Source organism: Gasterosteus aculeatus, chromosome 14 (assembly GCF_964276395.1).
Source record: "Gasterosteus aculeatus chromosome 14, fGasAcu3.hap1.1, whole genome shotgun sequence".
NCBI lineage: Eukaryota > Metazoa > Chordata > Actinopteri > Perciformes > Gasterosteidae > Gasterosteus > Gasterosteus aculeatus.
Genome location: NC_135702.1, coordinates 7,134,634 through 7,206,284, shown reverse-complemented (window position 1 = coordinate 7,206,284; position 71,651 = coordinate 7,134,634). Strand labels below are relative to the sequence as shown.

Here is a 71,651-nt window from a genome sequence, read left to right as displayed (position 1 = left end):
AATCCACTCAACTCTGAAATATAAATACTTTTAACTTGAATGAGACGAGGCGGTATCTCAATCCTCCATGCAAATCCTCATTTTATACACTGCAGCCTAGATATCAATACGTAACATGTCATTCCTCATGTTTCCACCAGGAGGTGTTCTCTGTAGTAGTAGGAGCTGGAAAAATGAGAAACCTGCAGGAACACGGCGACGAACACACTAACAAGAGAAGCAGACAGTCGGGGAAGGATCAGGATTATTACATCCCCTACAGACCCAAAGATTTCGACTCTGAGAGAGGGTGAGATCTTAAACACCACTCATAAGTCATTTCCTTTTAAGGATTTTTGGAATGTCAGCGATCGATAACCTGTGACACGTGTGGCTTCAGGTTAAGTCTGGGCGGAGAGGGCACCCCCTTCGAGAAGCAGGCCTCCACTGCTGTCCTGGACCTGATGGGCGACGAGGGAAACAAGTTAAACCAGCACAAGCGGATAATGAAATGGTGAAAATGGAATCTCTATCCACCTCTTTACCTCCCTCTCTTAATACCCTCATGCTCCTGGCTCCTAATTCAGTGTCTGTTGTTTGTAGGGATCGTAAAAGGAAGCGCTTTGTGTGCGACGCGGGAAGGGACGACCAGAAGAAGAAGCTGCGACTAGATAGCGGACAGGTCATCGGTAACAAGAAGAACAAGAAGAACTTGTATCCTCTTTGTGGACTTTTTCTCTCCCCTCAATATTTAGCGGTGTCGTTGAGATGTTGTATCACTTGACCACGCGTCAGTTACGAGGAGTGGAAGAAAAAATACAAGGTCAATGATGGAGGAGACGACTCAGATGGAGATGGAGAAGGAGGAGGAAGAGGAAGAGGAGGCGTACGAGGCGGGCGGCGACCAGGAGGAGGTAGGAGAGCAACTGGAGTCTTAACTTCTAAGCCATATAATGACATTTTCATATTGAATCTTAATTACCAACCTGCGGAGTTTATCTGCTTTATTTACCAGCATGAAAGATGGATCTCTTAAATTAAGTCCTAGTTCTATAAAACAATTTAAGTACAATCTGTCTTTTCTTTTTTTGTTTAAATCCTTGTTTCTGTATTTCCCGTCTTCCAGGTCGTGGTCGGGGCGGCGGCGGCCGTGGTCGTAGACGGAACCCCAACTTCCAGAGTCCCGTGGGGCAGCAGCAGACGCCCGGCGGTCACCGGGTTCGCTCGGAGCTGAAGTCAAAGGAGCAAATCCTCAAGCAGCGCAAGACGGACAAGAAGCAGCAGTTCCTGCAGAGCGGAGGCCTGAAGAACCGCCGCAGCAAGAACAAAAAGTGGGTTGGCGAAGTTAAGAAGTCCGGTTTCGGACGTGGTGATCAGAAGAAGGGCAAGATGAGGAAGAGACTCTGAGGTGGATGTGACGGAGGACGGCTCCCCGAGGGATCCGAGGAACACCACCGGTATCATCCCACACCGCATTGGTTGGTTATTGATCGTGGATTAAAGGAGGAGACGAGTGGAGGAATTTTTTACACGATAGAGATGAACTGCTGAGCGCTAAATTCGACCCAGTATGTACAAGAATGATCCCGTAAACTGGAGTTTTCTCTTTTATGCGTGTGGGCAGATTGTTTTTGAGTACTGATATATTTCTACAAGCGTAATTAACTGACTGTGAAATACAGATGTGACTAAGATGGTATTCCGTGTCTTCAGTCTCTCTTGGTTACATGTTGGTACAACAAACTAAAGTGTTAATCATGTGACTTTCCAAAATATACATTTTATCCTTAACGGTGAGGTACTGTGTCCCATGTGTACATATCTGGATAATAGTGCTCCATGGCTTTTATGGTTAGAAATCTTAAGAAGTGACACTAATATGGTGCGACAATATCGCTGGTTGTATTTTCCACGTTTAGTGAAGCGTTCTTTAAAATGGCACATCTTCATAAGAGCCAATGCTGCCATCCTATGGTGGAAAACTGACTCTGCAACTGTATCGAAGTGTCCCAGAAGACCGTTGTGATCCACTGTTGATTCATCTCCACTCGTGGATCTACAACAAGGAAGGAAGAGCGTTACAATGTCACTAAGAGGATCCAGCCTCAAAAGAGATTTAGTTTTGATGCCTAATACAAGTCTGAGTAGTTTATTAACTGAGTGTTACAATTGTAATCGTTTCTAGTATTTCTTATAATTGTGAGAAATATACCCATGTTAATCGTATAGAATTTAATAGATTGTTGGACATTTGTTAAAATGTTTTATTTCCTTCAAATTAAACAAGCTCTCAAATTCAATTTGCATGTAGACGTAAGTCATAGTTTTAACTTTATTTAAAACGAATAGGTCTTGCAGTATAGTGTGTGTGTATATATATATATTTTTTTTTTTGCCTGTGTTCCACAATGGCTAAGTAGCTTAACATCTGACAAGGAAAACCTTTTTTTTAAATGATTGTGTAATTTATTTCCTGCAGAAGATATACATCAGTCGATTGGGTCGTTCCTTCAGCTTCTGCGAAGGTGCACAAAAAACACATGACCACATGCACAGCAGCATCCGAGGAAAGAGCAGCACCGCATCAACCATGGAGGTGGAGACGAGTGGCTCCCTGCATCTGGATGTGGTTACTGTGTCTTTGGAGGACATGCGTACGTGTCCATCAGAGCTTATTCATTGTTGCACTGAATCAAGGGACTGCGATTTGTGTTTTGCAGTCATCTTTTTGACTGCTGCGTACAGCAGTGTGTCATTTGTAAGAGCAACTGCTGTATACCATGTTGGTAAAGAGGAAAAAGGTAGCGGAGAACATCACAACCAAGCTTGAGTCCAGAGCAGGAAGCCTGCAGGAAGAGCGCCACACTGCAAATCAAATGATGTAACGTTTGTGCCTTAGAGGCTTATGACCCGGCCCAATAACTGCAAAGCCGGCCTGTCGTCGTGTCCTCCGAATTCAGTTTATAGCTATTCATAGTAAAACTAGGAATACTGGCGGCATGCAATGAAATATATATATATATCTCAAGGTGGAGACTTGAATTTATAATCTGCAACATTCTTCGGTCAGGTTATTCATCCTTTGCTTTGAAGTATACGAGCAGTGTACAATTCATTTGACTGCTTAAGTACTTAAGAGGCTTCTTTCAAGTTATTTCACTAGTGTTTCTGAGTAGCAGTGATTATATCAGGACAGGTGTATCGCTGAGGACCCCAAAAGGCGCAGCGTCGACTGCTGAAGTTGTGTTTGTATGAGCGGTTCTCGAGCGAGTGTCAAGCTGCAGCTCCACGGGCCCAAATCTTTGGCCCGTTCTCAACGGGCACGTTTTGCACCGTCCTCCGTGAAAACCGCCCCTCGTCCCCTCCGCGTGTGCCTGAAGGCCCCCTCCCCCCCCCTCCCAGCGCTCCACGGGGCTACAGCTGCCCTCCAGTCGTCAGGAACGGCAGCTTTATCTTTGTTTAGGGTTCCCACGGCTGACACAGCATCCACTCGAGATATGCCGAAGAGGCCGAGCCAGAGCACAACATCGGGGTATAAATGCAAGGCAATGGTTACAGCTGCAGAGGATGTCGTCTGATCCTTGTCCACGTTTCAACCGTTTCGTTGGAAATGACGTGTTTGATCAAGCTTTTTTCAGGAATCTTTAGTTGCATATCTTTGTAAACTTTGCACAACTGCTGGTCACCGTTTGTCAGTCAACTCTCAGTATTCTGACAATGAGAAACGGTCTCTGCTTTCAACTGCATCAATACGACTCACATCATAACTCTCTACTCTGTATTGAAGTTAATGGTTGATTTTAAATGAGGAAAGGCTTTGGAATAAAAATAAATAAATCCTTTCTCATTCATTTTTTGTTAGATACACGAACAAAGTGGTGAGATTTTTGTCCCACGATTATCCGAGTCGTCTGAATCCACAATCAAAGCAATCGTCTGTTTGCAGATAAGCGAGTGGGTTGTGTCCCGTTTCCTTCTGTCCCCTGCAGCCGTCCCTGCAGACGATAAGATGGCTGCCCTGCAGGCCATCGCTTACGAGGCCACTTGAGGGCCGACGTGACTGACATTAGCCGCTAGCGCCTGGAATTCATTTTCTTTCCTGTATAGAAAACTGCTGACGACTGATTAACGGGTGTCTTCTCTTCAGCGAGAAGAGAAGGTTCCCCTCAGACTGGGCGGAGCTCACGTGCTGTTAAGTCTTTGCTTCGGTTTGTTGTGATATTATAATTACAGTGCTTGTGGCTTTGTTTTGGACAACAGGCAGCTCGTGAAGATGTTTGGAACAACCCAACATGCAGACGCTTAAAGGGTAACTTTAAATTAGTTTGATCGTAAGGGGGCGGAAAACTGTTTTTTTCCCTCTCGGGGCCAGAAACTTCCTAATTAGAGATAGAAACGTCTGTTGGGGCTGCGTTGGCTGGAGGCCATTTACAGTAAGCTGAATAGGAACCACATTGGGAAAATGATCACACAGATCTCAGTCTCTTTGAAAACCCTAAAAAAAAAAAAATCCCTGATGAAGTGTGACAAGCTGGAGTCCCGCAAAGGCAGCTAACGCAGGGAATGAAAATACACCTTTTTTTTTTAAAGACGCGCTCATGATCGTTAACTATTTCTAATACTTAGTGCACCAAACTCCGTAGCCTATTTACCAAACCTCCTTTAACGAGGTTCCTGGTATTTTTCAATGATTCCTGGTAACTGGGAACCTCTTGACCTGCAGCGTTCCCTCAACCTGGCCTAAAAACGAGGCCCATGTGCTTGACTTTTAGTGACCTCTCCATTTGTAATCATTATTTGGGGCTGTAACAATAATTTTAATAAGTTGGCGACTTCCTGTGGGTTTGAACGCGTCAGGGACAATTTATTATTGCTCGTGATTTATCGACGTACCACATCAATATTCAGCTGTCTCATTATAATTCACCCTCCCTGAACCTTTCCGAGTATCCAAGCTTTCTGATGAAGTCAACAAAAAAAACAATTTCAAATGCAAAGAACGTCTTTCTGTGCCAGAGAGCCGTGTCTCCGTTATGATCTGTTGCTGCTGTCAAGCCGTAAATCTGGATGCACCCTGCGAGAAAGGAAAGGCATTTCAACAGGGACTATTACGTCTGCAGCGAGCAGCGAGACAACGTTTCCGCTGCTCGCCTTTTTGCCATCAGAATGAAATCGAGTCAGCACGCAAAGGCCTCTTTTTTTTTCCTGTTACGCACCTCCTTTTATTTCTTTATTGCCCTCTGCATCTTCCCACATTTTCCATATTTTTATGTCATTGGGACCGCAAACCCTAAAAATAGCGGTTGCCGGGCTTGTTGTGTGTATTATAAAGTGGAAAAATGGCACGCGATTGTGAATGTGGGGAAGTTGGTTAGATGTACGACCAAAGGGCAGAGTTGAACTAAGTCATCATCGATTTTAACATTTGAATTTGACCAAAAATAGTTAATCGAGAATAACACAGTTCAGCGTATTTCTCCGTATGAATGACATTACAAGAGAGGAAACTGTGTTGTTCGGGGGGACAACATGTTGGCATCAGGCCTCAGAGAGGGTTATTTTTGGGGGGATGCTCAGGTGCCTGGGCCCCCGTCAGAAAGCCCATATAAAGAGGTCCTCTCTCCGGCTCGGGTGGAAAGTGGCTTATCAGCCGCAGTGTCGCTCCTCGATGGGGCCGACTCGTTTGCATCTCGTCAACACCTTCCGTCCCTCTCTGGCTCCGATCCCAAAGCCCCCCCCCGGTGAGCACTTTGAGTACATCTCCTCCCTCCGCATTTCCTCTTACACTCTGAACCAATCAGTTCAGCAAATGCATTCATTTATCCCCCCCCTCCCCTGTTGTACATTATTGATGAACGGGAAGAGCAGAGGTGTGTTTTGCTGTGACCGTGTCATGATAGTACCTTGAGGTTAATGGGATTTCAGTGTAAAGCTGAGCTCAAAATCACTGTACTTATAAAGATAGGCCCATTCGGCGCAAGTGTGATTATGTAGGCTGTCAAACCTGTGATGAAACACAGCGGCGATCAGCGTTAGTTCCTGCACAGCAAAGACACCAAATAAGTCCTCTGCGCATGTATCCTTCTTTATAGGTTCATTTAAGCAGCGCATCGTTATCTCGGTTGTACAATCTTGATATTGTACAAGAGCATATTGGAAAAACGTTATTACCACATTTTTCCGTTCTCCCTTCTTTTCGCCGTCTCTCCTTTCCTGGTCTGAGGAATGTTTTCCCAGACTCTCTTCTCGCCCTCTGTGGGCACTCTGTCTCTCTGTGGTTACGCACTTCATTTGTCTTCCCCGGGATCAGAGAAACACAAAAAAATCGAAACAATCACTGGGCGGTGAAGTAGCAGAACGCTTAAGACAAACCCTGGATAACAAGATGACAGAAGTTGTTAAGACGCAGCTCTTGAGAAGCTGGCCTCTCCAACGAATTATTTCTAATCATCATTATTCAAATATATAACCAGTATTACAGGATGCTTTTAAAAGCTAGAGCACATTTTATTTTGTCTATAATGTAAATAATGTTTTATTATTTAACCATGTTCTTGATATTATAAAGGGTTGAAATGTTTGCATTTTACTTTTCTTGGCAAAAAATGTATGTGGTCATTTTTATCTTATAGACAACGACGAACAAATTTAGTAAAATGCACTAATGAACATTTCCATCGCTTTGATATTTTATATCACAATCAACTGATCAATGGTATCAAAAAGGAAAGAGGAACGAGTTTCTATATTCTCGTGTTACCACAGCTCATTAAAGCTTTTCATGCACAACTCACATAATCCAATATTATCTTTCAAATATTAGATGAAGCTAATTCTCCGCTTTACTTTCATGAAGGTGTTACCTATGTTCTTTTTACATGCTTGTATTACTTCTCTTTAAATGTACTTTTCTTGAAAAACTTATTATGTGAGCTCAGAGAGAAGCAATTTAACCCTGCACTTAACTTACCTACCAAAAGATGGAGCTGCAGCCAAAGATGGAGCTGCAGTCCAGGTCTGCGTTCTGGACGTCTGCGAGTGGGCTTCAAGTCACCAAAGTTTCACCGTCGTCAAACTGGACGGCGTGGAAACCTTTTTGTTGGGAGCCATTCGTCAGTGGTCACTCAAAGTTATCGCTAGGCGGCATTATTGCCGTACTATTGTAGAGTTGCATGGAGCGTGTATAAATGTATACAATACGAGAGGTACATGGACTTGGGAAGAGGAGAGGGAGTGCCGTAACCTTTTCCATAAGGAGAACTGAGGGTTTGTGATTGGTTGACGACTGTTTTCATGCTTCCTCCCCAACCCCCTCCAACCCGACCCTGGATGGCACGCAAGGCCCTGACCACCGCCGCAGCGTGGCGCCGAGGTGGTACAGAGTTTGTGTGTGTGTGTGTGTGTGTGTTTGTGTACGCCTGTATGTTGTGTGCGTCAGCCCCTTTTGGAGGGCCGAGACCCCGGATATGTTGTGGAAGTGTGCAGTGGACAGGGGCCAGACAGGATGTGACCTCCTGGAGGAAGCTCAGCCGGCCCTATAGGCCAAGTGTCTATCAATCAAACACCCTTTGTCCCGCCCCCCAACTGACCACTTCAAACACACAGGAGGATTAGACCCTCTTATTATTGATCTTTTATATAAATTAGCAAATTATAATTGCTTAACGCGTAACTTATGGTCAAGGAGTCTCTGCTTGGACGTGAGTGGACGAAGACAAAGCATTGGACCAATCAACGACAAGCTATTTTCATTTTGCTCTCACTTTATGGAAAACCGCGATAGTTAGTATTTCACGTTGAATAAAAGGAGTTTGATTCGCTGCCCGGCTGCTGTAATTGGCTGCTGTAATGAATCAAGTTTTATCTATCGACCCACCGGCTGTCTCCTTTGTTGTTTGATTACGGAATGTGACCTAGATCAGTACCAGTCGACTGAGGCGGCCGGACATTGGTCATTCATTAGTCTTTTGGACCCCACTGTAATTTAACATGGCCACTTTCATTACTCCCAATACATGGCAACAGCAGATCAAAGCTCCACCGTGATTCTCCTCCCTTGCAGGCTGTCCGGGGTCGAACCTCCGCTCTGGACAAATAACCCACAGGTCAGGAACTGAGTTCCGCCGAGGGTAGAGGCCAAGGGCCCGGCACTGACCCTCCACCGGTGCCACTGTGAACTGTGTCGTATGGCTCGCGGTTTCGGACAGAGTAGATCTTTTGTTCTGTGGCTGCGTGGAGATGGATGCCTTGGGGATGATAACGAGAACTTGTAATGACTCACGTTTTTTGTTGTCTGCATTGTCATTAACCGACGCTGTGATAATCATCCACTTGTCACCGTTGACAAAGTCAATGGGGTCAAAAGACTCTGCGGCAAAGATGTTGCCATGGGTGGGTCAGCTTTTCCTCTATTGTGGCGATAACAACAAACATCTGGAGGTAATGGAAAGTTCATTCCAACTTTGCTACAACACTAATTTGCACGTGTTGCTGCGGAAGAAAAAGTAAATTACCAGCTCTCTTTTCGTAATGACACTATTGTTGCGCATAAGAATTTATTTATATCCTGACCCCTTACAAATATCAGCCCATTTTGCTCTTTCTTTAAACAGAGAAATGGTTCGTTATGTATGCAGGCAAAGCGCTCTTCATCTCAACTCATTCAGTATTTCTGCACAAGAGGATATCGGCGAAAAGCTCACTAGGCCAACAGGCTAAATATGCGGTAAAGGACAGGACTTAATAGACATATGAATGTCTCGGTGTTGTCCGTGTCTGGGGGGGGAAAAAAGTGCCAAAGGTGCTAATTAACAGAGCTGTCAATGGTTCCTTGAAGTGAAGTGAACTTGCCGATAAGCCGAGTGGCTGGTGGAGGGAAACTGATGAGGCCCCCAAGCCATCTGGACCTTGTTCTCCCAGAGAGAAGCCCCGAAAAGCCTATCAACAGTAAAGAATGCAGAATATATTCAGAAAATATCACCCAGGAAAACAAGTGCCAGGTTGTAGTGTTGACAGGCCTTATGGGTAAACAGATAGCAACATTTGGTAAAGCATTAGATTCCAGTGGCATTAAGGGTTTCGTGCACGTTGATGTGTGCATTCATGAAAAAACCACCAGTTTGCTCGCTAAAAGAAATATCTGTTTCTGATCGTTGCCGTCTTTTCGAAACCAGCTTGTTGCAAAACATGTTTGGCCCCACATCTGTTGTCTTGTAACATTTCGTTTTGAGAAATTGCTTCTAAATACAAACACATGTGGACTCAAAGGTGCACAGATAAAAAAAAAGGGAAACTTCGGATCGCTTTGCTTTTCAATGGTTTAATGTGTGAGGTCTTATTTTATGGACACCTCTCAACCTACAACGTGCACCTCTCTCTCTCTCTCTTTCAGTCTATCTTCAGCCGCGGAGCGTTGCAGCGCCTGAAGTGCTGCCCTGTGACTGCGGAAGGCCTGCGTCGCCCATCTCCTGCAGGTAATCAACCATCATTCTTTCATGAGGCTCAGAGTGTGCAGGAGAGACTCTGGATCTCCCCTGCTGCTTCTGCCAGCAATACATCCTGCTACACGTTAGGGAACATGACAACTGCACTCCCTCCCAGCTCATTGCACCTGAACACACCCCGCTATCTCATGACACGATGGGTCAAATCAGATCTCTCACGGCTATACGGTTTAGTTAGTCAGCCTGCGGCAAGGGGGCCGCGCTGTATAGATTGTTTTATCAAATGACACCGTGTACATATAATTGTGTTTTTGTAGTTTTGCACATAAATGTGAGTGTAAGTGTTAATAAAAGCAAACTGAATTGTTTTAGCAGCCCTGCTTTGTGTATCGTTTTTTTAATATTGCTGTGAAGTTTTAGAATGCTGCAAAACTTACATTTTTATTTGAAAAACGCAATGCATGAAATTTGGCTTTGGGGTTCCGTTAAATGAAAAGAGTGCCTGTATCAAGTACCAAGTGCATTGACTTCTGTAATTCCTCATCGCATCCATGACTACTTATGACCGAAGCTCTGAAGAAGCTACGATTTCTCAAACCACCGTAGCAGGATGATATCGGAGGTGCTCAAAACAATTTCATTTGTTGGCAAATAATGCTGTTTTGAAAAAAGTGAATTCAACATGTTTTTTAATAATTGTTTAAAATATTTTATAGTAGATTTCACATCCTATAAAATGTTGAAGAATCCTGATCAAACCTGATCAAATGTGACCTAAACAATTCTGTGTACTGTATTATGTTGCTGCAAAAGAGCATCATTCCACAGCAAAGCTAATATGGATCAAGCTTTAAGAAGTGCAGGTCTAAGCTAATATGAATGAATCCAATCCAAAAATGCAGTTTGATTCAGGTTGGCATAAATACTTTGCTTAATCCATTTAAACTTAAACGAAATGGTGTTCATGTGTAATTTACATTTACAACAAAACTATTGTAATGAATGGTAAAACACATATTGTATGTTCTCAGGCTCAACGCCTATGAAGACTGACGTCACTATACCTTATCCCTTGTGTCAGTATCTTTTTTTAATACTAAGCGTATATAGTATATTGTTCCTGTCTGTATGTGCGTGTGTGTGTGTGTGTGTGTGTGTGTGTGTGTGTGTGTGTGTGTGTGCGTGCGTGCGCGCGCACCTGATTTGCACGCCTGTGTTCGTGCGACATGGTACTATCAGTGTGGTTCACTGGTTCAACAAAAAGGGGTTGAAATGATATCCAGAGCTCAGACATCAAACACGGGAGGCCAGTTGAGTTATGTTGCATCGATCGACTGCGAGAACAAAGGGAGCGATGTTTAAGGGGATGGAAATCGTGGAAGAAAGAGATAGATGAAGCAGACAGCCGACCAGCAGCCCGGGGATCTGCGGCGAATTCTGTTTTGGGGTCTGAGGCTGTGGGGTTTATGTCAGTCAGGGTCTGGAGGAAAAGTTGCTCCCTTGAGAAAAAGAGAGAAACAGCGAGAGAGCGAGAGAGAGAGAGAGAGATGCAAGGGGATGTGTGGGGCACTGAGGGTCTGCATGATAGGTGACATTAACCAGGTTCCCTTTCGGCCCAGCTGTCAATCCGTCGCTTTTCTCTCGGCTTCTCCACATTATTACTTTGACTTTTTGATTTTTTCTTTTTCAAACAGGGCCTCAGTCAGGTGCTGTTTTGCAGTCTGCATGGCTGCCTAGTTTCCATCCGTCCGTGCCTGTTCTTTCTAAGCCGTTACAGTTGTGTTCGGGGCGCATGTCTGGATGGTGATGAATAACCAGACCCTCCTTGGTTATCTCGACTTCCTTTAGAATTTCAAGTGAGAGCCAGATGTAGCTATATATCTTAATCTTTCCTCTCATTTAGTCTAGATGGAGTTGGAGGCCATTCATCTTTTCATTTAGTTATCTAATACTATAATATTTAAGGAATAATAATCCTTAAGTCCATAAGTGTTGACTAATATTGTCACCACCGCATATAAAATAACAAAGAAAATGGAACATGTACACATAAAGATTTCATTTCCTTTTGACGTATTAATGCTAATGCATTCGAGATGTACCGGAATTAAAAGCTTTCGAGAAAGTCTCCCCGAGTGTTGAGTCAGAGGAGATGGGACTTCTCACACTGGTGTAAATGTCATGCTGTTTTTTTTTAAGTTACTCTACATTACACACTAAAATATTTAACGCAGTCCACGTTTGACTGATTTTCCTCCTTAAATTGATCTCAAATCTGAACATTTTGCTTCATCTGCCAAACCTCATCAAAGATGTATGTGTTTCTGTTAAGAGAAAAAAACGTACAGTATTTTCACAGAGCGTCTAAAAGATCAGAAGAAGAGGCCTTTTGGGCCACTGATTGACACCGCGCGCCCACTTCTGTGTTTACAATTAAAAGGTTTTAACGACGTCAACCTCAGTGATGAGACCACATGCTGTGAAACGTCTTTGTGTGGGAAGGATCACGTCTGATCTAAACCGCGCATTGATTCTAGGGCGGTGAAGGAGTATCCTGTGTAACCAGTTTCATCTCCATGTGCTCTCCTCTCTTCATTCCAGCTGTTTGGTGGGAGAAAATACTAATGAAACTAACATGAAACAGTCTTCTTTGAGGCCAGTCAACTAACTAGTTCACTAATGCAGTCGCTTTATTTAGGTCGCTACAGTATTTACTACACACCGGTTTGTTATAGGACATGCATGTGCAATCAGAACCAAATCAGAGTCTGAATATTGACAAAAGGTAATTTTCAGACAAACACCATCACTTAATAATTAGTAATTACAACACATTTAAAAACACCTGAATCCATTTGAGGCTTTTTCCCAAACTCGTAAATTAAAAAAAAGCAAAGAACCAGGTGGGTGAAGAAGAGCGGCATTTGTGTGCACCAGGCATGTGCGCATGGCATGCGATCCTCGCAGGAAGGCACATGGCTGCAGCACATACATGTATGTTCACAGTGGGGCCGCATTGAGCTGCAGTAATTAATAGTAAACAGGTCTCATTGCTGGGATTTTATAGCTTTTCCAGTCTTGTTAATTCAGAAAAGAAATGCATTGGTTCTTTCCTTCCTTTTTTTTTTTTGCCTGGTTCCATGAACATACCTTTGTTATGGGCACTGGCGGCCAGGCAGCTTTAAACGGCTGTGTCAATACCAGAGACGGAAATCAGGTGGCGGCCATGCCGAGCGCAACAGTGGACAGAGTGTTCGATAGGGATGGTTGTGTGCCTGGTCACAGACCCGTGTAGTAGTTTCCTTTCTCAGACCGGTTTTGCTTCAGTGAGGCCATAAGAAGTCCGCTGGCTTTTAGATAATTAATATTTCACTCTGGCATTATAGTAAGAATGTTCCCTATTTGAGACAATGTGAAAGAAAATATATACGTCTAGCTCAAGGTTTTTGTGAGCTTCCCTTTTTAATACAAATGGACAATACAGCGTTTTGTATCCTTTCAATTAAGCATGTGGCGCGCATTATTATATACTTTGCAGCTTGAATGATTTTAGTTGCATGCATGAATACATTTAAACAATTCGGTGCAATCACACACATTTTCACACGCAGATTTTTGAGCCCAGTATGACTCACCGGGCTGGAGGGGATTTAGAAACATACTACTTAGGAATTTATGAAACATATACAGTCATATCTTACCAGCAGGGGGCATTTCTTCTTTGCAGAAGCCAACTATTTTAATGCGAAATCAAGCATCCAGATTACAGCCTAACCGGGGCCCTTTGTGTGGGGGATGGAGGTTGAGCGCTGGTGAGTGGGGCAGCCGGAGGAGGGAGGGCTGGGAGCGGATTCTTCTCCAAACATTCTGCACGCAGATTTGTATTCATTGCACCCCTGCTGCTATTGATATCATTACGCGGGGTGCACATGCTGCGAGGCGGGGGCTGGGACTGGCAACGGGGAGGTCACGGAGCCGCAGGCCCTAACGAGAAGTGACACTGGCTCCAGGTCGGCCAAGCATCCACCGGATTTCAATGGGAGCCGCACTTTCCCAGTCAGCGCATTAGATCAAAGATCATTACCTGCTAATCAAAACACATGAACGTAAGGGGGCTTCCCTTCTCCCAGTCTCTCTGCCGCTACCCTTTTCTGAGCCGGGTCTTTGGAGGACAACGAAGGGCGAAGACAAAGGAGGAGACGGCACCAGCTACCGGGCTGGATGGACCTCGGTGGCCCCCGTGAGAATAGGAGACCCCCACCCTATCTGCTGCTGGACCCATTCTGGCGCCTTCATGCAGCCGTCAGCAGACACAAACTAACGGGATAAAACACTGCTGGAAGTTAATGTTCAAGCAACAGCTTTCACCGCATTAGCAATACTCTCCAGTTTTGTGTAAAAACCTCTATCGTTTCCCAGGCTCTGTTGTGGGGTTGCTAGTTCACCACCTTCTCTTCACCGGAAGATGTGATCGCAGGACTCTTGTCTGGTCAGATAGTGGCAGAACTTGCTGCTTGAAACAGCCTTGAATCCAGGCTCAGATAAGTCGGATAATTCATAACACAGGTGTTACAAAACCCTCAAAAATCATCTTGTGTCAAGTTTATAATGTATAAATCGACCAATGCGTAAACGTCTGTCTGCTCCCGCTACTGGATCACCACGGCACGAGGGTTCTCCCTGGAAGTTGACACTGTCGATGCTGTGTTTGATTCATTTCAGGTCTCTTGGTGGAATTGGGCCGATGGGGTTTCAGAGCAGAGGCCTAAGCCTTGAAATGTCGAACCCTCGGCGGCCAACGCGGGACAGGACGGGAGCGGGGGAGTGCATAGAGGGGGGAGCGGCGGTGGGTATTTAGCTGCTGTACCAAAGGCTCCATGGCCCATTAATCGTTTGTTTGAGTTTCCGCCCCAGCGAGCATGTCATGTCTCCATTAGAGAGGGTTTGTTTCTTCTTCCTGTCGGCCTCTTGGCAGCAGGGGGCTCTCACACATCTCATTTGGCCGTGCACTGCTGTCTGGTGCCAGGCAGACTGTCCTGCACTTGTGTGTGTGTGTGTGTGTGTGTGTGTGCAAATGCTCATGGTGAATCTCATGTTTTCCGGCTACTCATTTCCTAGAGGTGAACGTTAATGCTAATCGAGTTAGGAGGGTGCTGATTCCAATGTGATCTGTTGTACAAACCAAATCCCTCCTAAAGACTGTTGTCAGTTACTTAAGCCCTCTGACTACTGCAACTCATGGATTACTCATAATTGGATTACTTGGGTTATTTTTGTCTTACCTTTCCCCCATAATGTTTAAAATGAGTAAACCCAACTTGGTGTTTTGACTCTAACGACCCCGAAGTCTCACTATTTCTTTATATCAATCAAAATGCATTTCGGGCCAGAGAAGAAGATATTTTTGATATTTGATTAATTGGATTGGATGAGTACACAGTTTGTTTGTTCTAATGATAAGTATTGGGCAAGGATACATTTTTGCTCATCTGCAGATTAATTAGAAAACTGAAGAGGACTAGTTTGTTTTTTGTATTATATTTTTAAGAACCTCAGAAGTTCCTATTTTACGGCTAGATTGAATTACAGGGTGATAGTCAATAAATCAATTAAGTGCATTAATTCAATAGTTTAATATATACTCAAAACTATTGAAGTGGAAGATGTTTTTTTTTCTGGCCGTCGCTCCATCTCTGAAACTGGCCTCAACCGCTCCAAAAATCCAGTGCTTTAGAAAAAAAAGAATGCATTAGATGAAATTAATCATCTCATTGTCTTTGCAAAGATATTCTTGCTAAGATGCAACATTCCAGTCAGTCTGCCGACTTACTTATTGGGCTCTCCGGTGTAGGAGCTGACCCACACTGCCACGGCCTATCTTGATGTTAGTTTGACCTTTGACCCAAGACTATGCTGTAGACATCAGCCTGCTGACCTGTCAAATGGGCCCCTTTATTCCCGTGACCCATGGAGCCTTCCCCTTTAAACTGAAATATGGCCACCAAGCTTACAGAAGCCAGCCAATTAGGAAGTAGACAGAAATCAGAGTGGCACAATGAGCCAAGACTAATAGAGACCTCTTTATCTGCCGCCCGCCCGTCTGCCTGCCTGCAGCCTTAATGCCTTCACCGCCGCTACCAATCTGCTGCTGGTATCTATGCGGCACTGAAAACACGATGATCAGATCCGTTACGTGTGATTTATTAGGTCTTCTTCACAAACAAGTTATTCTTGATAACTCAACCCGTGGAATAAACACCTCCGGGGGACAATTTATTAAGCTCTGGAGGAACTAAATCCCAGTTAGAGGCTATTGATAGAGAACGGAATTGAATTTTAATTTGGCGGCTTACAATTTTAAAGGGATTGGTCTTTAAAATGATGATGTAAAATGCAAAATGAAGACAAACCCGATTCGAGAACAGTGGTCATAAATTGAAACAGATTTTCATTTGACAAATATTAAATATGATCTTAAAATCTCAAAATTTTGGTCAAAGAGGTTGCACAGGTGAAAACAGCACATTTTCATTTACTTTATTCCATGGTTGCTGACAAATATTGATCTACTGCTGAATATCTATTTTTAATGTTACTGAAACATTCAAATATTCTAGAAACTTTGTGCTTTGACATTCGGGCAGTTGAAGTGCCTGGCTGTGTGTGTGTGTGTGTGTGTGTGTGTGTGTGTGTGTTGTGACATGTTGGTCACTTAGATATTTGTCCTCTGTGCTCCGCTTACCGCTCTCTACGTGCCACTGACACGCTCCTCCTGATGTGTTTGTGTGGATATACACGGTGCACTTATTGCATTTTTAATCCTCCCCCATCCCCGTCCTATTTGTTTTCTGCTTCTCGTCTCTTCCTCTTTGCACTCCAACGACTCAGAGCGCGCGTTTGCATCCCTGAACAGCTCAGGGACGCGGCGGCAAACAAAGAGGACTGTTGTCTCAGTTTAAAAAAAGGACACGGGTCTCTGGAGGTGTTTCCCTGAATGATTCGCAACACATTTGAGTTACTTGTTCAGTGGCGGAATCCTCTCATCCCACATCCCAGAGGAGAATGATTGAGTGCCACCGAAGGCTTCTGAGTGTCCAGAGCCAGAGACGGACTGGGGACAAATCAATAGCTCACTAGAGTGGAACTATTGTGGACAGTGAACTGCAAATTCTCACCTTGTCGTTCTGAAACACGGCTAATGTTTTCCCCCCTGCCTCCTCCCAGTCCTGGATTGATATCTGTTGCTTCAAAGTTGGAGATGGTTTTCCCCTTAAAACCCTTTATCTCCCTGTCACGAAAAGACATTAGAAGTATCGTATGGACCATAGTTCTTATTTTAAATGCTACATTTTTTATTATGGGTTTTCCTCCTTAATGCATAACATAAATATATTGCGTAAACTTCAGAAGGATGTGGAAAGCATTTGGGGAAATCAATTGAGTTGTTTATTGCCAAAGATTTCCTTTTTAGATGTTGTATTTTCTTTTTATGTAATTTCTGCCACAGAGGTTGTAGTGGTATATTTCTTTGTAAAACTGATATTGTCAAATCGTATTAATTCATAAGCCAACTTTAATGAATTGCAAGCTGAAGATCCGTACAAGCAAAGCACAGCTTTTTGGCCAAATATCTCTCTCGTGTTTGTTGTACCCGTGAATCGTGCGCCTTACAGGAAGCTCCAGCGCTACATAGTGATTCATTCATGTCTTAATTGGAAAAGTAAAACCACAAATATATTCACATGCTGAGGAAAGAACTGCCGTGGCTCCCGTGCGTCGTCCACTCACTCATCCTGCTGAATGTATTTCAAATGTCAGATAACAGCATCACCTTGATGAGAAGCAGGCGTGGGTATTTTTACCTCAGGATCCACTTCTGTCCATTGACCAAGATAATAAAGATGGACTCAAGCACAGATTACCAGCAATTCCTGCCGGCCCCTCTCCTTTTCACAGCACTCTCACTGAGCAGAAGGGTACTTTGTTAAGTACTTGTTAAGTGTGTTATTCTCTGTACACAAACATCACCCTGGTAATAATGCACCTACACAGCACTCGAGTGACTCATTTTCTGAATATGCTCCCAGGACGTTTGTACTCAGTCATTGGACTCAATTTCATCGTGCTTCGTTATTTCAGAGGAAAGCTGCGGGGAAGACGCATTGCTTTGGGTTCATTTCATATGTTTTACTAAATCCGTTGTGGCGTTCGTGCGGGATAATGATTCCATAACACTAACATCCTTTCTGGGAATTTGTCCACTATTTTAGATGTACCTGAATGTCAGTTGTTGGGCCTAAAATGAACACAGTAGGAGTACAAGATGGATTAGTGGTGCAGTCGACCATCATACATGCATTCAATTTATGACTGAATATTGTTGCTCACTTTTTCATTTGATCACACATGGGAGGAAGGGGAAGAGATAACGGCTGTTACGCATATCGCAGTGTCATTTGTTTGTTTTTGCCGTGTGCTTTTGAAAATGTTTGCCCGTAATCTGTGGTAATTTATTTGAACCCGATTTGTTTATTTTCTTCTGTTCCCAGGAACTACTCTCCTCAATCCTTGAGTGCAGAGACAGACAAATGTTTGGCTAGATATTTTTACGCGAGGCTTTGAAGAATGATTATGTGCATAACTTGGACATTGTACTATACAATCTGTCGCTGATTCATTTGTTCATCTTAATATTAGCAATCTTAAAAATGACTTAACGTAATGCAAAAGGCCCGGAAACCCAAACAAGCACCAGCAGCACCACCAACGTAGCGCCGGTCCGTGGAAACGGCCCGTGTTTCAGCACCCAAACTCTAGAGAGTCGATCCAACGGCAGAAAAAGACGGAGGGTCAAGAGGGAAAGTGAGCCTTGAAAGAGCGCACCGCTTAACCTTGACCTTGGGATTGCATTTCTCTAAATGTGTGTGTGTGCGCAACTACAGCTGCCCCGCTCGCCACTTCAGAGAGTGTTTACATTTTAGGAGAGGTCTTTATCTCCCACAAGCCTGTGGTCCCTCTGGGTGAGTTTATACTAGCCAGTACACACGCACACACACACAGACACACAGTGCGTGGCTCGGAGCCTCCCATAGAAAGAGCAAAGGGAGAAAGCTGTCATACACTCATCCATCTTTGAGCTACATTCTGGACCAAAGCCGGGCGAAGCGTCTCTCTCTCTCCCTGAGACTCGGCAGAAGTAGGTTACCTCCCGTCTGCATCTTCAGAACAGAGAAAAAAGAGGTCGGAAAAGGTACACAGAGACGTAGCAGTGACTACGATGGGAATTCATGTAACTTCATACCTTTTCTTCGGACTTCAATGGCAGTAACTGACTTCATAAATAAGCAGATTCTTTCTATCCAGCATCTAGTTGTTAAAATGACTCCACAAAAAACGTTGCGTGCTGGATTTAAATACTTAGCTATCATGACTGGTGGTTGTCTGTTGTCCTATCAGTCAGTTTAGCCATTTAATGCCCTTGCAGACCCATCCACCCTGATAGGGCGCTCCGTTAAGATACGGGACCGCGGGGTGTCTTCCATACTGTTACTGTCAGCTGTCAAGCGCCGGCCTCACGTGCCGCTCTCATTGTTTTTAAGGCACTTTGCGAGAAACATTACGTCCTCTTACAGAAGAAAATAGGTGATAGAATCTGCTCATTAGGAATATACATCTTGTAGAAATAAGTATTCCACAGATAAATGATTTATCTCGCCAAATGGCCAGTTTGTTTTTCAAGTGTGAGAAAGAAAAAGACCACCGGCATGATATCACAGACTCTCCCAGACTCTCTCATACCACACACACACACACACACACACACACACACACACACACACACACACACACACACACACACACACACACACACACACACACACACACACACACACACACACACACACACACACACACACACACACACACACACACACACACACATTTACAAAAGTGTGACCTTTTTCACATGTGGAGATAATAAGCTGTTACAAAAACCAAACAACCTGTCAGGGATAAGATAAAACCAGAACAGCTGATTCACAGGCACAAAACTTGGTCGTCCCCAGTCCTCGGTTATCCGGCCGTATTATTATACCCAACCCGACCCGCAGCTTTACAACAACCGTCTTTGAAACTCATTAACACGCTAAATGAAAAGCCTTCATCAGCTGATTGAGCCTGCAAATACCTGCATTACAGCTGCTCCTATGGCTTCTTCTCCTAATTCAGAGACTTATTATAACTTATCCGCCCTCTCTGCTCGACTTTGTTCATACACTGCACACGACTTAATACTCCTCAAATCCGCTGTGTGTCTTGATCTGTGGAGCACTGCTGCTGACTGAGAGCACGTGTCCAAAATACAACAACAAAAAAGCAGAAACATGAACCGGTATGGATTTGAGAAAACCTACTGGTGAGATATTGAGTGTTTGTCTCCTGTAGGGGGGGGAGCCGCCTCTATCAAGGTGATTCGTCACGGTGGGCTCAACTGGCTGTGCGGGGCGCGATGGACGTCCGTCTCGGATGAGGCTTTTATCGACTCCATCAAGTCACACGTCGGCCCTCTGCGGAGGTGCTACACTGGGCTCCTTCGCTCGGATGGTGGGAGAGAGAAAGAGAGAGAGAGAGAGATGGGGAGGGGATGCAAAGGGTAAAGGGGTTGGGGGAGGGTGGGGGGGGGGGGGTAAACTGGCACACAGAGAGGCCACAGTGTCTCTGCAAGAGCAACATGCAGACACCTGCATTTAGGGGGATCAATACCGTGCCGCAAACAACTCAAGAGGGCCCCCGGAGGAAAGCATCCATCGATCTGGAACTGGTGTTAATAGAAGGAGCCGACGTCTCTGCTGTGCTCGGCTCAAGGCTGCTCCTTTTTGTTTCCCAAGCAAAATTGTGGCAATCCCATAAGGGGCTCATCCGTTCCCGTCGGCTTGTAAATGTAATAGTTACACTGGTAACGGTATGAAAGACACTCGCCTTGATGCATTCAGATCTCTATTTAGAAACATTTTAGTAAACGTGGTTAGAAAAATAGATTGCGTGTAATAAAAAACACGCACCTTTTTTAACAGATTCAACCTCATTTGAATGAGTGACACGCTCGATGAGTCAACTTGCTGTCCCAAACAGGCGCTGGCCCCATACTGTTGCTTCTAGACGTATTGACCCGCTGCGTTGGCACACGGCCTCTGAAGGCTCGGAGGGGTCGGGCTCGGTTGTTGCCTCGCTTCTCCCGGGCTTCAGTTACTCTGTGGGCACGGTATCGATCCCCCAGCAGTTACAGAGCCCCCCGCTGAGTGTTCCCATACAGAACCACGGTCACAGCCGGCGCATCCCACGGCCGGCCCGTCGTGCGTGCGGCAGGTTTTTTTTTTTTTATCCACGAGGGCGTGATGCGCTCTTGTCACAATGCTGCTAAATCAACAGCTTTGCTTGAGCACATTATTTACGCCCTCCGCGTCACGCTGGTATTGGATTAGTTGTGAGCAGTGCTCACGCAACCTTGTTTAACCACGATCTCCAATGACTTTAAACATTTGCAATGTGACCATTTCCAACTTTCATTTCCAAAGCAAAGCAACAAATTAATAAAAAGTTTTAGCTAACCTTTTTTTTTTTACTTGTTTGATAAAAAAAGCTGCTACTCTTATAGAAACAACACCAGTGTATTAAACACGTATCAACAAACAAAACACAAGTTAGTACAGATTCGGACAATTCGGTTTTATTAAACCGTTCGATCTTTTAGTTTTGATTATCAAAACATTTTTTCTCACCAAGGTAAATGCTGACATCTGGGAACAAAGCTAAATTGCACTAAAACGTCTGATGTATCAAGGAACACAAACAATCAGACTGGTTGTAGAGAAAGTAAGGGTTTATTTTGATTATCGGAACTACTTTATTCCAAGTTAAAACTGAAAAGGAAAACGTGTAAAAAAGGACAATACAATAGGTTGAACCAACATGGTTCTACTAGTGATGGACGTGTGCAATGGGGAGTTTTGTCAATCATTTTAACGATTTTAGCGAGTGAAATCACCTGACTTCCATAGAGTTGTTATAACGAGTAGAAAATGATGGCGGAACCAACAAGAAAATGCTCTCGGTTGTAAAAACACAAATGTTCCTTCACAACATTATAATTCTCATAAGAATTTAGCAAAATAACCGCTCTCAGAAGGTTCTTCCCCTTACTGTCCCGTGTTTGTGTATTGCATGTGCAAACACAAACAACCCATTGAGATCTTCACAGAACAAAGCTGATGGAGCCGCTTGGTTTGAAACTTAACAAGCACGCCGAAGATCTCAAAGGATTCAGACAGCTCGCCCTTATGGGGAAACTATACGAGAGAGAGGCTTGTTTTCTACCCACCGGTACCTGTAATCCGTGCAGCCGCAGCGAGGAATGGAGAGGAATGGAAAAGAATGGAAAAGAATGGAGAGGAAAGGAGAGGAATGGAGAGGAATGGAAAAGAATGGAGAGGAATGGAAAAGAATGGAGAGGAATGGAGAAGAATGGAAAGGAATGGAGAGGAATGGAGAAGAATGGAGAGGAATGGAAAAGAATGGAGAGGAATGGAAAGGAATGGAGAGGAATGGATAGGAATGGAGAGGAATGGAGAGGAATGGAGAGGCCGGCCACGGCGCCTTATCAGCTCTGATGATGAGACAGCTGGGGGCCATTTTTCAGTCGGGCCCGAGTTATGACATTGAAACACTTACGGTCCACCCTGCCCGGTCTCCCTGTGGCAGGGATGGATGGGACTTCTGCCATGTTAACCAATCGTTTAAATCTGGTGTGATGGCTGTACAAAGTCTATCATTCGACTCTCTCTTGGTTATCTTCCACGGAGAGCTGAAGTTGAGAGCAGCCTCGCGTTACAAATGGTCTGTCAATGCTGGACAGTGAACCCTGCGGGTTTGATGACAACAGTGTTAAATCCTGATTAATGCGGCCTGTGATTAAAAAGCGTCTCCACCCAGATGTCATTGTGTTATTGATGAGTAGATGTGTGTGTTATTTTTGCATTGAGCTGGATAGCCTGGTTGGTAAAGTAAATTTTTCACCCAAATGAACTGGCTTTTGGGATAAGAAATGTTGCGCAGTCATAACTTACCTGTCATAGAAAACCCCCTCATGCGTAACTACGAATTGGCGGTTTCTCATTATTCTCCAACGGGATGAAAAAAAAAACCTCACCAGTTCCATAATCTGTTCCTTGTCAGATAAAAGCGCACTGAGATTTTTGCCATTTTCTTCCTTTCTGTCTTAGCCTCAAAACGCCATCATCAATTTTGTTATTATCCACTATATATTTCTTCAGGGCACTTGATGATTCGGATCAAGATCACTTATTAAAAGAATGCAGAATGGCAAGAAGCCAAGAGACTGTACCTCAGAACACAGAGACTCCCGGGTTTGGAGTCTGTGTGGGGAACCTTGAATGGCAGCCTTTGCTGTGGTCCGGAGTCACGGTTGTTTTTGTGATTTAATTGTAATTTATCGAGGCGATGGAAGCACAGGAATGCTGATGCCTCGGTGCTGACCATCCAACCTTTTCAGATAACTCGCGGTGAGTTATTGAGTATTTAGCACTGGAACCATACATTGTCAGCATAAAAATGCTATTGTTGTGTTCGGTGTTATTAAGATCTTTGAAAAATATATATATATAAAAGATATTTTTACGCAGATATCAGATTTGAGGAGACGGCTGTTTCAGTTATAAATGCACTTATATAGAATTGCAGAGGCAGAAGTTCAGGTTTCTGAAGTGGCCATTGCTAACCAGCTTTCACACTGCTTTCCAGCTCTGAAATACTCTCTGGTTGTCCCCCTATCAACGCTACACCATCCCTGTCCTCTGCCTTTCTCTGAGGACGCTCCCTGCTCTCCCCCGTCTCCTCCCACTCTCGCCCCAGGACTCTGGCCAGGAGTGGTGCTGAAAGACTGAACGGTGGGAGATGTAAGGCTCCGTGCTCTCGTTTTCAGCGCGCCGCCCCCCGCCGCCCCCCCCCCCCCCCCCCCCCCTCCTTGCGGCGGCGGCAAAAGAAGAAAAAAAAAAAAAAATTGTCCGTCCGGCGTGCACAGATGCTGATTTCACATCACGGTGATGCATGTCTCTGTTGATATGCTGGACGTCTTTACATGAACCAGAAAACGTGTTATCTGATGGAGGGCTCTCCCAATTCCATACTGACCCCAACTGCCATCTCGCCCCGAAACCCCACAGGGCCGGGCATCCAACATCTGCCCTGGAAACATGCCAGGAAAAGTGTGCTGGACTTTTTATTTTATTTGCCAGCTAGAGCAATATTAGCGTTTGCCTCCTTATGTGGACGGCCCAGATGATCTGTTGACGGAGGGCCGGGGTTGGAGCCTCTTTGTTAGAAACGCTTGGAGAGGCACAACCCTCTGTGCTATTAGCAGATCTCACCTCTTCGTCTCTTCCTGTCTTTGTCTTTTTAAGCTCAGACGAAGCCCTCTGATATTGATGTCTTCGCTTCTTGTCCAACGGTGTAATAAAAAAGCTTTTCTATTGAAAAGGCGGTAGAGCTGCACAGATTTGAACAGATGTTTGCGACTCCTGCACGAGATGGATTTGAGTCTGTGGAAAGCCGCCGCGTGCTCATCCATCTGTGGTGATCTGCGTTTCAGTACATCTTAATAAAGTAATCCCCCCCTCGTTTTTCTACCCCTTGGAATGCTCTTGTTCTTGCGCTCTTCTCCTTTGTCATGCGGGGCACCCAGACTATGATTTGTTTGGGTTTCAGATATAAGGTTGACTGAGGCCATGGCTCATCATTACTCAGAAATGACTTGTTTTAATTTTCTCTCTGCTGGAGTAACAAAAAGATTTGGGGTTTACTGAAAGACACTTGATGTAGTTTTAAGGAATTCAGTGCTGTTCCAACATAATAATGAAAACAGTTCATCTAATTCCGTTTCTACTTCTCATTCTATTCAATCAGTTAGTAGATAGAAGCGTTGTTTCCTTTGATCCTATCAGCATCGGCATCTCAAAAGATATACACTCATAATGAAAATAAACTAGCAATGTACCAGTGTGAAGTTTCATTCATCATCTAGGCTTTCCCTTCATTAGACATTCATTCGTTTCCCTCCTGACGTATCACCAGGCTTTAAGCCACTGACCATGATAACTGAAGCCGTGGCCAAAGGTTCCCCCTCCCCGCTTTGAAAAGCTGACCTGTTCTTTAAATGTTTAAAGAGCCCGTTGCATCACCGGCCCTCGCCCACACATGCATGTTTGGGTGAATCTGGGGGTACGGTTGGGGGGGGGGTGGGTGGGTGTTGTGATACATCATGTGTTTAAGCAGTGGAGGGGAGGCTCGGGTTGTGCAGGGTTAATGACTGGCCCTCTCTGTGGGCTGTGCCGGCTCTCTGAGAGGATAAGACTGGCGGTGTTGGGGCATCTGGAGCGCAGGGGTCACATCACTCACATCAAAGGAGGCCGGGAGTCTAGGTCACTGTGTTTGGCCATTGGGTGGTGGGGAGAGTTGAGGGGTAGTTGGAAGGATTGGGAAAAGGATCACAGGGAGTAAAAGAGATGAAGAGGCCCGGGCGATGGGGCGACACAGGGAAAGATGAATAGGAGCAAAACCGAGAGTCCTCGAGGGTCAATAGTCCGTGCAGGGTTTGTCATTTTGTAGTTTATAGAGAATCTCCACAGACGGACAGATGAGTGGAATTGACAGATGCTGTGACATGTGGTGGTTTGGTGGTTAGCACTATCGCTCGGCAAGAAGGTCCCGAGTTTGTAAGCAGCAAGTGAGGTTTGCATGTTCTATCCATCTTCAAAGCCGCTTATCGCTAGAGTCAATCCCAGCTAACATCGGGCGAGGGACAAACCACCATCCACAGCCACACACCTAGTCAGCAATCAAGCTAATCCCCAATACACATCTCTGGACTCTGGGCAGAAGCCAGAGAACCCACGCCGACACGGGGAGAACATGCAGACTCCGCTAAGGAAGGCCGCTGGGTGGAGTCGAACCCAGGACCTCCTTGACGGTGGTGACCAACACACATCCAGCTTTCTAAAGATGGGTGACTCTTATTTTCCTGTAGGTGTTTAGATGTTTTTTTTTCTCTAGGACGTCAGCCCTGCGATTGACTGGCGAACAGTCTGTGTCGTACCCAGTCACCCGCCCGACGTTAGCTTGGATTGACCCCTGCGACCCTGTAAGGATAAGCGGTATAAAAGATGACTGACTGACACTCTGAAACATTTCAAACACTTTTGATTAATGTTGCACTGAATAGTTTTTGTCATGGCTTGGACAATTTTATGATACAAATGTTATTGCTAAATCTCAATGGAATCACTTGATTTGCTTTGCTGGTGTGAATTAAATCAGTAAGTAATTAGTAGATTTGTAATTTCTATAAACTACTGCATGAAAGAGGGATTTAAATGCCCATGAGTCCCGAAGTGATGGTACAGATATACTTTTTATTGACTTTCCTCTCTGTTAGCTCGGTTGTGGCTTTCAAGCTACTCCTCCTCTAATACCCTGAGTTGAGTCAGCGGGGCCGTACTGAGTAGATAGAAGCTTCTCTTCCTACCCTTTTCTAAATGTACATCCGAGGAACACATCAGAGATAGAGGGGTACAGCTCAGTTGTTAGCCCGCTCTAATAATCCCTGCTGTTTTATGCGTTCGGCACAACCAATGTTATTTCCTGTCCTGCTTGGTTTTTGTCACAAGTAGAGTCCACCTGGCAAAATCTGGTGTGGGCACAAAACCTTTGGGCACAAAACTGCTGCTCTTTGGTGGTTGGTTATTTTATCATGTGGCCCTTGTGGCCCCTGGAAGGGAAGGTATGGACAATTATTAATCCGGAGTCTTTATACTAATCTCAATCTCCTGAACTATCACTGCCTGCATTTATCCATGCAGCCGGGAAATACAGAATTTAACTAAAAAACGTATTAAAAGACCACGAAGCCCACAGTCATGATGTGATAACTGTCCCAAATAGGTGGCTACACACCTATTAACCATATGAACGGACTCGTGTTGGCCTTGTTTTGTATGCAATTGAGTTAAAAACCTTTGCTATCAACCAACTTTGTTCAGACAGCAGACATGGATTATCTACCCATGTCTGCTGTCCTGGATTATCTAAGGGGTTAAGGGATGCTGGATACAATAAAGTGTAATCACTGGGCACCAACTATTGCATTTATCCCGCCCTGACAAATGCAAGGAGGCAAATAGTAGTTAGTCAAACTTAGCAGCACATGCCGCCAAAGTAGTTACAATATATGCACTTGTTTACCCTCGTATAACACTATATCTGGAACAATAGAAAACCAACCGACAGACAAAAGAACAGCACTTCATTTTTTAAAATTTATTGCAGGTATTCTGTTATGTACATGTGTATTTACAAAATGATCCATGTGTTTCAATCTTATTTTGATACTTTTTGACAGTTGTATAGTAATCTCTTGATTTCTATATAAGTATGATTAGAAAAATCCTACAAACAATCATAAAAAACAGGCTATAAAAAAAGAAATGGGACGTTCTATCTTTGACACATGCAGGAGCAAGCTAATTTAAATAGTTGAAAAATAAATACTATTGACAAATAGTATTCCATCAACTATACACATTTAAAAGTTGCCTTTGTCCACATGTAAAACATACTTCAAACACACACTCATTTGTCTGGTAAAACGGCTTCATAATGTGTATCAAGTAAATTGTGTGGTGAATGTTGTTGTTTTAGTTTTATCTGTCAGAGAAGTGCCATTTGGGGGATTAATACAAATGATGAGTATGGAGCGTACAAATTCACTGCGTAAAGGACAAGAATGCATGAAACACAGAACTAAAGCTTATACAAAAAGATACGAAATCTCTTTCAGACTTTGCAGAGGTTTTATGTCAAGAAAAGAGGGCAAAAACATTCAAGGTGTTTTTAATACGAAAATGTTGTCAAACTCTCTGAAACCACAATGAAGACGGCTTTCTGTAGTTTTGATCAGCTATTTCCCCAATAGATGGTGTGTTGCACTATACAATCCAAATAAAGAATATTTAGATATATCGACAATGTGTCGGTCTCTGAAGAGACATCTGACATCACAGAGTGGGATGAGGCCGGAATGGGACGCAGCGCAAACATTTCAAACACAAACTCTTCTTTTTAAACATACCAGATTTAATAGAAAATGTTCAAACATGGCAATGGTGCCAACTGGAATAGCTTCATTTTATATGATTGCTTCATCTTATGTTCGGTTTAGAGTACTAATGTAACGTAATGTACTTGAACCTTTTGGGGGAATTCGGAACAAAAAATAAGTTGTTTTTAACGGCACAGTGTCAATTGTTACTGTACTATATAATGTCCGTGGTTCCTCCATTCTCCAAAGCTGTATTGATGTTTGATGGGTTTTTTGGCCAATTAAAGGCAGAAGAACACGAAAATAAGGCAACAAACGCACATTTCTGATGTATGACACAAGTCATAAATGTTTTAGCATCCCTTTGCCTAACTACACATTCAGCAGACAGAGAAAACCTTTACTTTCATGTGTTTTTTCTGGACATATGATGACTTGAAGTCTAATGCTCTGCAATACTACAAGATCTAAACAATATATTTAGTGTTTTATTAAATAATCCTTTTGTTGCTTGTTGTAAATCTGTATACATCAATCTGAAATCAAACTAAAATCCGTAAATGGTATCTGAATGAATATCTGAAAACCACAGTGTGGAAAGAACATTTGAACAGTTCTTCTGGGTTGGAGTGATGCTTTCACGGATTGATTGGATTAAACTTTAATGCATTTCACCCTGCAATCAAGTAGCCGATTAAATCGTGGATGTGACAGCAAGAACAGGGAACATCGTGTGGTTAAAATCCCAGTGCTTGTGCTTCTCATCTCTGCTTTGTTGCAACGCTGTTGCCAGTTTGAACCCCGAGGGAAGAGGCTCGAAATGTCTGTGCATCAATAATCTATTCAATTGAAGTGCTGTCCTACTTGTGATCGTTACCGGCATGTTTCTCATAATGGCACTAAGATTAAATTGTTGACATCAATGTAAAAGTACCCAGCTACAGGACTGCTTTAAGAGCGAGCAAATTCTCACAAGAGCCACAACAAAAGCTCTTATCTTCTTATTCACTCTGAACTTATTGCAATTTGACTATAAAGTAAGTAAAAAAAAAAAGAAAGAAAGAAAATTAGAACTCCGGATAATGTGACAAAAGACAATCTTCTTTACAAAAACTCTGGACAGGAATGCAAAATAAGAGTTTTTTACTTTGACATCCAAAAAACACCACCGCGGCGGAACACCGTGAACTCGGGGGCCGCCGGCGAAGCAACGGGACCCTTTTTTGTGTGTTTTTTGTTGCAGTGTCTGAATTTCCACTCACTTTGTTCACTTTGTCTGCTCTTGAACAGTCTTTGCACGTGTCCTGGTCCGGCTCCTCTTGGTTCAACGTTTCTGCTCCGTGCTCATAAGTGCAGACGCGGTCACAAGTTAAGTGATAAGATGCTCCTTTTCCTAATTTAACACAATCTTACCAATATCCACCGCGGTCAAAGAACCAACACTGATCTCATTAAGATGAACAGCGACGCGTCCTCTAAAAATCATAAATATATATTCATCTAAACCCTGCCTTCTTTTGGTCCTTTTCGCTTTTTCCTTTCCGTCTTCCTCATCATCATCATCCGTTGAGTGTGATTTAAAAAAAATAATAAACAACAGAAGCCCTAGCTGTTCTCGTTCCACTCTGGCATGATGCTGACGCTGTGTACTGTGTGGTACTGGTGTGGCGACAGTGTACGTGGTATGCCGTGGGTGTAGAGGTACTCATTTCCCTGCAGGCCAGCTCCTGGCGACTGGATCCCGGCCCCGGGGCTGCACTGGCGGCCCAGAGTCTGGTGGGTCATGGAGCTCTGGTACATGGCGGCGTGGTGGCCGTCGCCGAGCTGCGGAGAGGCGTGGCCCCCGACCCCTCCGAGCCGGGACACCAGGGACCCCGAGGTGAAGTGGGCGGAGAAGTGCTGGTAGGGCAGCCGCTCCATTGGCTGCATGGTGGTGACGGAGCAACTCCCGTAGGGCGAAACGCTGGCCCAAGTGTTGCAGCTGATGTCCTCCAGGCTGGGGACCGGCTCGGCCCCCTGCGAGGCGCTGGCGTACATGCAGGCCTGCCGCTGGCTGGATTCGCTGCGGTAGGGCCCGGCGGCCAGGCCGAGGCTCTGGGCGTAGCCCACGGGACGGTAGTAATGGTCCTCTTCACTGGACGAGCTCTCCAGGTAGGCTTTCTTATAGCTCTGCTCGCCAGAGGGACAGTCGTCCTCCACTACAGGTAGAGTTACAGAGGTACAGAACAAACGTCACATGACTTGAGTTATATTGTGACGTTTGATTTATGCCCTGAGAGCATTTACCCAACTCATTAAAAGGGCCAAAGGCAACTAATCCTGCAACTAAACCACAGCCTCCCGTAACTGTCTCCTACCTTTCCTCTTGATGCAGTGGTACTCCTGGCTGTGCTCATGCGGCAGGGGGTAGGAGCCCGACTGGGGCAGCATGTCCTGTGACGTGCTGGTGACCCCGTTCTCACACTGGGAGTACTGGGAGGTCAGCGCGCTCGGGGTGGCGATGCCCTGGACCTCGCCGCTGAACGGGCTGTGGCTGGAGCCCACTCTCTGGCGCACCGTACTGCGAGGCACCACCGGATACTCCTTGGTACTATGTGCGGACGCACAACATACATTTGTCAGTAATTATCCGGCGACCTCTCGTACAATGTGTTTCAAAGACAATGAGCTGCACACACACACACACACACACACACACACACAATCCCCGTTAATGAATCAAACCCACTTAGGACACACAGAGAGAGCGAGAGAGTGAAAACGCCAGCGTGTATTTTACTTCTATTAATCCACAGGACCCGTCAATAGATCATTTCTGCCTCTTTGGCTTCTTTGATTTCAGTTGAAACAGTGACCTGGTTTTGCAATAAGCTCTCCCTTCAACATCGTAACCAAGAGCAGACGTGCGCAGCTTACTGTACTCAGCGGGACCGGACTATGGCTTGTAAGATTGATAGCGTGGTTTGGACTCTGCCTTTTTGATGGGTGAAAGACCTTTCACTCAAAATGTTGTATTAAATTGTGGCATGGACCTACTTAAAGTAATTAATGTGTGTCTGATACAATCTAAAGTGTTAGTTTTTTAAAGCATTTGAAAACGATCTCCAGGGTTTTTTTCCACCATAAACCACAAGACCTTGATTCTGCGGCTATAGAAAGAAAGGTTACGGGAAGGAGGTTTTATTTTAGCACCTTGTGGAAAAGGCGAACAGCTTTTTCAATTCAAACACCCCCCTGTGATTTGGGATTTCTACATTTGAATCCACACGTTTGCCCAGAAGAAGGGGTGTGTGGGGCAGGGGAAGGTTGGAGAGGGGGGGTTAAAGACCAGATATCCTCCTTTGAAAATGTGTTTTCCACGCAATACGGACGCATGCTCCATCCCTCATCTGGACTGAATCATAGTGAGAGAGCATACATATGTGGTTGTGTATTGCCTCGGCTGCAGGACCAAGCGATACAACCAGTTTGACACACACACGCGCACACGCAAACTCGCGCACACAAGCAGTTGGAACTTCCTGCAAGAGTTGTCGGGAGGGGAGATGTTGCAGTTGCGTTTCAGAGGTTCTGCCAGATCAGCCATAAAAGTCTTCAGCATGAAAACTGCCAAAGATCAAGAACTACACTTACGTCACTGAAAAGAGCTCTCACTGAAAATAACACTCAGAACTGGCTTGCGTTTGGGTGATTGAAGGATTACTGTAAAGTTGGTCTTGTTAAGTGACAGTGTGACCAGGATGTCAGTAATCGTTAAAACATTCATCTACTCAAGAGAGAGAGACACCTCCTTTCCTTTTTTTTGTCAGTGTTTCCACATGACACATTTTCAGGGACAATGTTTATAACATACTAATGTGACGGTTTGAGTAGTTACCTTTGCATCCGGGACATCCGGTGTAACTCCATGTCATCACTTCCACGAAAGCCTTTTGCAAACGGATTGTTCTCAATCTTCAGCTGGGTTATCTAAAAATGAACACATTTTAAAATATTATTGCACAATAAAAAGCCATCTGTTGTGTCCGTGTCCCTTAAATCTTAAACTATTGCTTTACAAGTTGAATGGGCCACATTAAAACCAACACATGCGTCAATGTTAACCCCCCAAAATAAGGAGAACGAAAACAAGAAAATGCCCGATTTCAGAATCTGCTTCGCTGTCACAAGAGACAAGTCTTCTTTAGCTTGGGGCTCATCTGATGACAGTATTATAAGGTGATTTTGTAGTTTTGAAGTGTTCTTGGATGCATCTGACGGCTCAGCTACCCAGGAGGACGGAATAGTAGATCACATTTCTAGAAACCTGAGATGCATTTAGGGATCCTAAACTAAACATTTCAATAAATCATTTTCAACACGACATATAGCTTAACTTATACTATTACACAACAACTGTCTCTGGCTTAACAGGCAGCACTTGCTTAAAAGATGCAAATACTATAATTTATCATACAACAAAAAAAATCAAAAAAAAATCTATTGTAAATATCAAATGTACAGAGTAACATCTCAAAATAGTGAGGTAATCCCAAAGACGTTAAACACAATCCAGGGATATCCCTCTCACCAGCAGTGGTTTCTGGCAGGTAATTAGTTGGCAGCGTGTGTGTGCGCTTCCAGCTCTCTGACAAGACTGGAGGTTTGTCTGCACGCTGGCTGACACTCTCCCCAAACCTTGTAAACTCTGTTGTGTGACACTCTGCTCGCTTCTTGTTAATGCATGCAGCCTGGAGCGTTCACATTTATTTCATCTTCTATTGGAAGTTAAGAATAAAAGGAATAAAAGGAGTCCAGTTGCACTCTTTTTTTTTTTTTTACCCTTTGTGGGGTTCCAAGAAGAAATGCAACTAAAATGACTGATTCCAGAATTCTGTTTACAGAAAAATGTACATTTGCAAAACACATGTGAGTTATCTTACTGACTGGACTCGGAGCACGGAAAGAATCAGAGCAATAGGATCACTGTTAAAAATAACTTGTGCTCAAGATAATCAGGCAAAATTCATGCAGCGTCAAAGATAGTTTTACTAGTTGTCCAAAGATGCTCATTAAAATAATGGAGGCCTATAAACACATTTCCAGATGTTTTGGGCTATTTTTGCCAATAGAAAACCTTTTAAAAACCTAAAAAAAAATAGGCATATATATCAAATGTAATTTAAATAAAAGCTGGACATTCATTTTACACTTTTTATTCCTGAAGAAAAAATATTGTTTCAGAAAACACAGTTTCAAAAAGTGCTCTCACCGCAGCGGCGGCAGGAAAGCTTTGAAACAAGAGACTTTGGACATTTTCATTAGTCCAACAGGTGAATTGGACGCATGCCTGCGGCACATATTACTCTGGCAGATGTTCGACTGTTTGATTAGACAGTTGTGTTTAAGTGGCTGCAGATCAGAAATGGTTGTTTTTCTGCAGGTCTGGAAAGCCCCAATAATTAGCTCGGGGTTACGATCTTAGCCCCCCCCAATAACATGTTTTAAAAAATAACGAATGGTTTTTCTGCAGCGTGCCATTCATCTGCACTTCCTGTTCCCAGAAGCGCGGAGACGTCTGATTGGCTGCGGGGAGCTTTCGCCCCTCACTCCCATATTCCCCAAACTAAGAACGTAAAGGACAACACGGTGAAATGATGTGAAACAGACGCTGTTTACACGTATCGGTGTTCCCAAGATTTCCCCCGAGAAACTGTCTGCAGAGTAAATAGTGAGTTTTAATCCTGCGTCTGTCCAGCGAGTCGAAGCGATAAACAACTGCGCGGCTCGCCTGGCCTCAAGAAATCACACGTTCATTCAACTCGAACTTTACCGTTATTAAAAGCCTTTCCCAAATTCCTTTACGCGCTTCAATAGCCTTAGCAATAACAGCGCAACAATTTAAATGGACTCTTTATTAACAATATTGCCCTCGGCGAAAGAATATTTAGTACTCTGTATTAATTCTAATTATATTCTATTTTAATGATATTTTTTTCCAAACCAACATATACATTAAATAAATATATAATATTTTATATGGATATTAATCCAGAAATTATCTAGGAAACAAGTTGTTACTTGCTGTATTTATTTCCTGTAAATTGAAAAGTTTTAACTGTAAATAATGGCCGCAAACTATCTCAAAGTATGCATAATACGGTTTGGAAATAAGCTTGTTTGCAATTCGAACAATGTTTCATAGTAGATCCCAAACACAAGCAAAGCCTTATATTAATATTAATATTATTATTATTACTATATTGACTTTCTCTTGTTCCCGCTGAGCTTTATCCTGTTTATCTGCAGCTTGTCTCGCTCTACAAAGCCTGTTGGGGGGGGGGGGGGTCTCTTGAGATCAGACGTCGTCTCGTCGGGTATCTGAAGTTTTTCTCTCGTCTGTCAGTGACTCGATGTGATATCTGAGATTCTTAGCTGACAGATACAAGGCTTCACTTTAACGGCGCTTTCATTTTCTCTCCAGACAAAAGCAAATCCAGTTTGCCGTCAAAACCTCCGTTAAAACCGAATTACACTCTACACGTGTGAAATATATAAATAATATTTTTTATAAATATTAAAAATAATAATACTAATTATTATTATATACATTTTATAAATTATTATTTTCTGCAATTTTTTTGATTAAACATATTATTTTTTGTGTTGTCAAGTTCAAAACATTGGTACAATTAAAATGACTAAATAAATATAGTGTTGATTTGATGTTGCTAGCACAAAACTAAATCCCAAAGTAACCCTGGAGCTCTTACCTTGTGGTTCTGGTAGGACGTCACCGCGATGAAGGCTGTCTCCGGGAAGACGTGGGTGCAGAAGGCCGTGTTTTTAGAGCCGAAGCCGTTATTTTCATCTGCCTTCACTATGTGGATCCTCGGCTGATACTTGTGCATCGAATTTAGGATAATCTAGAAACAAAAGAAGGAGATAAGCGGATCCTGGTGTTAGATTATTGATTACTTTTCCATCACAGCAAGACGCCCTTTAAAACAATACGTCGCGCTGAGGAGGCAGAAAAGGAGAGTTGTTTCTTATTTGTGATGCTTAAATACGGCATCAAAACTTAATTTTTGACTATTTTGAGGTTAAAGTTTTTGCTGCTCATGTGTTTCCACTTTTTCTGATACAAAACTATACAAAGCCATTTCAACACTTTTTGGTGTCATGTACCAAAAGGAAATGGGTGAGTTTTATAACTAAGGTACAAAAGGGGAATGAAATACTGAAATACATGAAATACAGAGGGGAATAAATTAGAAAAAGACTTGCCACTTTGTTCAAGGCTTATCAATCGCAAAGAGCCCTAATAGATTCAATTAAAATGAAAATTCTCAGTCAAAAACTGTACAACTTGTTTGACTACAAATCGTTTCAAATAAAATGTGACCATGTGCACTTTTATTTCTTTTTTTTGTTTGAACTTTTCTTCTTACATGTTCTATCCCGGCCAAAACTCAAACTAAAGTACTAACTCCAAACCTGTGTATGTCTATGGATACTATTCACCATATTACAATTGTCATAGTGCAAATGATGGGTTCCAGGACCCTGATAGACAGAGATGTCGTCTCTTCTGCTGCCCTCTAACCTTAGTTCATACTAAGTGATGACTACTACCCGTGGCTAGCATGGCGACAGTAAGACGCGGTCCGCACAGCTGAACTTGAGCCTTGAACTTCTCTTTTGAGGCCCTCTCATCCGTGGGTCTTAAGTCTAATTGTTTTGACAGACCAGGAAGTCATGGTCTTTAGCCTCGACGAAATCCAATGTTCTTTTTAGAAAAATGTTCATCAGATCCACTCTGCATTTCAAGATGGAAAAAAAATGGGGCTTTCATTCCGCGCCAGACCACCACCTTCTCAACACGCCCTCCTCCACCTTTAGGCGTTTACTCAAATGTTGTTGTTTTTGTGATTGCCTTGACCTGCGGTACCTGTGGGTGCATCCTGACAGGCACAAGTCCAGAGTCCTTTCTTAGAGCCAAGTGAACTCAGACAATAGTCATCCAATATCAACTTCCAGTTGAACTTGATCTAATTTCATGGTGCAATAGGTTTTTGTAATGGGGCAGAAACTGCTTGCATTGCATCTAACATGATTCAATGGAACTTACTGACCCTTTGCAGACAATATCAGCAGATTTTGTCCCTCTGTTTGGACAAGCAGGTTGTTGAAAAGTGGATGGATGACTTGCAGATGGAAATTTTTTACAATCATAAATACAAGTGTTTGCAGGAAAGGAGTTTTAGGGCAGTATGCTCCGCTCTGAGGTGAGAATAGTTTTACCAGAACCGAACTCTCAGGCTGACAGAAATTAAATCTGCCTGCTGTATTTGTAGCTCAGCTTTGGTTCCCATAATTAAGTGTGGGATTGATGCATTTTGAAGCAATGGCCCCTGTGCAAATGTCAAAACAACAACATGCCCTAGCTATCAAGCCACACCATTGAATTTGTACCCGAGGCCTTAATGTTGAGTGAAAAGAGCTTTTCAAATACGAGAAGAAGTAGGTCAAACAAAACATATTCATGCACGCATTCATTAAGCGCTTACTTGAGGTCTGCAGAGATTAGTCCAACATTGGACCAAACCACAGCAATCATTGCAAACATGCCATTCGCCGCGCTGCTGCATGGTTTAGGAGCTGAGATGTCTGCCTCTGACACACATTAGAAGTTGCAAGATACCTCCATGGTCCGCTGAATGTGGGTTCCCAAAGTCCAATGTGTGTGTTAGCATGGGGGGGGGGGTAACGGTGGACCACCCACTGGGGCCCCAGCACACGCCCGTCTCCCTGGCCCAGCCGCTGCCCTGCCTGGGTCCCTGTATCTCTACCCCCCCCCCCCCCCCCCCGCCTCTGGATGATAGTATTTAATGATAGTGAGGGATCACTTGGGGTCTCGAGCCGCTGCCCTTTGCTTTCAAGTCCCACCACATCAGAGACTTTCCTCGAGCCTCGGGATCAGCGGGCTTTGTACACCATCATCTATTGCTCATCGCACACTGCCATTCAAATATAAACAGTGCGATCCTCACACTCCAGCCTCCTGGCCAAAACATGTGTGGGAAGACAGGGAGACGAGTGCAGGAGCAAATCGAGGGAGATGAATAACATTGGGAAATATTCCAGGAGTTGACAAGGAGATCCAAGCAGAAAACTACAGCTCGGTAAGAAACCATCAAATACAGAAGAAGGTAGCAGTGTGTAGTGCATTAAGACATGTGTGAGGATACTTCATTGCAAGTACTCAAGTACTGCATTTAAAGTTTTACTTGAGTAAATGCCAATGGATTATTATGGGCAGTGAACTGTACTTGCACTTTTCTTCCAACCATTCAAAGCACTATAATGATGTGATGGTCAAGATGAGGCTCGTTTTTAATAATAAATGTAGTGCACAGAAGCACATATTTCCTTTGGCAATGTAATAAAACTTAAACCCTAAGTACTCATTTCTTTAAATTGTTTTATTACTCTGTAACTACCCACTGTTAAAGCCTGTATTCTTGAAATACATACATACATATGGGCAATTTTGGGGATGAAGCAAGGAAACTTGCAATAATCAGTCAAGTCACCCGTTTGGAAGTTGAGACAAATTTGTAATTTGAACTTGAAATTGAAAGTTGTACACACATGCTTCCGTTATTTTAACTTGAAACAGCGTTACAATGAAGCAGACATGTGTGTTAGTTCGACTATAGGGACGTTTTAACTTGGTGGATCAAGTATGAACAACAAGGGACAGAAAGTTCACGCAACTCTGACAACTTCAAATATAATGTTGAGACAACTCGCACGTAGTTACATCAACTTTTATTTGAATGAAAGGAAATTTCAAGTTCAGTTAAATAGCTTTTTCAAGGTGAACCTTTGTTTGCACGTTGAACTGGCTTGAAATGTTTTACAGTGTATCAAAGTCAATTTGTGTCACCATTTTTAATGTAACTGGTGACATATCATGATGTCATTGAAACGGAATTTACCTGGCGATAAGCACAATTTGTCCCTCGACGTGATTTTCTGTTAGTTAAAGTATAGTTGAAATAATTTCGCGGACAAGTTTACCTTTTGAAAAATAAATAAAGCTAAACCCCGAAGAGTACAAAACCACTTTCCCTTCTGTCCAATGAGACTCCTTCCCCACAGCGAGCAACTAAACAGAGGGAAGAAAACTGGTCCATTGTACTTCAGAGATGCTTTGGTCCCATGTCTCACTGCTCGTAACTATGAGGCATGTAGTTATTTCAACCAGCTGGACCAACAAGCCAATGGAATATGTTCCTGGGCAGCCAGCGTCTCATTTATGAATCCCAGGGTGCTGTCTCCCACCACGAGAGAGGCCGAGCCAGGAACCATTGCAGCCAATCAGAAATGCACTTCAACCCCAAAACGCACAACACTGCGTACATTCCAACTGAGCAACAATTTCGTTTCACCAGCCTGGGTGAGGAAACAACCACTTTATACATAATTGTCAATCTGCATCTGCAATGCCTTCGCCTAGTCCACAGTTTTGAAACAAATTCAGTTTAACAACTGTAATCAAGATACTTTTCAAATTGAATAAATAACAGCATTCCCCACAGAATTTAACTAACCTCCTTAAAATCAGAATAGCAGTACATGTACCATAAGTACCCCCTCCCTCCCCCACCCTTAATGACCGGGCCTATTAGTAAGAGAGCTAATTGTATGACTTTTTGGTTTCTCCAAGACATCTAAATTAGCCTCAGTGTGCCCGGCCTCTTAGACTTGTATAAAACCTGAAGCCAACAGGCCCATTAGTTGATAAAGTAAGTGATGCTTTTCCAAGACAGAATCTTAAAAGCCTGGGGCCAGATATGGAGTGCAGAATAATGAGGAGTTTAAGGAAATGGGTCCCACAGTATAACTGGTAAGGAGTGTTTGGTGTGTGTGTGTGGGGGGGGGGTCATTGCCTTTTCCCTTTTCCCTAAAAAAAAATACGAAACTGCTTCCCTGGACGGAAGAGGACTGCCACGAGGTCTATAACTTGAATGCAAATAAACCTGCAGAGTACTCAAGAGGACTTTGGATCCAAATGTGTTTTCCACAGTGGCAAAAAGTCTGAAGCCAAACAATTTTCAGAAGCAGAAAATTCCTGTTTTGTTTTACATCTCAGAGACTCATTCATTATGCGAACCAGTGAATTAGTTTAATGAATAGGACAATTTATATTTTTACTTCCCGAAAGGAAATCAAACATGTATTTTAATTCCTCTGGCAGCTAATCTAATATCTTGTTCCTTAAACAACATCCTTGGTTATAAATATCTAGACTGTGAATAGTTTTCCGGTCATTTTAACATCTTTTTTCCTTACAGAAATTGTACTTTTTCTTCTTTTTTTTACTTTGAAACAGTAACAAATGTTTCAAAACTCCACGAGTCAATTGTTCTGGGTTGAATTCCCTGTTCAAACACTTTCTATCTTCATCCATGTGCATCTCAATAATTATTTCAGAAATAGAGGTTTGAAAAATGATCACCTAAAAGTGCAAAAAAAGAAGACAGAAAGTACAATTTTTAAAAAGGGGAAAAAAATTTAAAAGGAAAAAAACAACTTTGAAAGGACTGATTTTTAGATTTTTTTAAGTGTAATACAGATCTAATAATGTTCAGAGAGTAAATTACGGTTTTACAAGCAAGTATATGAGTGTGTGTGTGTGTGTGTGGGGAGGGGGGGGGGGCGTTGTATCTTTCATTGACTTCAAATCATCACCTTTAAACTCTAAAGCGCAATATTTCAATGGCATTCCAATTTTAAAAGTTTACAACTTTCAACTTCAAATAATAATCTGTGATGACTTTCATTGTAATATGGAAATAATAATATTATCGCTGTTAATCATAATGATATCAACGACTATAACATTAATTTAAAAATATAGTAGCACACTGTAGCTTTTCAGTTATTCACTCAACAACGTCCAGCTGTGGAAATTTAGAAATAAAAGGTGGCAAAGCTGAGCAGAAAGGAACGACATAGTTTTAATGGCGCTCCTTATGAGCACTTTGATCACAGACCTGTGCTTAATAGTATACGTATGATAGGCACCTACGTGTCCGAACGGGTCCAGGTGGTTGTTGGTCAGTTTCAGCTTCTGGAAGGAGACGAGCTGCCTCATCCAGTGCGCCCCGGTGGCGGGAGAGTCCGGGTGCACGTAGAGCCTGCCGGGCATGGCGGGCTCTGCCTTCCCGGTAACGGACCTGAATCAAAGCGACGCGGTCACACGGTTACACCTCGGGCCTGCACGGCAACCGGCGAGCAACCGTGCAGCGCGCTAAAGTGCGCGTGGAAGTATCCTTGAGCGTAAAACAATCTCCTCCTCAGGCCAGCATGTCAAAATGTTGAAATTATTCCAAAGCGTAGACGAATTTAATTTCAATAGAGTCGTAACAAAAATAATAAGAAACAAAAACGAACAATTAGTAGGGCGGTAGGAAATTTGCTTCCCATCAAGGACATTTACGCAAATGTGCAAAAAAAAATAGAAAAGCTTATGTGGTCTATTTAAGTAAAAAACGTAATAATAAAAATAATATAATGTAATATTTTGAAAAGTTAGTTCTGGATGGTCAGAGGTTGAGTTGGTAAAACATCGTTTGATCAATAAGACCATTAGTTCCACGACACGGTTCGGACAAATCATGACCGGCATTATTCGCATGTGATTATAAGGATCCCCCGAACCAAGCCGGAGATGCAAATCTGAACAAATAACGTTGTTTAAGTTAAATGGGCATGTATAGCAACAACAACAACAACGACAACGAAATGCAATCAACCATAATGCACAGCTCCGACCGACACACTTCTCCATTGGAATAAACAATTCATAACTCCCGGGGGATCTAACATTATATATTTTACATACCATTTGTTGTCGGCGAATTTATATCGATGGTCGTCCGCAGGAACAACGTCCATGAGGAGAATGTATTTGGTTTTGGGGTTTAATCCTGTGACCTTCACTTTGAAGCTGGGGAACATTCGCCTGTTGAAGGACACAACGCGGTTTATGACGTTATTTGGATCAATAAGGCGATGTGTGCAATTAAAAAGAGACCGTGCCGTGTTTCCAATATGTAGGCACTATAGTGAGAACACTTCCAGACATCCTTTAAACATGCATGCGTTAAACACGTTTACAGGAATGTGAATGAAAACTAAAGTTGTTTTGACTTTCTCTTTTTTTTCATCATTAAAATGTGCACATTGAATTATAATACATTCCGTCAGCCCGACGTGGGATGGTTTGAAATGTCAATTAAATGCACACATTTGGTTTGGCGAGGTAACGTCTTTTCAGGGGCAGGGCGTTGGGTCTGAGAGGAACCCTCCCGTTATAAAAAAAAAAAACTTTTTCACTATGGGCCAGACTTCTTCCATTTTTTTTTGCAGGATCCGTTTAGTAAATCATCCGGATATTTGGTAGCTGTCATAATGTAAAAAAAAAACAACCCACATAATGTGAGTGAGCCTGGACAGCCTCAAGAGTCAAAAGGGAAAGGCTGCGACGAGGGGGGAGCTGCTGCGTAATATCATTTCAGGCCAAAAACACGCGAGAAATGACTGACGGGAATATAATGGGAGACTTTATGCAGCTGTGTGAAAACAACCCCGCACCGCCCGACCCGCGCAGCACAATGACATGTACCAGTGTTTCCCTTTGAATATTCATCATTTCTCACAGCTTACACCCATGTGAGCCAAAGCGGGCGCTTTGACAGGAGCGGTCACCGGCGGGCATCGCACATTTATGCACGTTCACACTCGCGGATGAGCGCTATAGTCGCGTTGTGACGCAAAAAGAACGCATGCATACAAACACAGGGAGGGCGCTGCAAACGCACAACGTGCTCCGAATGGTGTTTGTTTGATTGGTATTTCTAAGACACCATGGCAGCCTAGGAATTTATTCTTTTTTTACGTGAGCTCGCTCTGATTGGTTGATAGTTTTGTAATTCCCCAACAGGGCCACCCAGACTAAAATGTATGGTGGTGTCACAGATCGCTATTAAAGCGTCCACCAGATGCTCCGTGTTTTCTCTGTGGTTCCTCACAGTGTAGATTTCCAATCTCCCCACGCAAAAAAAATAAAAATAAAAACCCAGCCGGGCCTGTATAGGAGGTTACTCCTATATGAAACCCATACAAAATAAATAGGTGGGAATTATCAGTAACCAGTGATGCAGTCAATAAACCTTCCCATGTCACGGTTAGTGTCATAATAATAATGATAAATAATTTGATATTGTCGTCTTACCTTCCAGCTTTGGTGATGATCATCTCCGTGCCCACCTCGTCAAACTTTATCCAGAGTTCCCTCTCGTGCAGGTAGACTTTTATTCCCTCCATTCCCTTCGAAATGAACCGTTTCAGTGCTCAGATGACTACTGTTTAACATGGTTTGAGGCCTTCTGACTTGGTCAAATTGCATGTTTTCTGACAACGAGTAAGTTATGAATGGCAGTAAAATATACATATGTAAAAACGCGCACTTGTTGTGCACGTAGGTGTAGCAAATAAAGTAATGTGGTTGATACAATGTAACCATTCGGTAACACATTCTGTAGTCTTAAACCTGTTGGGCCTTTAGTATACACATTTAAACTACACACTATAATAAGGCCAGAGTTAGTGTCTGGCTATTCATGTATTCTCCTGCATAATTTATCAGTTTGATCTCATTTTAATATTTAAAATGCAGTCAAACAAACCCAAATTGTTTTTAATATTTACTTATGTTTCACTCGTTTAACAAATGTTCTAAAATGAGTTTATCTGAGCACAACAGTTAGACAAGAGTAGGAAAACATACCAAAAAAGTGAAATTTGTCTGAACATTCATAGAATATGGCAAATTAATCCATCCAGACACCTTCTTTAACATTTCGGGTATATTTTAACAACCAAAACAAGACAAATAGCACTAGTTCAGACATGCACATGCATTATTATTATTATTTTTTCCCCGTGACCCCACGAGTGAGGCCTGCAGACTGATACTGACCTGCTGAATGTAAGTGGTCTGAGATGAGGGCGATTTGCTTGAGGTCCCGTTCTGTTTCTCAGATTTGTTGTCGGACTGTAATTCCCTTGATTCTGAACCACCAGGAGAGTTTTCAAGGGCAAAAGTCTCCTCTTGGTCCGCCATGACCGGATCCCCGAAGACTGCTGTCCCAGCTGTAAAAACCCCAAACAAAGCTGTCAGTGCGTGGGACTGGATCTATTTTAAAACAATATATTTATATAATCGAGTGATTTAAATACGCTTGTATTCATAAACTGAATTTAGTGCGTGCGGCGCACACGACGAATAACTACAGCATTACAAACCAACAGAGGTAAAGGTAAGAAAAGGAACCCACAGCAATAGACGAAGTGGATTTTAGTCTGAACTGAAGTTTAGTAAAAGCCGGTGAATTGAACCTTTGTTGCACTTTTAAATAGACTAGAGATCAGGAAAGGCATCGTCAAAACAACTGGCGCAATTAAAGGTTTGATTTGAATAAAAGGGAACCGTGTTATTCCTGACACGGGAGGTGTGATGGCTGACTCAGTTGTGGGGTAAAATAGGCTGCACATTGAACGAGCACCCAGGAGCCCCCAGGAGCCCCCCCCCCCCCCCCCCCCCCCCCCCCCCCTGTATTTTAGGGAAAACGCAATTACCTATATGTATGTTCCTTCGCGTCGTTGTCGTATCGCGACTCAGCGCAAATGCGATCCTGTACAACTCGCATGTGTCTCTTCTGCAGCGTAAAAAAACAAAACAAAAAAAAAAACGCAACAGCAACGCGCACACGTAGCCGGAACGGAGCGGGGATCAGCTTACCCAAAAACCCAAAACACGTCGCGGGCTGTACGGTTGGATCGTGGGTCGTGGGGTTGGGGGGGCGGGGAGGGAGGGAGGAAGGGGGGGGGAGCACAACACCGTCGTCGTCTCTGCAATTGTCCAACACTGCGTCTCAAATCAGCTTAATCCAGACGGTCTGCTCGATGAAGCCGCACAGAATCTCCATGGATCCCCTCTATTCGCCCCCCTCCTCCTCCTCCTCCTCCTCCTTCTCCTCCTCCTCTTCCTCCTCACGCCGTTAGTCCAGATTTCCTCACACCGTGACCGTGGAGACCCTCGCGGGGCTCTGTGACAGCTACACGGCGGGTCCGCCCGGTGCCTAATCGTGCATTTTACAGCCGCGGAGCGTTGAGTGAGCGGAGCCCGCTGGTAGCACCTATAGCAGTGAGCTGTAGCCGGGTTCCCAGAGGAGCAGGTCCGTCACCTCCTTCTCCCGGTCTCGCTCTCTCTCTCTCTCTCCCAGTCTCTGCCTTGTTCGTTCTACGCCCTCCTCCCCTCTCTCTCTCTCTCTCTCTTTCTCTCTCTCGCTCTCGCGCGCGCGCTCTCTCTCCAACCCTCCACTGCGCATCACTGACTCACAACCGTGCGAAGCGGAAGCGGAGTCCGCGACGTAGTTCAACAAGGGGGGGGGGGGGGATCGGGAGAGCCGTCTGCGCTGGAATAGCATCGGTTTATACAGTAAATTGTAATCCTCGCGGGCCCTCACCCCGGCCTCTGTTCCAATCCTCCACATAATCCCAATCTGATAGAGGGAATCCATTTGATATTTGCTCCTCGTGCGCCATTACGCGCAACCTCCGCTTCTTTCGTCACCACCCGGTTTATCAACGCATCAACATATACGGTTTGTCAACCAGTTGTGTCCACTTATGGTCGAATTATTAATTAGGATGCATTTCATTTCCAACCACGTGTGTGTGTAATTAGCATTACCAATCAACGGGCCGCGTGTCTCTGAATGTTATGAAAAATACTTGTTACCCCGCACAAAAAGACGCAAGTAGATAGTGAATTGGACATATTGGTCGCTGCAGTAAAAAAAAAAACACACACATACGCGCGCGCGTGTAGCAGTCGGTGAGGCCTGTGGCTTAGCGGCGTGTGGCAGTGCAAAGAGATACTAAAAAAATGCCATTTCAACAAGAAGTAAAATAGGACTTCAAATGAGACATTTTACCACCCAGATATTTTGACATGTGTTGCTCATGAACTGTGATTTGAATGTGTGGATTTGAATGATTTCTCTCTGGAAACAACACCACTAACAATAAGCAGCATGTTTGCTTTTACAGACAGAGGCAGCAGGACATGAAACGTGCACAAGCTGACATTTCTTGTAGTGTGCGCATGAGATGTCTCACTTGCGTCTGAGGTTGTTATCTCATGGTACGCACGCGCCTACTAAGTCAGTTTCCCAATCATTCTGTGTGATACAGAGACGCCGCATGAGGTGGATGTTTGTCCATCAGTGAGCTGTCAATAGCAACACATTTCTTGAGACGGTCAGGACTGAAACGCAGATGAATGACCTCGATCGCATAAGGGATTGGGTGTTGAAAGCAGCTAGAATAACCTTTGTCTTTTGTAATTATTATTTAGAGAAACGTAAACTCTGTACTTAGTATCTTTGAGATGCTGAGGATGCAACCCCTAAATATGTCATCTGTATCCAAACATTATCCAAAGCCAGCAAAATAATATTAAAACAACAATTTGAGTTGTAAAATTGTGCAAATTTAGACATCTTGACAATTCCCTTTAAGGTTTTATCAATGACAAATGTTGAAACCTCTCGGCAAAAACACATCGACTAAAGGGGCTGCAAGAAAACCAAGTTAGAGGCCCTAAAATCAGCCTCACGTAACTTCTGAAAACGCTCTAACTGGTTTGCTGAGTTTGTATGGTACAGGGACAACACACACACACACACACACACACACACACACACACAGCTCCAGAAGGAGCTATGAAGGATCTCCGAATGGCACGCTTTTATTAACACAACCAACGCGTTGGCAGAGTGCAAAAGAAGGCATACCGCTTTTGTTTAATTTAGATCAGATACAGGCCCACGTGACACCATGGTTTGGCGTTAAAAAGTTAATAATAGTTTTCAAAAAAAGTGCACAATATCTAAATATCTTTATCATTTATAAATGAATCCAAATCATTTTTGCGTAATACGTTTTAGATCTGCGTCTCTCATAGGCGGCACGTTGTGTGCGCTCTGTATGTAACCCTGGTTCCGTCTTAGCCAGGGGGCCTAATTGGCTTGAAAACGTATCTAGCAGATGTATAAACACGAGGTTAAGTTGGAAGTGGCAAATACAAAAAAAAAGTGCCACTAACTTCTTTCATAAAATAAGAGGTAAATACCAGGTAGGAATTGTTCAAGGGCCTAATGCAGGAGGTAAAATGTGAAAATAAACCGATGGTCCGACGACAACCCCAAACGCAGCGTTTTGATCATTTTAAAGTTAAAGGCAACCTTCACGAGCAGATGACGTGGACGTGGAGGTGCGTGAAGAAAGCGTCACACTGTAATTAACTTACAGTCTCTAACAAGAGACGCGTTCACGGTGCGCCACGCCAAGGATATCTAAATAGAAAACCACAATAGAACAGCTGAACTAAATTCGGTTCAAGATAATCAATAAATGTATATCACCGTCACACGCACCGGGACACGTGAGAAGTTTTGTGTCATCAAGTTTTTGTTTTTATTTCATTTCTGAAATAAAAACTATTCATAAACCGATATTGTGTCGTGTCAGTTGTTATATTGCATTAAAAACCGCATTGCATGTTAAACAATCGGTGGCAAAAGTTCGCTCTTCTTAAAAAAGAAAGGCCCATTTAACATCCTAAAAATGTTATATCTTCTTGTGCGGCTGAAATGTTAAATCTAAAAACTGTTTGAATTTATTATTTAACTTGCTTCAAAGCTCACAAAACCATCGAATCATTAGATAATAGAGACAGTTTATGACTTCAAACTGTATTGATACAATGCACATAAATAGAATTACACAAAATACAATTAAAAAGAAAGAGTAAACAATCCTCCGTCACATAGAAAAAATAAATAAATTAATAGATATCGTCTCATCTTACTGCAAATGAGACAAAGGATTTAGCCTCCCTACAAACTTTGTTAATTTATAAAAATTACATTAAAAAGTTTAATTGGAGTTTGTATAATTGTGTGGATTTAATAGTCAGCATACATCATTTAAGTCCAGCAAAAAATAAGTTCTAATAAGTGAAAATAACTTTAACTGCGTTAGACAGTAGAATTATGAAACGTTTATCAGTATAGATAAAATAAAGAACCTGTGCATGTAGATAAATAAAATCTGTCCCCACAAGAAGGAAAAATCCCAACATGTCCGTGACCATGCTTTCCATCTACTCTGAAACATCAAATCTAATTATAGCCTGAGGACAATGCAGCAACCACAGAAGTCACAAAGCAGCAGTTTGCTGACCGGTCGCCTCTAAACAGTCTCACCAATGCTGCTGCTGCTGACTGTTGTTCTGCAGCATTAAACATGAAAGCACCCGATGCAAACAGCCTAAAGCCCATTTGAGTACTTATCCTAAAAGCACACTGTGTGGCACAAAAAAAAGGTTCCTCTCCAAGAACTACAAATCCCACAAATCTGTGCCGCAAATGAAGAGGTGTCATGAAAATAGTGTGAACTGGGTGTTCGGTCGAAGCGTGAGGTGAGAAGTGAATAAAAGCTCAACGCAGGATTACGAGAACATGCAGTTTTCTTGTGAATTTTATGCTGGAAAATTGTATGCAACATGCACTGATAGACACGGAAACACACCCACACACCTACACACACACACTTACACTCACAGGGGTTAAATACATAATACTCCTTATACCTCCTGGCTGTCCAGTTCTATTGAGTGTGTGGTCTGAAGTTACCGCTTGTTTAGAGCGGCTTAGAGTCTGGTGAGGCTTCAGCAGACAGGCAGGTGAAAGCGCTGGTGTGGCTAACCACCGGTCCAGCCAGGATCCTGGATCCTGGATCAGGGAGCGGAGCCTGCCCAGATGCTCTGCACCAAAGGACCAGCTGTGAGGTTTGTGGCTGAAAACCCATCCACAGTTTGGCTCACAGGAGCCGAACCAGAGAAGAGAAATGTGGGGGGGAAGAAAAACAAAAGCTTGCGGAGATTGCATTTTTTAGATATTTTCCTAGGTGCTACTAAGGAGTCGCCTAATTTGACAGAATGAGTATGAATATGATATCTCTTCATTTAAAATATATATAAATACTGTAATTCCTGGTTGCGATGTGTTTTCATTCACACCCTACGCTATTGGGTCAGGGTTATTTGTCATAAAATCTACTCTGTTAGACACATCTAACACAGTAGATTTTATGACAAATTTCTAAAAAGGAATATTGTGTGTCAGCCTTGTGTGGATAATGTGTGGATAAGTTCTGCTGAACCGTAACGACCAGAGGCCCAAAAGTGAGGATTGTGAGAAAAAGCCATGAAGCGATTTTTGCAAGGACTCTAACGGGATATTCTCTCGTTGGTGAGCAGCTCGAAAGGCTTCAGTTCAGCCATGGATAAAAGATGGAGGGTTGTACACCGACCCCGAATGGCCACAGAAGGGCCTGTGGTCTGCCTCCGGATTCTTTTTTACCCCCACTGCCTCACCCTCGACCTCGTGAGTGAGTTTACCCTTGTTCCACTAGTAAAGCCAATGATAAGGTATCTGGGCTTCCATGGCCGTGCAGGGCTAAGAGGTATACTGTGTGTACACGTACACACACACACACACACACACACACACACACACACACACACATGCATGTAGACGTACAGAGCTCTACTCACACAGCAGGAGCGGGGCTGTGGGCTCAGGGTCGGCGGCGGTGGTGGGTCGGTGGCGGTGGGCTTGGGTCTGACACGTTTCTGCTAACAATCACATCACACACAGGGACCCACATTCCAACTTCCTGATGACCCCCCCCATCCTCCTCCTCCTCCTCCTTCTCCTCCTACCTCACAGTCGTCCTCCTCCCCCAACAGGTCTTGGTGGAGCTGTGCAGGCATTGGGGCACTGAAGTGGTCAGTGTTCTGGGTTTAGAGGAACGTACGTATGTTGATTTATTATTTATGTTTACAGAAATACAAAATGACATATACTCATATATCAACTGCTAACTAGGTCAGGGGTGATCAATCTCTAGTTTGTATTTTGGAATATTGTGGAATAAAGCAGTCAAAATGAACACACTTCCAGCACATCTGGATATAGTTCCTCTTGACAAATTAGTGAGTCGGTGAGATGAAGCTCATGTAGGAAATGCTGTGTGTTTATTACATATCAAGTCCTCTGCTGCCCTCTAGTGATACTTTTAATTTAATCACTTGTTACACATTAGACATGCATGGCATATATATAAATATATATGTATAAACACAGCCACCATATATAAATAGTAGTAGTATATAGTATACATCGAGTAAAAAGGTATATTTTTACTTCTGCTGTTTAGTGAGTTTTGAAAAAACTTCCTTGCAGGACTATTTTTAAGTGTTGATGCAGATGCACGGTTTTATATTTGGTTACTAGTTGTGTTTCTGCTGCATGAGTTCTGATAATATTACAGATTAGTATTGTATCTTTGATGGTATTTATTTACATTCTTATATAGGCATTGACATGTGCATTATGCTCATGTGCATTACGTAATATTATCTTCTCTTTTGTTTGCTTTACATGTATTTTTTCCCTGTGTGCCCCAGTAATATTGGCTGTAAACATCAAATGACAATCCAAACAAAAAAGCACAAAGGCATATGTTGTGATGTGGCTGTCGGTGTCACCGTTGCATCGTGACGTTTATTATACTGCGTTAATCCTGCATGCCATGCGATCAAAAGGGACACCATCGTTTTTGATGCTATATCCATGACAGAAAAACACTCATGGCCCCTCAGAGCAGAAACGCACACTGACTGCAGCTCAGACGCAGACTGCCAGCCACCTACGACGCTGAGGTAATAAGCATGGGAATCATGTGGTGTGGTCTGCTCCAGCCACGGCCACATTCATAGACCTCGGGGGCCTGCGGGCCATCATGTCTCACTTCGGTGAGGTCAAAGCACCTTCAACTCTGACATGTAGCGAATGCGTAAATTATGACTCTGTCAAATCCAGAAATTATGAATTAGGTATTTCCTTTACCTCATTTGAGTCTTTGGTATGTCCAGGAACAGCCCCGAATCCCAGACAGTTACTTTTGGATTCATCCAAGTGATGAAAGGCGCTGAAGATGAAAGCACAGCGCTGCTAAACTTTCTGAGGAATACAATCTGAAACAAAGATGTAATCATTGCATCCGTAACCTAATGGGGAACTGGGTGGAGAACTGTGCCAAACATGACCCAACAAAACACAATGTTATATATATATATATATTATGATATTCAAAAACATGTTGTAATTGTCCTTTTACAAGAAATGAGTTTGCAGCCCGTTTACGCTGCAGACAAACAAAATCCTGCAGATGCACTGATGAATATTGGTCTGAAGACTCACTCAAATAGCTGGATCGGATTTGGTATCCCATATGATTATTTGAATAAATAACCAATCATTAGATATATTTGTATGAATTTATTTAGTACATTGTATTTTACATTGTTAAAATCAAATGTTTAGTCTAATATTGCCTTTCACACAAAGGAATGACCCCAATAAACACAGTGGGACGTAGAGCGTATTATTTAAAGCAGGACGTTTTGAGTAAGTATTATTTATAAAATAGTATTGTACAATAATTAAATAAATGTAATTTGATAAAAAGGACGCTCTTCTCTTTCTAAATGTGCTCAAAATTTTTTAAAAGCTTTTCAGAAAACGGAGGAAATCAGTTATATCATAGTTGGTTGTGGTGCGCTAACCAACAACTATTGAACCATGCAATTCGTTCTTGACCCCATCCTGTAAGCTCGGCAGCAGAGGCGTCCACAGTTAACAGTGAATAATAAATGTTTAAAAATGTATATAGAGGAGCACCAATTGTTTTGTGAACAATGTCGACGATAGATATCACAGTGCATGACGTCCCAATGCATTGCACGGATTCATTGGGACTGAGACAGTATAACTGGAAGTGCACATAGGGAATATCACCACTGGGTGGCGGTAAAGCAACTGAAATGAAGCGCCGGCCACAAAACGTCCAAGAAGAAGACATTCAAAATTCAGGAAAACAAGATGGAAACCCCTCAACCTGCCAACATACCAGCTCCCTTGAACAGATCTCTACAATCCAAACCCCCCGTGTCGTCTCCATTAGAGTAAGAAGTGCAAATACTCACTCTCATCTCGTCTGACAGGCGATCGGGTGTGAAACGCCTTCGCTGATGCTTTTGGGGAAAGTCACAGCCAATCAGGTATCGTCAGCAAAACATCACATGTTGTTTCACTTCTTATTCTGAAAGTACCACAATAATTATATTTCTTAAATTTGTACAAGCTCATCTCCAGGTTCAGACACATAAACTGCTACAAGAAAAAATGCAATTTTGGCTGATAAATTTAATCAGTTCAACATGTTTACTGAGATTCTTTTTTTTACTGCAAAATCATTATATTCATTTATACTGGAACCTTTGTGACTTATTTTATTTAGCAAGTATATTTCTTGTAGTGGAAGGAGCAATGGGATATTAACGTTATTTTTTTTTCTGCACTATGCGGTGCTGAGAGAGGAAAGCTGGAGGTGTAGTGACATGTAGTCAGCCAAGGCTTTAAAGGGTAAAGACAAGATCATTTTTGTTGAAAGACTGCAGGTTGAACACAGAAAACATTTACTTGAAACCAACATCAGATTCATGTTGGCAATGGGCATTTTTCTCCAAGCAAAGGGATTGAATATGGGTTCAATAGAACTTGTGTCTATTTATGTTTTGACTGAGACATAATTGTTGAAAAATAATAGATACATATTGAATGTGAAAAGTATGTAGGAGTTACATAAAGTTTGGCGTGGTACTTTCTCGTTGAACGAGAATGTGTCCAAACCTTCAGCTGTGACCGCTTTGTAATGAATGTTTCCAAAGGATAATAGCTATTACTTACCACTGTGTTTAACGTGGAACCCATACACATGTATTTTTGATTCCAGAATGATAGCTGAAGCAAAACCATAACCACATTTGAGTACTGTACCAGTCAAAGATTTGGACCCACTTCCTCACTGAATTCTTCCTTATGACCTTCACAGCTGTTTGGTGCACTTTTAGTTGCACTGCTTGGTTGCCAAACTTTGCAATAATTCTGCCTTACTGAACCTACTGTGGGTCTGACTCGTTGTCCCACATGCTGCTGCACCATATCCGGGTCGGCAGCCGGGTCACGTGTCCCCCGCTGTGTCCAATCAATGTGTCCCACGTGCACCGACGGCTCACAGCTTGGCAATGGCTCCGGCTCCTTTTGGTGTGTTTTTTTGGTTACTCAGCCGGTGTTGTGGGTCTGTTGGACCCGACGTTATTATGCAACACAATGAACAGATGTTTACTTCATCCCATTTAGAAGCAATACAAACAGCTAATGTGGTTAATATTGTGGAGCTCAGGCCTGTTTTTCCTTATTGTTCATACAGGGGTCAGCTTCCTCTTGGGGGGAGGGAGGGGGGACCCGAGCACCATACAGGGGTTAAGAGACACACAAAATGACCATACGAAGGAATCCAGAGGGATGAGGGAAATTATTCATAGTCCATTGCAGTCTCTATAAAGGAGACATGCTACAACAAGTCTGATCTGCTTTGAGGATGGAACAGGTTTTTTATTCAGTGGTGGCGTTTGATGTAGAATCTCTTGGGACACACAGTGAGTCTAACTGGATTATTCAGTAAACTAGAAACAGTATTTAGCAATATTTGCTGACTCAGCAAAAGCTTCTACCTTTTCTGAAATTAGAAGTATATCATAGTATAAATTGGGAAACGCTATCCTTGCTTTAGTTCGTTTTCTGGTGTTTTTTGGGGATTGAAGGGTGTTGTATACACAGTACGCAAGTATCATGTTTTGCTTGAGCTGTGCTCCTGTATGGTGTTAAATTATATACAGTTATGTCAATTAGATATTTCCCTCATTGTGGTGTCGTAACGCCCTGCAGCCCTCCTTGGTAAAATAGCACTCACAGATTGTTCGTTAACTGTGGTTTACACCTCATCTCTCACTCTTAAGGGGTGAGGCTGTGGTTCCCAAACCCACCAAACGACTCGGGGGCAAGTTATGAGGCAATCCTTCCCCGGGTACAGACATGCAAAAGTCCTCACTACCTCTTCTGCACCGGAGACACAGATGTTGTCTTTGGGGTGATTTTGCAGCTCGTTGAAGTTGTTATAAATATGCTCTTTCTAGTCATTTTTAAACTTTGTAATAATTGATACAATAATTGCGGTCAATTCTGTTTCTTGGTTGTCTTTTTTACATACTTCTACTGTAGAAAATGTGTCATAGGTTTGGTGTTGATCGTATTGCCATGTCTTTTAGCTTTGTCTTCGGTCTAAAAACTCCTCTGGTATAAATGATCAACGTGCGATTCATTTCTCATACAAGCAGCCAGGGGATAGATTATTACAAATATCGACAAAAGCGGTTTATTAATGCTAATTGATGTTGACGACTGTGTGTCTCTCTGGCTTTGATTGCTGACTGAAACGGTTCTGTTCTTTCCATCCCGCATCCATTTGTTGAAGGGATTTGTAGACCAAGCAGCAAGTATTCGCAGTGCGTGTAAGGATGATTTCTTTTTCCAGTGCGATGATCAGAAACCTCTTCCTGGTCACGCTTTGCAAACGCTTGGCCATCTCCCTTGAGGCGGCGCATGGTTGAATGAGTAATGAGCCACTCTGCCTCTGTGGTTGTTTGGATTTGGCTCCCGGTTTGTCCGGGCTTTGCAAATACACACAACCAGTGAGCGTGTGAGTCCACGATTGTCCCCCCTGGTTTACTAGAATGCCCGACGGAAGGGGGGAAGGGTGGGGGAGGGGGGGGACGATGGAGGGTTTCACCTGTGTTCCAACAAGTGTTACACTGCAGAAGTTGTGCTGCTTGAAGAGGACGTGGACTCTGACCATTTCCTCGACGTTGTGCTGTTCGTCGATGAGGGATTTGTATAAAGCAGCCGAAAAATCTCTTTGATGAAAAAGGGGAAAACCTGGCAAAGTGATATCGAGTTCCACGCAGAACGGCGGCTCCAACGGCCAAAGCTGCTGTCAAACGTCCCAACTCGAAAGAACTGCGCCGGCGTGCGTTTGGGCGGATCGCTCCAATGCCCCACCAAGGTCATCACGTGTGAATGCATGTTCGCTCTTTACGATTTCTGCAATTTCCACAAACGTACTTTTAAATAAAAGCACATGCATCTGGCGGGAATTTGCCAGCGCGCTGGTGCGTGCGTCCGTCTGTGTTTGTGGTGAGCCTTCCTTCTCATCTGCCAGCCAACGGTTGTGTATGAAGTGCGGCTGATGGTGGAGACGATTAGGTCTGTGAAGAGAAAGAAGGCTGTCTTCTCCTCTTCCCCACAGCTCATTTAAACGTCCGGCTGATGGTAGAGATTAAAAGTCCCCGCTCAGAACTGGGGATTCTGCGGCTGGTCCTGCGCTGCTATTGAAGAAACTCGAATGAGTGAAGAGCATGTAAAGAACCCATTTAGTGGAAGACGGCGGAGAAGCAGATGGTTTGCGTGTGCAAACAATGCATCATGCCTCACACGATATGTACCAAACATGTGGCCTGCTTTTCTTACACACCCGGTTACCTTTTAGGGTTTGTAGATGTCAGGTATACGCGATATCCTAAAGCTTTTTGGATAGGTTTCTGAAATGAATTCAGGGCATACCTTTGAGCCGCGATTGCCTGCACGCAGCTTACAACATGAAGGGTTTCGCTGGTTAGCGGCTGGCGCGCTCACATTGCTGTCAGCGTTAACCCGAGGACAGACGGTGGGCCAGGAGGACCTTATCGGCGGAAACCAAACTACCAGAAATAGACTTGCCTGGTAGTTTCATGCGCTTTGAGCCCCATTGTTTCAGTGCTTTTACTGCACACTCCGTAAATGGAGAAAATATGTCAACAATTGACATTATTAATTGATCAGATTTAATTATTTCTTACTCTCTGGTGTTATTAGCTGTGCATACAACCGGTGTATTAATCAGTAATCTGAATAGATTGAACTACCTAACAGTATATCAGCACAACCGTGAACAGCGGTAAAAAGCGTAAAACGTAATTTGCACAACAAATGAAATGCACAATGTGTACTTTTACTTTTCACACTTAAGCTACATTTAGCTGATATTATGTATCATACACAGTTTTTTGCTCAAGTAGAGGAAGCAAGACTGACTTGGATGGAAGACTGAGGGATAGTCAGGAATGAGGTGAGTCTGCCAAAGAGAGCTGCACGAACGAACCGTTTAAAGCAGAAGGCATTTAGCCAAAGGGAATCCGTGGACTGACTGCAGACTGTTTTGCATCTTAACTCCATTTTCGGTATTTTTGATGTGGCCCAACTGCCGTCTTTTTTTTGTCAAAGACAACAAAATGTTCCCACTGCAATGTGATGCAGGTTTAACAACAGATTCTTGCACTATCTTGTCCTTCAGCAAGCCATAACACACCTCATGTGCTCCGGGGTTGGGCTTTGCCGCTGCGTAGAATGAGAGCTGACAGCAATAGAAATGGATAATTTCATTGACTGACAGGTAGGCATGTCGGTGAGCTGCAAATGCCTCAGAACAATGAAACTTTATCCTTGCAAGTGATATTCTGAGCTGCACCTTTTCAAAACACAGAAGTATGGTTTCCTCCTCCCGGGCTTGTTGCAAACAAGTAATGATAGTTTCATTCTCCGAGGTCTTTGAAACGATTAAGCCTTGTTATCACCTTTCCGTTTGATGTTTTAGTCCTGACACACAGGCTGCTCTTTTTTTCTTCGAGCGACATCTTGCACAACGTTAAGCACGGACACATCTTGCCTTCAGTTGTCATTTTAGCATAGCAGATATCATTTTCCACTTTTTCATGCTCGTGGCACACACCATAAATAAATCACGTCCAGTTAGTTAAACTATGCACTGAGCTTTTTCAAATTCCAATGCCAGATGAAAGTTCAGAAACATTGACGATCACAATAATAATCATTTTATATCTTAATAATATAAACATTTACAAAAATAGTTATGTAACACACTTTGATTACATTAAAACAGTAGAATAAGTGTAAGCTCAATTTGATGTCCGTAAATAGGTAGTTACATTTTAATACAGGGTTTGACATTGCTGTTTTAAAATAGAGTATCTTAAGATTGGCATCTATGCATAAATTAATTTTTTAGGAGTTTTTAAGTAGTTATTTTATTATTATGATTTTCTATGAAATCAAGAGGAGTCTATCGGTTACATATTAGACCACAACTGCACGTCTTATGGAGTTCAAGCCCTCTAGTTTCCTTCCTAAAGTGATCCTTGTTTCGAACCGGCAGCCTAATAAAAAGAGGATCAATTAAACCGGAATATACTCGCTGCTGCTTTCACTCAGTGGCGGTCAAAGGAATTATTGACCTGGTTGCCAAACAGCTACTGAAAAAAGGAATTGTTTTTGTAGTAATATTATTTGGACACTAGAGTGCGCTGCTACTTTGTATAAGAGCAAGCTGCCATGACAATGAACGGAATTCACATTGATTTAAGGCAACAGAAAAAGCACCCTGAAATAGAAAATCCTTACTCTTTTTGGGATTGTCAGCTGCAAGATTCTTTTTCATGATCATGTCGCAGAAAAACTGATGGATTGGCTTTTCTCCCCCCGTGGAAGAGCATCTGATTGCTGATTTTGGAGAATGTTTCTTTACCACAGCACAACCAACGGATCCTTTAGTGCATTTGTATCCTGGGCTGATTGTTTAAAGAAAACCAATTTAGTGATCCCAGAATCTTACTGGGACCAATTAAAATATTTTTGGAACGATCAAATTATATCGGCCATATTTCAAAAATCCAAATAGTTTCTTTCATGACCACATGAATGCATTTGCAAGGTGGCTTTTAACTGTCACCCAGCAGCTATATCATAAACACAGCCTTTCTTGTTGGCCTATGTTGACTAGACTAATGTTGCTCTAAACTAACTGCACTCTTTCATTAATGAAATAAACAGCACTGTAATTACCATCAAACATTGCTTGGATTTACTTGTTTACTGTTATTTTTCTCAATGCAGTCCAAGTCAGCTGTTACAAAACTGTTCCGTTGTTATGCCAGTTTATAACAGATTAGAGAACCTCAAGACATTCCAGACTTTTAAATCTTTGTCTTTTAAATCTTAGAAATGGAATTGATTCATTGTTTAAACACAATCTAGAGTCAGTTACATGACTAAAATGTGGTCATCTTAAGGCTAATATTTCTAGCTACAACCCGTTGAAGTCAACATCTAAATCAGAGAGCTACGAACATCTCACTTTCCGACAGATACGTACACCCAAATGTAATTTATGATCCACTCAGCAACATCTCAAATCATCAGAAATCATGTAGAAACACATTCTTGGAATGCAGCTTGATAGATTGTCACGTCTGCTTTCTGCAGGCCTTCTTCAACTGCCACCACGACAGAGATGGAGTTAATAACACAGTCAGGGTTATTAATTGGTTGTGTGAAGTCTGTTTAATTTTACATTTTGATTTGGATTCTATATGGGTGTTTATAATTTGGGTTTAACTCTCAAAGTGCTTGGGCTCATCTTTTCTTTGGTCTGACATATGTTCATTTTTTCTCTTTTTAAAACACTGAATAGTTTAGTAAATCAACGACCCAACGTTCGGACACACTAACAAATTAAAATTATTAACAAATTATTTAACAAATTATACATTTGTTAAATCCGCTGATTTTTCATGATGCATAAATTAAAAAATCCCTTTAAAAAAAACAGGGCCTGGGCCATTCAGGGCGGTGAAGCTTAGAAGAGAAACACTGCTGCACAGTTCCCGTTTCTTCCAATCCCCCATGATTCGTGGCCGCTGGATGGCGCTGGTGCCTCGCGATGTTAATCAAAGCAACGTGTTAAACAGGCTGCTCGGTCCAACATTCAAAATCCAGCCTCTTGGGTGGAGGCCGAGGAAGGAGACAATCTCTTCCACGGCCAAGCTGCCGATCCTCGCCGTGAATGCGTTGCACGTGGAAGGCCGTATTGAGTCGGACTCTGCGGGGGGAGCAGAGGTCAACACTTTGAAGCAGCGCACACTGGAGAGGAAACAACGGGCAGGCAAAATAAACACAATGAAGGTGCACACATCAAACTGTTAAGCTGTCAAGGTTGACCTTATAGACGCATGTTAGCAATAACTGAAATATATTAAATGACACACAAGATGTTTTTTTTCCTTTGGTTAAGAATTACTTAATTTCAGTTTTATCTTCGGTTTCTTCTTTCAAATAATTGTATTTCCTTTTGTCATAACTTCCTACCCTGAAATCAGACACAGGGATGTTGGCCAGCCTCAGTTTTCTTGAAACGATTCAGTTTTTTGGGCCTCACTTTGTACGGAACATCCACACGCTTCTGTTTTATTCATTCCGTTCTTTATTGATCATTTTTCCACTGCACATTAAACACGTTTGCAGTAGCTGCGCGACCAGGTTCCACGAAGTCTTTATGAATGACCTCTCTGCACAGTTCCCGCCCCGGGACGTGTCCTTTTCTCGCGTGTTATTGCCGTGCGGTTAAACAAACCCGTGGGTTGGGGTTGTTGTCGCCGCTTGGGGGCGTCGTGTCTGCGGTTTGATTACAGACGCGTTGTCGCCTTCCGTGCAATAAACTGGTGAGATACGCTCATCGGGGGGGCGCCAGGTGAGCAATAAGAGGCACCAATTGAGACAGCGTGTGTCACGTTCGCACCCATTCACCAGCGCCGCGCTCGCTACACATTAACCAGACGATATACAAATAAAGATATGCTGTTGATAAACTCTGCGGCACGAGGTGCAATAGAGAGGGCCATCAATGAGGGTGGAGGGGGGGCGGGGGGGGGGGGGGGGTAGTCTTTCACTCCGGCCCGAAGCGTCGCGTCGATGCAGCCACTTCAGAAACGTCAGATTAATCCAGAGGCCTCCCGTGATGTGATGTCACACTACAGAACATTTAAACCATCGTAACTGATGCATGCATGTCTGCCTGCATGCAGGCAGGCATGCATGCAGGCATGCAATAGAGAGGCATGCAGGCAGGCAGGCAGGCAAGGAGGGTTTGGTTGGACTCAAATTTCTACGCGATGAATCACATTCATCAGAGGATTCAGCCGCACGGGCAAAATCGCCATTCGTTCTTGGGAATACGTTCTAATTAGGGTGTTAATTCTTAGTTCTTGTTTGTTATTACAACGCTACATGTTCTACAGGTAAAATGCCCTGCAAGGAGAGCATTAACACTAAATATCATTAACACTATAGAGCGCGGCTCCTTGTCCAGGTAGGGATCCTGCAGGTATGATCTCGGGCTTCGCTTCGCCCTGAGTATAATCTGATCTGGACTTTTTATCAGACTTTTTTTTGTGTGAAGTGCCTCCCATAACCGAGAAGAAACATTTGTCTCGTCCGACGTCAGCCTCCATCAGCTGACTATACATTTGCTAAGACCATTTCTTTAATTCTCATCTAAAGCGAGGGAGACACACTAAGAAAGGGCATTTCAATATTTTATTGAAACTTTCAAGAACACGATGTCGATGTTGTCAACCAGACATAACTCTAATACAACATAACCCATTGAGAAACACAAATAAAGACCTTCATATTTTCGATTATGCGGCACTTGTACGATCAGGTTCGCAAAGTATTTTTTAATGACAGGAAAAAGAAATAGTCCACTTTTATCACACTTCAACGACGCTTCTTTTGCTCTTCTCAAGAAAAGAAAAAGGCGTGTTTTTTCTCAAGCCATTGGTGCAGTGCGTTGTCGCGTTTCCATCCGTTTTTAAACAGTAGCACTTCACACACATGGGACAACAAATGAAAATACAATGGCACATTAGTGTGAATAACTACCTCAATGGATATTTGGGGAGGAGTAAAGTCCATATTTTAAGATGGGTATAAATGAAGATGGCAACAAAGGGATAATAGCCCACAAATCTTTACACAGGTATATCGACAATAAATTAAGAACAGGGTCCTAGAAACAAACTACTCCGTTGTATTTACACGCAATAACAATATGAAATAATTACATAAATATTTTATATATCCCTATGTACACCTTTTTAATCAATACTACCTTTTATTGTTTTCATATTTAAATTTCTGCTTCCCTTTGCCTGTTGGACATTTGGGCTGAGTTCCGCATGCTTGGGCCATAGCTTATCCCGGAGCACCAGTCATGTCAAAGGCTAAGTTCTGATTTTAAAAAGGCATGAAGAAAAATAAATTGTGTTACAATTGATAACCTAATTAAGACAAAAAAATAAGCAAAGGGAGTGTGTTAATTATATCCATAACTGAATATTTTTCATACTTTTCTTTCCATTTTTAGTGTTAAAATAACATTCATTTGGGGATTTTGGGGGCATGCAACATTTGGCCAATCGATCAGTTAATAGTGTACAACAAAATACAGCAGTCTTTATAAGGTAGGTTAAACGGTAGTGAATTCAAATAAGTAATCAATTCAGAGTGCATATTAAAACACATTTCTCCTCGTGTAAAATAAAGTTAAGAGACGGGACCCAGCAGCAACTTCTCCCAAATCTGCAAGTCACACCCATGCCAACGTTTCAGTTTCAATACTTGTACGGTATTCAAATGACAGGATAAAAGTGTTGTTTAAATTAACAAACAAATAATAAGAAAAAATATACATATCAGATGCGTGTTAACCAAAGTGCATTTCAGAAACTAAAACGACCAACAGTTCGTGTTTGTTTGTTTTTTCTTTTCTTTTTAAAAACCTGCATGGATCTACGAGGGTGTCCTCCAACTGTGTCCGTCTCCATCACCGACAGCATTTTTTCTCTCCACTTTTCATGACAACAATGAGACGAGAAGCAGGTGGTGTGTTTAAAAAAAAAGAGGAAAATGGGTTCTCTTCCTCTTCCTCCTCCTTTAGGGGGACCCGCTGCGTGCCCTGTCCTGACTCGAGTCGAGCCCGCTGACCAGCCGCTGGATGCTCTGCAGCTCGTTCGCCGCGTCTTTCTCCGGGCAAGTCTTTGGCGACATGGCGACCGAGTGGCCGGTCACCTCCGACGTGGAATCCAAGGTGACCCCGGACGCCGGGCTGGCCGGCACGACGCCGTCTCCTCCCTTCGGCTCGGTCCCGCTGCCGCCCACGTTGGGCATCGCGGTGGTGAGCAAGGTGCTGTCCGGCACCGTCATGGGGAGGGAGTAAGGGCTGTACCTGAGTCGGGGACGCACTGCGTTCAGGAAAGGGTGCCGGTGCGCCGCGGAGGAGGCGGCGGCGGCGGCGGAGGAGGCTGCCGCCGCGGCGGCCATGTACGTGTACGGGTAAGGGAACAGGCTTCCGAACGGAGACATGGCGAGGCCCTGCGGAGGAAACGGAGAAGCGCAGTGTGAGCCACGAGGGTAGTTGGACACTTCTGCGCACCACAAGAGCGCACAATGTAGGCCGCATGAAGTCGGAACAAAGACAGGCCTGCACATAAAATAACACCAGAGGACATTTATGATGATTAACTTTTCCCCGCTCTGCATGTTCCGGATTAATGCGTGAAAATGTTGATTTTTTTCCCCCTTAAAGCGGCTGTTTGGGGCAGCTTTACTTGTTGCATCGCTTAAGACGCCGTCTTGACACTTATGAACTTATGTCCCAACGTGACGTAGTCTGGGTCTTTTTTCAATGCCTCCATTCACACAGGCTTTTCACAGATATAGTCATAACAAAATATGGCGAAGCAAAGCTTCAACTCGCAGCGTGTAAACAGCTTTTGGTGCTCAAGAATTTGTAATACAAATACAAAGAAATCCTATTGTCTGTATAGCTGCAATCAAGCAACAGGGGGGCCACTAAAACACGTTGACATGAAATGGAAAAAGACAACTTTGTTGACTATTAAATTTAAATACTCAGCGTTATGGCCCTAAAAGCGACTAATGAGATCATGTAAAGAGGATTGACCTTCCAGTTATAACCTCCTTTTCTTAAAATGATGGTTGGTATCTATACCCAGAGGGAACAATAAGTGGGTTTCTCGTAGAGTATTTAACTATAGCAGTTGCCTAACTTTACTTGTTAGCCCATTCGGCAGGAAAACACGGCACTCCCTCTCTCTCACACACACACACACACACACACACACACACACTTATGATTTAAAAACACGCACATTGACATGACGAATAGGCCAATAAACACATGTAAATATCTGGCATATTGGCCGACAGTCTGCTGTACATTACAACACATGGTTCACTCAAGGCGCAGAGCAGGCCGGGGCCCAAGAAAACAGGTTTTACCTGTGATGCCAAGACATGTTGCTGCAGATGAAACGGCAGGCCCGGCGCTCCCGTAAAGCTTTGCGAAGGCGATGCCATGCTCGTGGTGTCCATGGTGCTCACCCCTCCCGTGGACACGGCTGCCAACAGTGGCCCCATGCCCGCGGCCATGTTTGAGAACGCACCTCCCATGTTGAACTGACTCGGGTGCAAGAGGAACGGATGCGCACTCCCAATGTGATTGAAAAACTGTTGTCCCGTGAGGCCCGATGGAAATCCAAAATTAGGCATGTGTCCGTGGCCTATGTGCGGGCTGTCAGTCTGAACTGTCAAAGGCATGAAACTGTCTTTGCTTATCGACCTGCACTCGTCCGTTTTGGGATGCTCCAGGCCGGGGCTCTTGAGGTCTTCTCCGGAGCGAGTGGTGCTGGAGATGACGGTGACGGGGCTCTGACGTGAGTCGGCCTGGCTTTTCTCAGTCCTCGGACCACCTTCGCGGGTCCTGCTGCTGGAGTCAGTGCTGCCGAGGGGGTGGCCCTTGGCAGGGCTCGCCTCGTGATCCTTCCCGTCCTTGGTGGTCGTGGAAATCTTGCTCGAGTCCGGACCGTCTTTGATGTGACCGTCTTTGCTCTCATCGTCGCTCTCCTCGTCGCTGTCGCAGAAATCTGCACCAAAATGAGGAGCACAATGTATGAGAATCTTTTCCGCCCATTGGCTTCGATAACAGGGGGAATAAGTCATAAATTTGAAAGATGTTGGTGCAATGTAGCTCCCATTGCTGCTGCATTGCATTCGTTTTTTGTTTTTTTTAATTGAGTTAATTCTTTATTTTCTTTGTAGATTAACCACAAATTAACCGTTGCCCACAAGTGACATTCTTTATGTTTTAACAATCCTCACAAACGAGCCAGTGCAGACTGTCTTTCTTGGCCCGGCCATTCCTAAGGTTGACTCCTCTTCAACACATTGTCTAGAATTAGAATTTACCCAACGAATTTACAGACGACTCGTGGCCCGGCGCCGCGACTGGCTCGTGGGGTCCGTCAACTCACCTTTCATGTGTGGGGGCCCCGCGGTAGACACGGCAGGGGACGAGGCCTGGCCGAAGCACTTAAAGGAGGCCTGCTCCCCGGAGGAGTCGTCTGAAGCCCCGGTCTCCTTTTTCTGATGCTCCTCATACGAGCGCATGGATTGAAGAGCCAGCTGTTTCCTGCGCACAAGCACCCGGGTTACTATGGCACATCTCTGGGGTCAGAGACAAACATCAGCATGCCCGGTGAGTGGGCTGGACGCTGCTCGCCATGTGGAAGCTCCTGATTGTGAAGCTAACTTGAGCCACTCGCGAAAGGTGTACGAGATCCGTTATATAGTCATTTAAGAAATGTATCCATCGATCGTGTCGCGTCACTGCACAAACTGATTTGGAAACGTACCACGTGTTGGGGGTAGGCTACATTTATAATTGCAAAATAATTATTAGTAAGTGCAGTGAAAGTAGCTAAAGGCCACATTAAGCATCACCCTGCTCCAGTTTCTTTTATAACCAGTGCTGTAGGAATCATGGTGCTCTACAGCCTATTAAGCTATTTGATTAGAAACTGTGAAGAGCCACACTCCCTGCGGGTTAATGAGGAAGCTTTGACGCGAGCTTAATCCACCGAGATTCCTGCCTGTCTCCATGTATAAATCTAAAGACTTCTGAAGTGCTTTTTTTCTCCTTCTTTTTCCCAATGCACTTTTCTTACCTCTTTTCCCGTCTTCCATTGCCCGTGTCACGGAACCCTTTGGCAAAGGGATTATGGTCAATTTTCAGCTGGGTTATCTGAAATAATAAAGGATGCGTAAATATCAACAACATGAATTGTATTTCCACGTGGCGTTCACAATTAATGTATCTTATTTTTCAGAGAGCAAAACCTAGTTCTAGTATCGACAAAATGGTAATATTTTCAACAGTTCAAAAAACACAAATGCAAGCAAAAATAAAATCACATTGGCACGTTTTTCCAAGACCTTTTTTGTATTGTAAAACTTTACTACCACAGAACATCCGGCAGTGTTGCCACTGCTCATGGGAGGAGGGGAAGGAGCCATGGTTTCCCCATATGATTTTTATTATGTTTAATGTCTCAAAGAGAATAAACTGTCATCATGCAGCAGTCTGACACAACCAAAATGTGTCCTTTTCTTTCTTTTTCTACAATCAACGGCACAGTGTTGCGCTTCTTCTTCTTGTCCCATTTCTCAACCCCTTTTAGTTTTACTCACACACGCACGCGCGGAGAGAGAGAGAGAGAGGGAGAGCGTCTGGGTCCATGCCCAAATCCCTTCCACGTGATTAAATAAAAAGGTAGAACTGTAAAATTCCTCAGACGTATTACCTTCCATTCCACAGGCGGAGGAGAATATGTCACTTACACCCACAAGACCCGCATACCCCTCCACGCGCACACACGCACACACACTACACGATGCTCTCACGGGCTCAAACACATATGACGTCTTTCATATTTTATGACAACAAAATGGTGCAGGGCATGAGAGACATGCGAACGCGTGCGCCGCACAAGCGTTTGAGTAAACATTCGGGTGCAACCCCGAGCCCATGAGCAATGATTGCGCTTACCTTGTCATTTTGATAAGCAGTCACAGCAATGAAATCCGTTTCAGGAAAAACGTACGTCCTGAAGGTGCTGTACGGGAGTTTGAGAATATCGTTGGCCCTCACGATGTGAAATCGAGGCTGATATTTGTGCATCGAGTTAAGTATGGTCTGCAACACACAATCATAAAAGATAGCACCGTTGAAGTCACTCTGGCGTCAGTTAGCGGTGTGCGCACTTTATTCACATTGCGTCACATGCATCTTCTTAAAATGCGCTGATTTGAAACGAAGAAGCCATGTCATTTAAAGGGAATTCAATCGTGGGATTTAAAAACTGCAAATACAAAAAAAAAAAGAATATATAAATATATATAAATTATTAATTGTTTAATATTTAATCAGTTGAGTAAAAATGGTTGAATACGCAGAGGTGTACGGCATTCGTGGACGTAATTATATTTCGCAATAATCGCAATATTATTACAAAATACAATTTCAAGATAATGATGAACAAGATTGAGTTGTATTTTTGTAATAATGTGCTATGTTGGTCGTATCTTCCACAGAAGAACATCCCTTAATTAAACGAATGGCTTCGCTTCAAATAAAACACAATTTAAATTCAAACAATCAAAGTAGACATTGTACTGATAAAAGGGTAAGTTGGTAAATAGAAAAATCGACATACATTAGTTGAACTTACAAATCCATGCTTGTCGGAGATGTTATTTGTCAGCTTGAGTTTGTGAAAATTGACGACTTTTGACATCCACTGTTCACCGGTAGCCGGACTGTCCGGGTGAATGTACATCCTCTTTGGCATTTCGGGGTCGGCTTTCCCCGCCACCATCCAGCGGGAGTTATGAAATTTGTATCTACAGTCGTCGGCTGCAACAATATCCATCAAGAGAATATATTTGGCCTTTTTGTCCAGACCAGTGCACCTCACTTTGAACGGGGGGAACATCCGCCTGTGACGAAGCAAAACAACCGATGAGTACTTGTGGGGTTGCGAATAGAAATCTGCTTAAAACACATCTAAAAAGTATATATATGTATGTATATAGTTTTTTTTCCCATTGACCTAATATAGGATCTGCTCTTTAAAAATGGTTTGCATTAGTTTGATAAATTAGTCTCAGCCTGTTTTTCATTTAAGTTTCGGACAAATCAGCCGAAAAAGTGCGCCGCGAGAAAGAAGTAAACGATATTCCCTGCGCACTTCGTTCCTGCTGTAGACCGCATGCCATCGCTGTTTGCGTGGTGTCTTGATTTTGAATGCCTCGAGAGGCCTACGAGACACACGGTCTACAGCAGCCATCTTTGTCCACTGTCACTCTGATTATGAAGATAACACTTTAATCACAGCGCCACATTTCGGTGGAATTAATGGGTTTTTACAAACCTGACTTTAAAATGAAACAGTGGAATTACGCCCGAGTCACATGTTTGATTCGGGGAATCTGTATAGATTCGTGAAAGTGGGAGACACTGTAATTGGACGCTTATACTATCACTCATACAGCAGCCACAGGCCTCTTTTTAATTTAACAAAATATCTGGTACCGTGTCTGTAAACATGGCCTAATACCGCTCGTATTTACACACGTCAGCTTTGTCTACTTTATTTGCCAATATAAAATGCATATCTACCCACGGGGTTATTTTTAGGCATGTTATTATATTGTGGTGAAAACACATTATTGTGTAATAAATGTCATATTTACATAAGAACTGTGAGCCAGTCACTCTGCCATCCGAGTTTAAATTTATATCCCTCAGACTGAGGCTTCAGAGTTTTGCATGAGAGAGTTTTACTCCATGTGGGACACATGCCAATAAATCTATTAATGTATGGATGTAAAATAATAGTTATCAATAAACACAACAGGTGTCTGCAGGTCAGGAAAAATATGACATTTTTTGGGGATGAACTGCACACAAAAACAAATTCAGCTTCACCTTCCGGATTTGGTGATCACCATCTCGGTGCCTCTCTTGTGGAAGAGTTCCCAAAGCTCCTTGGCTTCCAGGTGAACTTTAGGATCGTCTTCCACCTCCTCCTCGGGCTCCAGAGTCTTCAGAGGCCTGAGGTGGGCGGCGGCAGCCTGGTGCCCCAGCGAGGAGAAGTGGAGCCCGCTCTCCGCGGCTCCCATCAGCTGGTCCATGATCGGCTTCCCCAGGGCGCCCGGCAGCGAGAGGGAGCCGCTGTGAGGGAGAGCCAGAGCCGGGAAGAAAGGAGGCTGGTGACCCAGCATCGCGCTCATGGCAAATTCCGGACCCCGGTGAGGTAAAAACGGATGATATGCCATACTCGATCCCTGTAGGACTGGATCTCTCATCAGGAAGTTCATCCAAGTGCAGGCAACAACTGGAGACGACTGGGGTTGATGTGAAACGAGATGTTCTTTTTTTTTTGTTGTTGTTGTTGTTTACCAGCAGTTCAGTGAAGACAAAAAAAGATGAGAAAATGTGTCTGAAGTCGGAAAGCTTCGGAAACTCCTACTTCAGCTATGCAGGGGAAAAAAGGGGACCGCTTTTTTTCACGAATCGTCGGGGAATCTCTCGAGTCTCTTGGTGCGTTATGTTCAAAAGTCTGGAGAGAGAAATGTAAAAATGCTCTCCATAATTCTGGGAAAGTGCTGCGAGACCGATTTTCTTCAGAGGTCGACGCGCATCGGACACCTTTCCGCGTCTCGCCGACTCGCGGACATTAGTCGAATTAAACCAACTTGGGCGAGTCACTTAATTGACTGCAGCGCATTCTTTCTCCTCTGCCGCCGTTTACAATATCGGCGTTCCTGTTAAAATGCGTTCCTTCTTATTGGCTTCAGTCCTGCAGCGACGGGCGACGTGTTGAAATATTTCGATAGCGCCGAATAATCCCGCTGCCTTTACTTGCTCCGGACATGCACCCTCGCGCGCGCGCACACACTTTATTCCTCCTCTCTCTTTCACGCACACACGCATTTCAGAGAAGGACGTGTGCAGAGAAAGGAGTCCGCTGAGAGAGAGAGAGAGAGAGAGAGTGAGAGAGAGAGGTGGTAAGGTCCCAGCTCCGTGATTTTCCTAGCGCCTCTGTGGCCCATCGGGCTTCATATTGTGTGGATGTGTTGCGCGTTACGAGCAGCAGCGCTCCGTTTGATTGGCTCTTTGACGCGCTCGGACCAATGGCGTGGCGCCGTGGGCGTGGTTTCAACAGCTCCGGGTGGAAAGGGGACAGACTTCGGACTTATAAAAAGGTGTTTTGCGGGTTGGCGGGGGTGGGGGGGTAGAAAAGGGTTTTTTTTTTGCCGTGAAACACCGCCGTGCCCCGGTCGGTGTTGTGTGAATATGTCAACATCGTTACAGAAGTTGCGCTGTCGGTCGGTCGGCGGGCGCCGGCCGAAGCGGGCGACGGCGCACAAAAGAACCGGGCTCGCTTCTCTCGAGCGCGGCGTCATGTTTCGCTGCGCTGTTTGACCTTCCCTCCCTCCGCCCCGCTGCCCAGTGGCGCCCTTACGCTTTCGATATCGCGCCGGCGCGATTTCTTTTATGCTTTCATAAATATATTTGTGTTTATTATTTATTTGTATTTATCCGGCACCTTTAAACGTTTCTAGAGATTTAGCGGCGCCGAGAAAAACAAACAAAAAAAAACCCCCAACCCCGCACAGCGGCCAACATTTTCATGCAACATCCTCCTTTTAAATCAGCTCGGGAAAATACGAGCCGACGGGATGAGGCGCTGCATGATAATGTTTACCAGGATGCCGCTAAAATGGCTAAACGCGGTTATGATATTTGTCGTGCTTAGTTTTTGCTTTGTTAAACTTCACATGGACGTGGGATCTATTGATTATTGCGATTAACAATTTAACTTTTTCTTCTCCAGCCTAAATCTGCATTTGAGTGCATGTGATTGAGGTCAGTTGTGAATCGGTGTATTTCAGAGACATTTACTTCTTTATGATACGAATAGCCAATGAAGCCTGTGGGCTGACTGTCAAAATGCGTCCAGCCGATCTTTACATTTTCACTTGAAGTATTGTTTTATAAGCATTTAGAAGAAAAGCCCATAATCACAAATATGTGCGCAAACAAGCCGCACAGCAGAATCAATGAGGATGTGTTCACTGATGCTGGTCTTTAATCCACTTCTTGTAACAAAACGTCAGGCTTTTGAGTCATACCAATCAATTCTGTTGTTAAATATAGCACGCTTTCCCGGCACAACTGTCTCTGGGAAACAATTCAATTTTTGTCCTTGTCTTGACACTTGCTCAAGCTGCAGAATGTGTCATCGATAACAGGATTCTCCTTTCTGTCTGCACAAATGCATTCCATTATGTGAGTTGTCATACTCTTGTTTTCTTACACCCATTATAACATTGACGCCAGTGGCATCATTTCTACGTTTAAACCCTAGATAATTGAATATTACCTGTCATGGCTCACTATTGGGACTAAAATGCAAGAGAGCTGCGCTAGACAAGTGCTCCCCAAAATGCTATTTAACCTCAAATTCACAAGTAAACTAGAAAGTGGTGGTCAGTCAGCGACCTTGGATAAACATTGACCATCAATTCTCAGTCAATTGTCTGTCTCTATGGATCCAGGCGGGGACCAAAGCGGTGGGGGATCTCAAAGTCCTTGACGGGGGACCATGCAGAGCGAATTCTCACACAAGGAACCAGGGGCCTCACCCCGTGCTGTGGTCTGTGTTGTTGCATCTGCAATGTGGGGAAAATTCTACCTATTCCTCTAATATTTTAAACATTAGAACGTTTTATGTGGGCTACTTATTGCCCCCTGGTTTAGTATTGTTGTGGGGTTCGGAGCTTGTTGTGGTGAGTGATTGTGAGTATTGGAAGCCCCTCACGGCACCAACGTCATCTCCATTCAGCACTTCTCATGCACGCAAGTATCGGTGAGGTGCTTGTTTTGGTCCTTGCATCTTGACGTTTACCTGTCACAGTGCTCTCTAATAGATTTAGCTAAAATGTTTGTGTATTGAACACTTAATATCTATGTGTGTGTGTGTGTGTGTGTGTGTGTGTGTATATGCATATCTCTTGTGCATTGGAGTGGTCTGCATGCATATTGCCCAGGGGCGATACACATGGATATGCGGCTTGTGTGTTGCCTGTTATTGATCTGCTAGGGGAAACAAATACGATAGCTGTTGATAAGTCACAGCAGCATCCGACTGAACGGACATAACGTAACAGTCCATAAGTGTTACCACTGCTTTTTGCCAGTAGGGCCTTCTAACATTCTCTTTGTGTCCTCCAGGTCAGGCCTGTGTCAATTGCTGTGGCTTATTCTTCTTTAAACACTCACCGCCATTAGCAGCACATTTCAATTTAGTGGAAGGTGTCATCAAATAGGAAGCAGTGTTGACACGGCGGCGGCCTCTCAGTGTCTGTGGCCAAGCTGCCTTCATTAGCTAAGCAAGTAGAGAGAGGTCAATACACTGTATAAACTTTTACAGGGTTAGGGCTCTCAGGGACTCCAAGAGGCTGTAAAAAGGTCTGCGCTGACGCTACTGATTGACGAAGCCAACTTTGTCAGCGCTTCCCCTTTTTCCAACATCTACGGAGATCGTCCACATCAAAATCATGGAAAGGCGCGGACGGGTTCGATAGTCTCTCGACCCGTGTGTGTCGTTGAGTCCTAGCAGTGCGGGAGTTTCAGTAAAAGCATCGCGTCCGCACAATTAGTTTTCCTCAAAGAATGCGCTTCTAGACGCCAGCCTTTAAGTGGAAAAGCAGTTCACGTGATTCTGCACTGCAACTCACTTCAACTGCCCAGTGGTTTTATTGAATATCCCTATTTAACCCCCGCTTTGCTAACCTCCCAATATTATGAAGAAACACTGCAATAAGTTCATGGGTTATGAAGCTTCACTGCCCCGACTACACACAACAGCTCATACTGTGTTGGTTCATTAAGCAAAGCTTCAAAGGCATTCTTGGAATTGATCATGGAGCTGCAAGTGATGTAATGTATGCTGTCCTGTTTATTTGCAGATTGTTAATGATAAGCAAGGACAGACTTGGTGGCACCGCTCCTGAATGGAGGAGATTGTCTGGTGAGAGTCGTCAGCCCTAACACAACATGATAGGGAAAGGACACATCATAAGATTAGTATATTCAACTACTATAATGACTCCAAACTTCATTATAGACATCCTGACACAAAGTGGAAGAGGGGGGGGGGGGGATGTTCCATTTACAGCGTAATGACTTTCTAAATGAAAACTATTTCACATTTAACATTTATGCGGGGCTAAAATTAATCCATCGAGGCAATATGGCCGAAAAATGGCAATTGTAAAATGAACTTTGTAGAATAACACACATGTTAGTCAACTGGGTAGAAGAGTAATAACCCCTTAACTTGTTGGTGAATGGTCCCAGTCAAGCATTTTTAGTCAAGCCGACTATGGTATGATGGCAGCATATTGACTGCAGATTGACAAGGAACAGGGTTAATATCTTGATGGTTCAAAACTTCAGATCTTAATCTGTTTTAACAACTGAAAGAAGTGACACAAATGTGTTCACATATCGATTGACACCAGGAAATTCTACTTTTCTAATGAATTTCTTCTGAATTTTGACTATTTACAATTTAAAAAGCTCATTTGAAAGAGCAAAACTGTGCATTTATGTGTTTTTTTACAGCCTGATCTCCAAAACCTGTTTGTAAAAATGTATACGAAAATCTTGAACATACAAATTCGTAGTGATACATACGAAATAACTACGGACTGCAACTGATGACGTCACCCTATTCAAAGTGAATGGGGACCTGGACCTCGTAAACACACTTTGTGGAGTCTAATGATGTAAAATAAACGTGTTTAGTTATGATTGCATTTCTAACGAGAAATCAATGTTAACTTGTAAAAATAGAATACTAACCCTAACCCCCTCAAAAAATCCAACATGGCGGAGAGACGTTCACTCAAGAATCCGACATGTTCCGCCATGTTGTTCACTCAAGGGGCGTGGTTAACCACCGCCAGTTCCTATGTATTGTAACGAATTTGTATGTTCAAGATTTTCGTATGCATTTTTACGAACAG

The 71,651-nt window shown here is 43.4% G+C and overlaps 3 protein-coding genes across 6 annotated transcripts in view; 1 reads left to right on the top strand and 2 right to left on the bottom strand.

Moving 5' to 3' along the window:
* The window catches only part of ddx54 (DEAD (Asp-Glu-Ala-Asp) box polypeptide 54), a 6,103-nt gene extending 4,333 nt beyond the window's left edge, over window positions 1-1,770 (top strand). The window contains exons 16-20 of the mRNA XM_040198060.2: window positions 141-289; window positions 380-493; window positions 583-693; window positions 775-893; window positions 1,106-1,770. Coding sequence (XP_040053994.2) covers window positions 141-289; window positions 380-493; window positions 583-693; window positions 775-893; window positions 1,106-1,386 — 774 coding nt within the window. The 3' untranslated portion in view covers window positions 1,387-1,770. The remainder of the gene's footprint in view (window positions 1-140; window positions 290-379; window positions 494-582; window positions 694-774; window positions 894-1,105) is intronic.
* Window positions 1,771-26,795: 25,025 nt separating this feature from the next.
* Window positions 26,796-47,701, bottom strand: tbx5a (T-box transcription factor 5a). Of its 3 annotated transcripts, none has more exons than XM_078087780.1 (9): window positions 47,366-47,701; window positions 42,626-42,798; window positions 41,879-41,973; window positions 40,487-40,606; window positions 39,671-39,818; window positions 34,344-34,496; window positions 31,469-31,560; window positions 29,949-30,181; window positions 26,796-29,789 (listed from the first exon to the last, which is right to left on the bottom strand). In XM_078087780.1, exons 1-9 carry the CDS (start codon window positions 47,661-47,663, stop codon window positions 29,197-29,199), a joined length of 1,905 nt encoding a protein of 634 aa, XP_077943906.1. In that variant the 5' UTR covers window positions 47,664-47,701; the 3' UTR covers window positions 26,796-29,196. The 3 variants fall into 3 exon arrangements, with proteins under 3 accessions (XP_077943906.1, XP_040054490.1, XP_077943907.1); XM_040198556.2 differs by lacking the exon at window positions 47,366-47,701 and adding an exon at window positions 43,448-44,028; XM_078087781.1 differs by lacking the exon at window positions 47,366-47,701 and adding an exon at window positions 42,984-43,146.
* An 11,510-nt stretch (window positions 47,702-59,211) lies between these two features.
* tbx3a (T-box transcription factor 3a) lies at window positions 59,212-67,684 on the bottom strand. 2 transcript variants are annotated; one of them, XM_040198142.2, is made up of 7 exons: window positions 66,541-67,684; window positions 65,282-65,549; window positions 64,600-64,746; window positions 63,719-63,795; window positions 63,026-63,183; window positions 61,995-62,638; window positions 59,212-61,064 (listed from the first exon to the last, which is right to left on the bottom strand). In XM_040198142.2, the coding sequence occupies exons 1-7, from the start codon at window positions 66,930-66,932 to the stop codon at window positions 60,627-60,629; spliced, it is 2,124 nt and encodes a 707-aa protein (XP_040054076.1). In that variant the 5' UTR covers window positions 66,933-67,684; the 3' UTR covers window positions 59,212-60,626. The 2 variants fall into 2 exon arrangements, with proteins under 2 accessions (XP_040054076.1, XP_040054075.1); XM_040198141.2 differs by having other exon boundaries at window positions 65,267-65,549; window positions 66,541-67,682.
* Window positions 67,685-71,651: the final 3,967 nt, after the last annotated feature.

Excerpts from the sequence above, each read along its gene's own strand:
- tbx5a (XM_078087780.1), bottom strand. The coding sequence starts at position 47,663 with ATGCAATCTCCGCAAGCTTTTGTTTTTCTTCCCCCCCACATTTCTCTT. Across the intron at positions 40,607-41,878 it reads ATCATCACCAAAGCTGGAAG|GCGAATGTTCCCCAGCTTCA; the intron begins GTAAGACGACAA and ends GTCCTTCAACAG. Across the intron at positions 39,819-40,486 it reads AAATTCGCCGACAACAAATG|GTCCGTTACCGGGAAGGCAG; the intron begins GTATGTAAAATA and ends GCTTTGATTCAG.
- tbx3a (XM_040198141.2), bottom strand. The coding sequence starts at position 66,932 with ATGAACTTCCTGATGAGAGATCCAGTCCTACAGGGATCGAGTATGGCA. Across the intron at positions 63,184-63,718 it reads AATGGAAGACGGGAAAAGAG|GAAACAGCTGGCTCTTCAAT; the intron begins GTAAGAAAAGTG and ends GCTTGTGCGCAG. Across the intron at positions 62,639-63,025 it reads GGGGCCCCCACACATGAAAG|ATTTCTGCGACAGCGACGAG; the intron begins GTGAGTTGACGG and ends ATTTTGGTGCAG.